The sequence below is a fragment of the Nelumbo lutea genome, chromosome 4 (genome assembly GCF_056320005.1).
Source record: "Nelumbo lutea isolate HS-2025 chromosome 4, American lotus-T2T, whole genome shotgun sequence".
NCBI classification, from domain to species: Eukaryota; Viridiplantae; Streptophyta; class Magnoliopsida; order Proteales; family Nelumbonaceae; genus Nelumbo; species Nelumbo lutea.
Window position 1 is genome coordinate 46,772,415 of NC_142687.1, and position 72,089 is coordinate 46,844,503.

At 35.9% G+C, this 72,089-nt stretch overlaps 2 protein-coding genes, 1 long non-coding RNA gene and 1 pseudogene across 5 annotated transcripts in view; all 4 read left to right on the plus strand.

The window, feature by feature from the left end:
- Positions 1-12,750: 12,750 nt before the first annotated feature.
- LOC148855586 (deoxyhypusine synthase-like) lies at positions 12,751-23,924 on the plus strand (annotated as a pseudogene). The gene is made up of 7 exons (XR_016112425.1): positions 12,751-13,067; positions 13,165-13,320; positions 14,221-14,439; positions 16,758-16,844; positions 22,883-23,006; positions 23,087-23,326; positions 23,691-23,924. The product of XR_016112425.1 is annotated as a deoxyhypusine synthase-like (transcript).
- An 8,223-nt stretch (positions 23,925-32,147) lies between these two features.
- LOC148855587 (uncharacterized) lies at positions 32,148-39,327 on the plus strand. 2 transcript variants are annotated; one of them, XR_016112436.1, is made up of 3 exons: positions 32,150-34,672; positions 37,576-37,675; positions 38,706-39,327. It is a non-coding gene; the product is annotated as an uncharacterized LOC148855587 (long non-coding RNA). The 2 variants fall into 2 exon arrangements; XR_016112435.1 differs by lacking the exon at positions 37,576-37,675 and having other exon boundaries at positions 32,148-34,672.
- Positions 39,328-43,648: 4,321 nt separating this feature from the next.
- LOC148855588 (uncharacterized) lies at positions 43,649-44,927 on the plus strand. The gene is made up of 2 exons (XM_088941506.1): positions 43,649-44,307; positions 44,386-44,927. The coding sequence occupies exons 1-2, from the start codon at positions 44,060-44,062 to the stop codon at positions 44,672-44,674; spliced, it is 537 nt and encodes a 178-aa protein (XP_088797632.1). The 5' UTR covers positions 43,649-44,059; the 3' UTR covers positions 44,675-44,927.
- Positions 44,928-58,709: 13,782 nt separating this feature from the next.
- LOC148855589 (ribosome production factor 2 homolog) overlaps positions 58,710-72,089 on the plus strand; it is a 20,418-nt gene continuing 7,038 nt past the window's right edge. The window contains exons 1-3 of the mRNA XM_088984744.1: positions 58,710-58,974; positions 64,567-64,641; positions 64,751-64,954. Of these exons, the coding sequence (XP_088840870.1) occupies positions 64,573-64,641; positions 64,751-64,954 (273 nt within the window). The 5' untranslated portion in view covers positions 58,710-58,974; positions 64,567-64,572. The remainder of the gene's footprint in view (positions 58,975-64,566; positions 64,642-64,750; positions 64,955-72,089) is intronic.

Here is a 72,089-nt window from a genome sequence, read left to right on the forward strand (position 1 = left end):
AGGAGGAAGATGATTGCAGCATGGTTAAAGATCTACTTAAGAGCCATGAGCATGAAACTGAACTCATTAAGGTTTTGCTAAAAAATCTTGGAAGCCTTGAGAGAATGATTATCAGCAGAGATTGTAATGGTCGTGTTGGCATGAACGAATCCCTGATACATTTTATGGTTACATAGAAGCTTATCAATTTCCCTAAAACCTCTCCAAATGCTAATATCATTTTCTCAAACTTGTAGATTCATTGGCTCTTTATATGTATGTGGCTACTTTTTTTTCACATATGGCAATGGATTTTTCTACTGTTCATTTGTGCCACCACTATTGATTACCACTTTTGTCTCTGAGATAGGACTTGAGCAATTAATGCATGCTATTGTTTTGAACTTTTGATTATACCAGTTGGGCTAATATTTGTTCTTCTAGGTTGTTTTCTACATATATACACTGGACTGGGTAATTGGAACTTATTGAGCTACTTTTCTTTTGCTTCAAAAGATGGCACAGTGGATTTCACTCATTAATGGTCCATCAAGTAGCTAGCTTGCTTCATATAGAGTCAGTCACCCTACATAAGATGTTTCTTATACCAGTTATTAGTTTATCATACTACGTACACATGGTCATGGAAACAAAATAGTTGGATTCTTATGAGTTTGGAGAGTCACCTTACATAAAATTTTTGTGGTTTGGTTCCATTTTGGTCGGGGCCTTAGCTTGTTATTATTATCTGACCATCTAAACCTTCCTTTGATTAAGAATAATTTCTCTAATCTCAGCTAGGGCATGAATCTGATGGGTAACCAATGGGCTTCTACAATTAATATCTTGGTGGAATTTGATTTCCAACTTATAAATAACTCCTTTTGCCTCAACATTCCATGAAGATGGTCCCTTTATAACTGGCATCAAACAATTAGCCTCTTCTATCTCCAACATTTCCTTTGGATAGACTTGATGTGATACAAATAAGGTGGCACACATTTTGCTGCTCATATGTACTCAAGAGTCCTGGTTGGATGGGTTGCTTAAGCCACAACTCAAGCTCGCTCCTGGTCACTGTTGAAGCTGATCATTAATTGGAGTTTTTATTTTGTTTTGCTTACATTGTCTTGCTGTTGGATGTTTTATTTACAAAAAGAAATAAGAAAAAGAAAAAAAAAACATATTAGTATTCACTCTTTGATGCTTCGTCTAAGTTTAAGGTTTTTGAACTATCTCTCTTACTCTCTTTTCCTAGTTTGCTACTGATCAATACATTAGGGTTCAGGGATTTCCATTTTCATGTTCAAGAATCAAGATTTAAGATTCACTAATTTATCTTTTCCTACCAATTCATAGCCAACCGACTCTTGGGGTTTTCTGTTTTCATCAGTTTGTCTTCAAGAACCAACTTGCTTATTTAGTCTCTTTTGATGGTTCAAAGTTGAAGGGACTTAGAGTACAAACTTTGAATCTCAGGTATGTCAACATCAAGACTCAAGACTCTTGTTCACATTTTCTGGTTTTTTTAAGTAGTTGACCTTTTCATGAATCATGATAGCAAGGTGTCACAAGGTGACCAGATTGAAGCTATGTGACTTGACCCTACTATGGGAAGGGATGGTAGAAGAGGTTTCAGGAACACTTTAGAAGCTTTTAGAAGCCCCAAGACACTTCAAGAGAGTTCAAGGAGATTCTGGAAGCATTCTAGAAGCCTCATAAACACCATTGAACTTTGTACATACTTGTACATACTTCTAGAACTATTCTAGAGTATTCTTATATCTAAGGGAACTAAGATAAGTCTAGAAGAATGAGAAGTCTAGAAGCAATTCTATGTTCTAGAGAAATCCTTTAAAGAGGTGGAAGTGCCTATAAAAGGGAACCCCCTCCCTCATTTGCAATCAACCAAGCAATCAAGTGTCGTATTCCAGTCTTGAGCAATACAAGGAGTTTCTTTAAGTTCTCTATCTCTCTTTCCTTGTGTGCATTATCCCTTTGTTGCCCCAAGTGTGTCCCTCAAAGTGAAGGACGAGTTGGTAAGCTACTTGGTCTCAAGAGCTAAGAGAGTGCCCTAAGAGAGGAAGGTTGACTTGTGGAACGATGGACTATTACCTAAGTGTCACATGAGACGCTAAAGGAGTCTAGGTCTGTGACAAGTGGTATCAGAGCCTCATCAACACTAGGTGCATGGCTAAGGACAGGAAGGATATTGCCTTTGAAATGGAGGACGCCACAAGGATTGGTGTGACCAAGGTGAAGCCAAGCAAGAAGAGTAAGCATGGTAACAAGAATCGGGAGGCATCCTTGGACAAGGTTGCTAGCCTGGACCAGCGTTACCAAGGTGGAGATGACTCTTGGTGAAGCCCAAGAGGAGATCAATAAGCTTAATGGTGGCCTGGACTTCTTTGAGAAGTTATCTAGGTTCAAGGAGGCCATGAATGACACTATTATTAGGTTCATTAAGGCCTTGCACAAAGAATATCAAGGCCAAATGGAGGCCATGCAGCAGGCTATTGCCGAGCATTAAGCCAAGATGGAGGAGATGCAGGAAAATCATGTCATATGGAAGAGGGCTATGGCTAGTGGAGGACCATCCGCCCCAACTCGTAAGGTGGTGAAGGTGAAGACCCCTAAACCTGAGTCATTCAAGGGAGCGTGAGGTGAATGTGAGCTAGACAATTTCCTATGGCATATGGAGCAATACTTTGATGCAGTTGGCCTTGAAGACGAGAAGTGAAAGGTACATACTACAGCTATGTACTTACTAGACACTACCATACTATGGTGGTGTAGACAGTGCATGGATGATGAACATGGCATATGTACCATGAATATTTGGAAGGACTTTAAGAGGGAAATCAAGAAGCAATTCTACCCGGAGAATGTTGAGTACCTTGCTAGGAAGAACCTTAGGCAGTTCAAACATATGGGTACTCTAAGGGACTACGTGAAAGCATTCTCTACGGTCATGCTAGAGGTACTTGACATGATAGATAAGGACTTCTTGTTCCACTTCATGGAAGGTCTTTAGCCATGGGCAAAGCAAGAGTTAAGGCGCCATAGTGTTCAAGACTTGGCTAGTGCCATGGCCGTTGCTGAGTAGTTAACTACGTATTTAAAAGAATCAAAAGGCCAATCCACCAAACTGGGTCAGGGTAAAGGTGCGGGAGATAAGGCTTATACCCAAGAAGGATTGTGTAAGCCCCAGTTCTCTCAAGGCCAAAAGGACGAACTAAGTGGCAGTTGGAGAGACAAAGTCAATGGCCCAAAGAAGAAGCCCCTCAAGTGCTTCCTATGTGATGGAGCACACATGATCAGGGACTGCCTTAAGCAGTAGGTCTTCAACTCCCTGACAGCCAAGGAAGAAGAGCAAGGGGAAGAGGCATCAATGGGTTCAATGCAACTTCTCAACATAGTGAAGAAGGTTGAGATGGCCCCAAAGCCTACAAAGGCTAGACTAATGTATGTGGAAGCAGGTATCAATGACAAAATCACTCATGCAATGGTGGACATTGATGCCTCACACAACTTTGTCTCGGTAGCGGAGGCAAAGTGACTTGGCCTAAAGGTTATACTAAGGAGAATGATCGGCTTAAGCCCGTTAACTCGCAAGCCAAGGCCATAGCTAGAGTAGCTCGAGGAGTCAACTTGCAAGTTGGATCATGGAAAGGCAAGGTCGACATGTCATTAGTGCCTATGAATGAATTCAGGGTTTTCTTTGGCTTAGACTTCCTTGATAAAGTGAAGGTTGTGCCCATGTCACATGCCAACTCAGTATGCATCATGGAGGAGAGTGCCCCATGCATGGCCCCTGCTACTCGTGGCTCAGGCTGTTAGAAAGTGTATGCCCTTAGCTCAAATCAACATGATGTACATTATGACATTTACTGTAAATGAATAAAATACATATTTGATTCATGTTATTATGGCGTGTTTCTATGTAATACCCTTAAACTGGACACATATGAGACTCGTGTTAGTTTAGAATCTTCATAGCTACTAGATAAATCTGGGGAGATTTATCCTACCAAGGCTGACACTGATGTACCACCAAAATAGTTGGGGTGGCTTGTCTCAGCTACCAGGGTGAGACCTGAGGTACATGCAGTGTGGGTTTTCTTGAAATCCTGAACTGGATCAAAATTCCAGTATTTCTCTAGACCTTGGAGATAGGTGGGCAAAACTGGAATGTTACACCTGACCCCTAGACTCGATTATGATACTGTACTAGGTGTCGGATTGGGCTAATTTTGATATGCCAATCAGTAAGATCCTTAGAGGGGGTCAAAACTTGGGTATGTTGGGACAGTCTGAGTATTCATCTGAGTGAGCGATCATAGTGACAGGATCAGCCCCTTTGTCGGACAAAGTGAATGATCGGGGATGCACTCTCTCTGATGGAAACCTAAACTACTGACAGTTGATTTCAACCATTGAAATTTTTTTTTGCAAAATATATTTATATAGAGATACACACACACACACACACACACACATATATATATATAATGGTTTCAAAATGTTTGCAAAAGGTTTTAATTCTCGGGATCCATGTGAGTAGAGAGTGCAGCACTGCACCTTGCAGCCGAGGGAGAGGTCCTCTCTTGTCGGGCAGTGTTTGATCATTATGGGGTAAGAGGTTAAGTGTAAGACCATTAAGGGTTATACTTGGTGGGATAATCTTGCATTTGCCCACAGTCCTTGGGCCTTCATAAGATGGTTGGACCCAAGGACCATTTAGTGTAAATGTTGGGCCCATTAAGAGCATATAGTGATAGACTCAGGGGTTCATTGTATTAAGTAGTGAATTCGGCCAGACCTTGTAACAGAGGCTAGGCTGAACCCATGTGGCTGATGTGTAGATCAATGATAAGGTCCCACGCCATACAAAGAGAGCCAAGCTAGCTAACATTAAAGAGGAAGTGAGCATGAAAGCTTAATGGGCCTAAAAGCCCATTTCGAACTGAGTTAATTATATTAATTAAATAGAGGCCGATATGGGATTTGGATCAACAGATAAGATAAGGGGTTATCCTTATCCACTTAAAGAGTCCAGATCCAAATAAAGATTTGGATCATGGAACTCCTAATTTGATTAGGAAGGCTGATCTTTATCTGTAGATAAGATAAGGGATTATCCCTATCATTTAAAGAGTCTAGATCCAAATAAAGATTTGGATCAGGAAGCTCCTAATGAGATTAGGAAATTGTCTCTTTAAGGCTATAAATAAGAGAGTAGGGTGAACCTTGAAAACACACTCACTCAATACAGAGAGAAGACAACTCAGTTAAACTGATCTTGCCTTTAGTTCTTTTTCTTCTAGCTCTTGTCACCCTACCTTGTTTGATCTCCAGTTCTTGGATTTGATCAAGATTTGATCTTGATATTGTTTCTTGCCAAAAGAAGCAATTTAGAAGTTATGTTCACTATCCCATTCGATTCTTGCTGGAGAATCACTAGTTCTTAGTGAAGAACTACTTGTTGATCCTTCCTCATCCCAAGCTGTGTCATCTTCAGTGGATGGAGGATTTGGTATGCTCTTTGGGCGTAAACACCTACGTTGGGAGGAGCATTCTTGCGTGGATTCCATATTAGGTATATCATTTCCTAATTTTGGTTTCAGATTTGGTCCAGTTTGGTTACAAGAACGAACCTTGAAAATGTAGTTTTCTAAATTGGGAATAGGATTATTGGATGGGAGTAAAGAAATTTTTAAAATTTCGCCCAACCTTCCTACAGGGTTCAGCCATCCATAAGATGGATCTCCCATCCTTTCACAGGCACCAACCCAAGAATGTTGTCAGCCTTACAACTAGTAAAAGGCTTGAAGAGGGGTGAAGAGACTTACTTAGCAGGTATGGTGGATGAAGAGGCCCAAGCAACAAGGGAGGTATTGCTCAAGGAAATTAAGAACGTGTTGAAAGAATTCAAAGATGTCATGCCAGTTGAGTTACCTAAGAAGCTATCACTTAGGTGGGAGGTGGACCATAAGATTGAGTTAGAACCTGGGGCCACCCCACCAACTATGGCCCCACACCAGATGGCACCACCTGAACTGGAAGAGTTGAGAAAACAATTGAAGGAGTTGTTGGGCGCAGGCTACATTTGGTCCTCCAAAGCCCCTTATAGAGTCCTTGTGCTGTTCCAAAAGAATCATGATGGTTCCCTCAGGCTATGTATAGATTATCAGGCACTGAACAAAGTAACAATCAAGAACAAATACCCTATTCCCCTCATTGCTAACCTATTCGATCAACTTGGTGGAGCCAAGTACTTCTCCAAGTTGAATTTTCACTTGGGGTACTACCAAGTCTGCATAGTTGAAGGGGATGAGCCAAAGACTACTTGTGTAACCAAGTACGGCTCCTTCGAATTCTTGGTAATGCCATTCGACCTGACCAATGCTCCTTCCACATTCTGCACGTTGATGAACAAGATATTCCACCCCTACTTAGAACAATTTGTGGTGGTCTATCTATATGATATAGTAGTCTATAGCAAGGCTATGGAAGAGCATATGGGCCACCAAGGAAAAGTTTTCCAGTTGTTGAGGGAAAATCAACTATATGTGAAGAGAGAGAAATTCTCATTTGCTCAAATGGAGGTAGTTTTCCTTAGACACAAGATCAGCCAAAGGTAGTTAAGCGTGGACCAAGCCAAGGTTAAGGCCATCTTAGATTGGGAGCCACCAACTAAGGTGACAAAGCTACAGTCTTTCCTTGGTCTTGCAAACTACTATAGGTGGTTTATCCAAGGCTACTCAAGGATAGTTGCTCGTTTAACGGATTTGTTGAAGAAGAATACTAAGTGGCACTAGATAAAACAGTGCCAACTTGTTTTTGACCAGTTGAAGAAGGCTATGATGGAAGAACCGTTATTGCACTTGCCCGACCCTAACAAGAGTTTTGAAGTACATACGGATGCCTCAGACTATGCCATAGGTGGAGTACTTATCCAAGATGGACATCCCATAGCATACAAGACCCGGAAGCTGAACGAGGCTATGCGGCGGTATACGGTCCAGGAGAAAGAGATGACAACCGTAGTCCATTTCCTTAGGACATGGTGACACTACTTACTTAGGGCCAAGTTCACAGTCAGGACAGACAACATTGCCACAAGCTACCTCCAGACCCAAAAGAAGCTAAGTCCCATGCAAGCCCGTTGGCAAGACTTCTTGGCTGAGTTTGACATGGAGTTGGTCTATAAGCCTAGGCAAACCAACCAGGTAACTAATGCATTAAGTAGGAAGGCCAAACTGGACCCATTACAGAGATTAGTGGCTATGAGTGGTCCAAAGAGCTCCCTCCTAGACCGCATTCGAGAAGGGTTTGAGCAAGATGTGCTAGCCAAGGAGCTGCTCAAGGCAACCTAAGAAGGTAAGAAACAACGATTTTGTGTACAAGATGGATTGTTGTATACTAAAGGGAATAGGCCCTACGTGCCAAAGTGGGGTAATCTACAGAAGGAGATATTGCAAGTGTCATGACACTCCATGGGCTGGACATCCTGGCCAATGCCGTAGCTCAGTCTTGGTCAAAGTAGTCTACTATTGGCCTCACATGGCGGACGATGTGAACGTTTATGTCTGGACATGTCTTGTGTGCCAGTAGGAAAAAGTAGAGCAATAGGCACCAGGCGATCTGTTGGAGCCCATGGGAGAGTGTCTCCATGGACTTCATCTCAGCCTTGCCAAAGTCAAAAGGGTGGTGGGTCTATCATGGTCGTGGTGGATAGGTTTTCCAAGTATGCCACATTCATAGCCACCCCGACCGATTGCACAGCAAAAGAGGCTGCCCACTTATTAGTGTTTGGGACCCCAGGTTCATAGGCAAATTTTGGATGGAGTTGTTCAAGCTCTTAAGCTCAGGGTTATGCTTTTTCACCAGCTTTCACCCTCACAGATGGTTAGACTGAGCAAGTCAATGCCTTACTGGAGTTGTACTTGAGGCACTATGTGAGTGTCAACCAAAAGGATTGGGCTAAGTGGTTGGACATGGCCCAGTTCTCATACAACTTACAGAAACATGAATCAACCAACCAAAGCCCTTTTGAGCTTGCCATAGTACAACAAGCGATGACACCATAGGTACTTACGGTTGGCTACACAGGAAAGAGTCCAGCAGCCTACCATGTTGGCCAAAATTGGGAGGGACAAGCAAACTTGGTTCAGGCCTACTTGGCTAAAGCCACCAAAAGGATGAAGTGGGCTGATAAAAAATAGGTGGCATGTGGAGTTCAACATTGGGGGCTTGGTGCTTGTCAAACTACTTCCTCAATGGTTCAAGTCCCTAAGAAAGGTGCACAAAGGGTTGGTCAGGAGATATGAAGGACCATTTCCCATTGTCAAGAGGGTGGGCAAGGTGTCCTATCAAATCCAACTACCCTCCAAGCTGAAGATGCATCTTGTCTTCCATGTGAGCTACCTCAAACCATACCACAAAGACATGGAAAACCCCAGCCAAAGTACCTCAAAGAGGGCACCCATAGTCGTAGTCACATCATTTGACAAATAAGCTAAATGCATCCTAATAGATCAGACAAAGAGAAGGCGTGGTCTGCCACCCTACAAGGAGTACCTCATCAAGTGGAAGGACTTGCCAGACAATGAAAAAGCTGGGAACACGTAGAAGATCTTTGGCAGTTCAAACACTTGATTCATCACTACAATGATGAAGAAGTGAAGAGGACATCACCAAATTAGGTGGGGGATAATGTCACGAGGTGACCAGATTGATGCTATGTGACTCGACCCTACTATGGGAAGAGATGGTAGAAGAAGTTTCAGGAACACTCTAGAATCTTTAGAAGCCCTAAGACACTTCAAGAGAGTTCAAGGAGATTCCGAAAGCATTCTAGAAGCCTCATGGACACCCTTGAACTTTTTGTACATACTTCCAGAACTATTTTAGAGCATTCTTATATCTAAGGGAACTAAGATAAATCTAGAAGAATGAGGAGTCTAGAAGCAAGTCTAGAAGCAAGTCTAGAACATCCATGTTCTAGAAAAATCCTTTAAGGATGTGGAAATGCCTATAAAAGAGAACCCTCTCCTTCATTTGCAACCAACCAAGTAGTCAAGTGTTGTATTCCTCTCTTGAACAATACAAGGAGTTCATTTGAGTTCTTTATCTCTCTTTTCTTGTGTGCATTGTACTTTTGTTGCTTAAGTGTGTGCCTCAGTGTGAGGGACGAGTTGGTAAGCTACTTGGTCTCAAGAGCCAGAAGAGTTCTCTAAGTGGGGAAGACTAACTTGTGGAGCGACAGACTCCTGCCCAAGTGCCACACGAGATGCTAGAGGAGTCTAGGTCTGTGACATAGGGATGTTAATCGACCAGTTTTGGATGGATCCATTCTAATCCAAACCTTATCAAATTGGATTTGGATGGTCCATTATAATTATTGGATTGGGCCAATCCAAAATAAATTGGTCCATGTTCTTATTGGTATGAATTGGACCTAAAGCAAATTTCCAATAATTCGATTATGAGGCCAAACCCTTGTCCAATTTGAAACTTATCAAAACTGAAGCCAGCATAAAATCGCTTTTATGAAAATACTTTTACGAAAGCACTTTTACGATAACACTTTTACAAAAGCACTTTTATAAAAGTAATTTTATGAAAATACTTTTACGAAAGCACTTTTATAAAAGTACTTTTACACAAAAGCACTCTTATGAAATCACTTTACAAAAGAACTTTTACAAAAGCACTTTTATGGAAGTACTTTTATAAAACACTTTCATGAAAGCACTTTTATGTAAGTACTTCTATATAAGCATTTTTATGAAAGCACTTCTATGAAAGAACTTTTACGAAAGCACGTTTTATTGAAGTAATTCTATATAAGTACTTTTATAAAAGTACTTTTAAGAAAGAACTTTTATGAAAGCACTTTTACAAAAGAAGTTTTACGAAAGTACTTTTATAAAAGCACTTCTACGTACTTATTTTTATAAAAGCACTTCTATGAAAGTACTTTTATAAAAATACTTTTACGAAAGCATTTTTACAAAAAAAAAATACTTTTACAAAAGCAATTCTATGAAAGTACCTTTATAAAAGCACTTCAATGAAAGTGTTTTTATAAAAATACTTATACAAAAGTACTTTTATAGAAACACTTCTATGGAAGTACTTTTACGAAATCACTTTTATGAAATACTTTCATAAAAGTGCTTTTGTAGCACTTTTATGAAAGTACTTTTATCAAAGCACTTTTACAAAAGTGTTTTTTCAATGCCAAAATGGTATATTTTTGTAATTTTCAGATTTTCTTCATTTTAATATATTTTTATATATTTTATTTTTTATATAATTTTTTATATTTTCATTTGGTTTGGATTGGATCCTATCCAATCCATTTACATTTTAATCGATTGGATTGGATTTAGTTTGTGCTAATCCAATCCATTTGTAAGTGGACTCACATTGAACTGAATTGGGTTGGACCAAATCCAATGAATTGACACCTCTAATGATAGCTATACTTCTAATTTGTTATAGTTAGGTTGTACCATGCAATAGGGTTATGCGGGCATATTTGAAAGTTTGGCGCAACACAACCATGCCACAGGTCCGGGTGGGACCAGGCCATGCTTGAGTAGCCCAAAGTGCCATTAATGTGTTGTAAAAACCTGGTCCAATCCAAACTTAGCCTGGCTCATGGTCATCCCTAGGGAGAATCCAATTGTTGTGCCAATTGTTTGTGGTGTAAATGCCATTTCGATACATAAATGTACTCTAATTCACTTTTGCAACTATTATATAAGCATACATTTGTGTACTTAGTAATGATAGCTATTATAACTTCCAAGACATATTTGTTCTTACAATTGATTAAATTTGTATCAATTTTTTGATACAAGATTTGCACTCATTGTTTGCTAATGTAAAAAAAAAAAAGAGAAAAAAAAAAAAAGAATTTGGTCTTGAAATCCACATTTGTATTCATTACAACGAAAAACCGTTTAATTTGAGTAGGGGTGGCAATTTTTCACCCAACCCTTTGAACCCACCCATTTACTTGGTAGGTTGGAAATGGGTTGATGACCCATTGGGTCAATTTAAATGGGTTGAGTTGGGTTAGGTTGTGGATAACCATTGGGTTAACTACTAAAGATACAAGTATGAATTCCTTAGTTTTTTTTTTATTTTCTTCATTTGAGTGAAATGATTTATAATTAATTACTAAATTTAGTTTTTCTTGAATTAATACACTTCACCTGAATCGACATAAACCCAAATCAACCCGATTTGAGTCTGGACCAGTACGAATCAATTCAGCCCGGTCTAAATATGAACAGACCTAATCGCCTCAATTTGATTCGTTTGGGTCGATCAGCCTAGTCCCAACCCAACCCGATTTAGTATGGAGCAATCTGACATGACCTGAATTTGGAACGGTTATGGACGGACCAGTTCAACCCATATCCAGTTTGATCTGGCCTGAAGCAACCTAGCCCACATGCTTTTGCTTATTCTGATGCGACCCGACCCAACCCAAATCACAAACAGTTACGAACAAAACTGGTTTAGGCCAGATCCGATCCAACCTGAAGCCACATGGGCCACTCATTTTTGGACCCACTTTGGGTCGACCCAACATGGTTCCACAATAGTTACGGGCAAGCCAGTTTGGCCCAAATCTGGTCTAACCTGAAGCGGCATGACCCACTCATTTCAGGTTCCAGGTCGGACTAAACCGACCCGAATTTGGTCGGCATGCCCCCCTCTGCCTTGCTTCGAACTAGTCCATTTGGTCCCAGGCCCATGTACAACCTGATATGGGCTGGTCCGAGTGAATCCTCCATTGACTGAACTGGTCCAATCTGGTACAATCGGATTGATCCTAATCCAAACTATTCAATCACTCTTGATGTGATGAGCTTGAAGACAAATCCAGTTAGATCGTTCAAGTTGGTCTAATCAATTTGAACCTAAGTGGTTTAGTCAAACCTGAAACCCGAACATGGTCAATGGCTTCGCTACTTGTGTAAAAGTAATATGCATGTAATGTGATTTAAATCTTCACCACTTGTAAAAATAACAACTACTATAACCACCAAGGTATGACCAATTTGTTTGTTAAGTGAAACAACTACTATAACCACCAAGGTATGACCAATTTGTTTGTTAAGTGAAAGTTAGTTTTTAGTTTTAAGTACATAAATATAAGACTAATGGGTTTGGGCGGGTTAGATTGAGTAATAACGGGTTTCGGTTGAATTCAACCCATGTAATTTTATATAATTGGGTCATTAATGGGTTAGCGAGTTAGATGGATTGGGTTGAAGCTCAACCCAAACCCAATCCAACCTGCCCAATTGCCACTGCTATGGGTGAGAGAATTTTTGAACAATATATTTGTTTTTTAGCCAAAAACAAACACAGCCTTGATTTCTCACAATTAAGTACAATCAAATCTGAATTTTGGAAATAATCAATTCTTTCTTGTAAATTTAATTAGATTGCGTTTGAAATTGGTATAAATCAAAAACGGTATAAAAAATTACACCGATTTAATTTTGTCCACTCTTGAAAAGAGAGTATAATCATAATCGAAATAAAACTCCACTCACATTCAGTTTTACATACATTTGGATGGAGTGGAGTTTTACATCCTATCAAAAATAAAGTTTTAAATCGCTTATCTCCGGTTCGGATAAGTTTTTGATGGAATGAAATTTTACGTCCCTATCAAGCATACAGTTTTACATATATTATGTATGTAAATATTAATCGATTTTAACAATGTAAAACTTTATTCTTTCACCCATCATGTTTTTCAAAATGTAACGGTAACCTTCACGGTTCAGTGTATAAAGTTCGGTGACTCAGAGTGTTGAGAGTGAGAGCTTGTGCTGTGTGTCTGTTGCCAAACAATGGGAGAAGATCAGCTCATGGAGCCTGTTCGCTCCATAGTGCTTAAAGAATCAGAAACCCTAGAAGGAGCATGCCAACAAATCAGGGGTTACGATTTCAGCCGAGGCTTGGACTATGCTGAACTACTCAAATCCATGGTCTCCACCGGGTTCCAGGCCTCCAATCTGGGAGATGCCATCGAAGTCGTCAATCAGATGGTGACTTTCGGCTTCATAGCTTTGGAAATCGCATTTTACTTCCATTTCATCTTTGGCTTAAGTTTATATTTCTAAATTATTTTAAGCTGTTTTGAAGCTAGATTGGAGGCTCGCCGATGAGGTTCTGACTGAAGATTGTAGTGAGGAAGAAAAGGACATTGGCTATAGAGAATCTGTTAGATGCAAAGTATTCCTAGGTTTCACTTCGAATCTCATTTCTTCAGGTGTTCGGTATCTCGTCGAGCATCGAATGGTGAGAAATGAAGGGGTGTGCTTGTGTCAGCGCGCGTGTTCAGTTTCTTGTTTTCCTTTCTAATTGTTTTTCTTTCTCGTCGAGCATTGCATGGTTAGAAATGAAAGTCATAGTTTGGAAGATTGAAACTCGAACTCGATTATTTCATATTTGCATCACAAAGTTTTACCTAACAGTACCGACATTCTTGAGTGTTGCACACTCAATTTACTCTCTTCTTGCTTTCACATGTTTTTGAGTGTTGCACAATCAATTTCTCAAAGTTGCAACCATATTGTGCTTGTGACTTGTTAACAACAAGAGCAACTGCACTGATGAAGATTTGAAGTTTAATCTATAGCATGGTAAGTTATGATACTTGGGTGCTTGTATATGCTTAGTTTACCCATGTTAGACATGATATGCATCCAAAGATACTGTATACTGCATGAGCACTTCTAGAATACACTTTGTGGCATTCAGCACTTCTAAAATATGCAAATAATATATTTTTGACAAATCATACTATAAAGAGTTACATATATTAGAAGGTTAATTGACATTGGCAAGATATAAGCGTTAGGAAGCAATACTTGCAAGAAAAATTTTAAATATATTAACCTGGTATCAGCATATTAAATGAGGTGCTCAAACCAACATCCATACCCTGGCTTTCAAGAAACAGAGCATCATATCTCCTTTTTTAATTTTTTTGTAGCATGTCCATGTTTTTATCCTTATTTGAAGTTTTGAACATCTTTGAAAGTGGAAAAAGGAAGCGATCAGGTTTATATAGCAGTTGTTTTTGCTGTATTTCTGCACTATAATTTTGTCCCTGACATAACTATCCTTGTCTCTTCGGAGGCATCTGATAACATTGGAACAATATAAGATAAACTATCCTTGTTATGATGGCTGCAGGTAGATGTAGTTGTTACTACTGCTGGTGGTATAGAGGAGGACCTTATAAAATGCCTTGCACCCACCTATAAAGGTGATTTTTCTCTACCTGGAGATTACTTATGCTCAAAAGGTTTGAATCGCATTGGTAACTTGTTAGTTCCTAATGACAACTATTGCAAGTTTGAGGATTGGATCATACCAATTTTTTATCAGAAGTTGGAAGAGCAGTCCTCAGAGGTACTTACATCCTTTGACAATAATTCCATGCATGTTGTGCAATTGTTAGTTTATCATGGATATTCTTCTTTCTTTCCCTTTCTTTAACCATTTATTTCCAAGGATTTCTTTCTTAGATAATCAAATGTGATTTTTTATCACATTGCAATTACTTCCATGCAATTGCTTTTTTGGTCTAAGTCAATATCATTTGCAAATACGTACTTTTAGGACAATAAATCACATAAAACTCATATTGCTATCAGATAATAACAATGGAATATTGGAAGGAAATTATTGACTTTTCCATTTATCCAATTAATGACTAATTTCTTCATTGATACCATCAGTTGCCACCTTTATAGCTACTATAGCAATACCTTCTTTGACAGAATTTAACTAGTGTTCAAGTTCTTTCAACTTTGCCTGAGTTGAAATTGTCATTTATCTTCTAACCTCAGATTAATGCTTTAATATTGGATTTCTTGGGGCATATAGCCCTGTACTGGAAAAATGGAAATTATAATACAAGAAAGAGAACAGAAGAAAAAATGGTCCACTTTGAGGTGGGAATCTCATAAACCCAAAGCTTAGTTTTCGAGTTATCCTTCTTCACTGACATGGCCATACAACATCTACACCCTTAAATGGATTACTAAAACCAATTCATACAAAGACCCCTTAGTGCTGCCCAACCAATAACAGCCTTATCTTATTCAATATCCTCTTCTGACCAAACAAATCCAACCTAATAATCTAATATAAATACATGTCCTACGTGAAAATCCTAATGTTGTGCACTTTCACAGCTTGCCGCTATGGTACTGTTCATCTGATACATTATGCTAGTATGCTATGTTAAAAGCTGGCAATTCATGGCTATTTTTAAGAAGGAACAAAGCCCAAGGCAACCACAAAAAATGATTCTTTGTATTTTATTTTCATTTTATTCTCTCCTCCCTCCGTTCATTTTCCTTTTAAACTGGTCACCACGGTTGATTCTGTACTGCCTTTCTTCTATCAAGGGAATGTTTATCTTATCGGTGTGTCATTGAAACCCTCTGCTTCATATTGTCATATCAAAGACAATTCAATAACTTAGGACATCATGTAGCTTATAGTTTTATTAAAAAACTGAAAAGAACCACCTTCATAATGAAACCCTCTGCTTCATCTTGTCATATCAAAGACAATTCAATAACTTAGGACATCATGTAGTTTATAGTTTCATTAAAAACTGAAAAGAACCACCTTCATAATGAGGCAGCCTTTCTTCTATCAAGGGAATGTTTATCTTATCGGTGTGTCATTGAAACCCTCTGCTTCATCTTGCCATATCAAAGACAATTCAATAACTTAGGACATCATGTGGTTTATAGTTAAATTAAAAAACTGAAAAGAACCACCTTCATAATGAGGCAGCCACAATGTTTTAAAAGCGCAAGGCGTAAAAAAAAAAAAAAAAAAAAAAAAAAAAAAAAAAAAAAAGTGTAAGGGGCATTTGGTACCTGAGGCACAAGGCACACACCTTTTCGAAGCAAGGCGCAAAAATACAAAATGAAAAGCTAAGAAATACAAAAAATGTGAAAAAACTCAAAAAAAATGCAAAATAATTAAAAATTATTAAACATAATATAAACTTAAATTTTAAAATGAATGCTTTAAAAAACCTATTATCTCAAATTGCATAAACTATATCAATCTCTTTATTTTTTTCCCAATTGCATTACTTCAAATAGCTAATGTGATGTTAAACACTATGCTTTCCTAATTCTAAGAACCGCCTTTGTACCAAGCCCCTCGAGGCAAGCCCAAACAAGTTCATATTATGGTCTTAAATTCTTAATCCTTATTAAAAAAGATTTTATAACTTTAACTATCTTTTACAAATATCTTTTATTAAGATGGATGAATGAGCAACATTAGCAAATATGGGGTTTTCTGAGCTTCGGTGAGCAAATGTTATTCATTCATCCTAGTGAAGGATATTCTTAAAAGACAATTAAAGTTATAATCCTTTTTTATAGATTTGTTTGGGCTTGCCTTGAGGGGCTTGGTCGGGGGTCCGAGGGCAGAGCCCTTAAGGAGTGCACCTGGGCTGAAGTGCAAGGCCACCAAGTGCACGCCTTTTTCAAAGTACTGCGCCTAGGGGCTAGTGCCTCACCTATGCACCTAGGCGCACCCTTTAAATCATTGGGCAGCTAGTGCCCCCCCCCCCCATCAATTTGTTATTTTTTTGGTAGGTAATCTCCATGCTTTTGTTATTGTTGATCATTTTTTTTTTGTTTCACTTCATTTTTGTGATTATTCTTTTTTTTCTTTTATTCTTATCATAACAGAATGTACTTTGGACACCATCAAAGGTGATTGCTCGTTTTGGGAAAGAAATTAATGATCAAAGTTCATGTCTTTTCTGGGCATACAAGGTAAATTTCAACAAAGGAACTATGCAAAGTCCTAAATGGGGGTCTCATTGTTATTATTTCAATCCACCACACCTATGTTGCTACAAAGTCTATCATAGTTATTATTTCTATTACTTTATCATCGGTAGTTATGGGGGTCTCATTGAATCTTTTTCTTTATGTTTTGTTTTCGAATCCATTCAGCATAATTCATTGATGCACTTGGTAGGTATGGATAGCAAATTTGAGAGCAGGGTAGCTCTGTTTGGAGCAAAATGTGTTAAATACTGATGGTGTATTCACTGGATGGACTGGGAATAAATAATATCGATGCAGTTGCAAAACTGAAATTAAGTGGTTTAAATGCATGAACAGGTTTTCTACATGTGCTCAACAAGACCAAATGATGGTGGTTGTAGTAGAGACCTAGGATCAAATCTTGCTGCCACCAAAGTTTGGGGGGGTTAAGGTGATGGGGGTGGGCTACCCTCCATTGTGTAGCCTCATGAAGCACACAAAACATGTAACCATTGTGATGCGGTTATGTATATATATGTATGTATATATATATACGCATTTGTAAATTTGGCTTCTTTCCAAGAAAAGGGATTATGTGATGCGGAAGATTAAGGTAGCATAGTTAGACCATTCGTTCAATGAAGAGATTTCTGGTATATCTCTCTAATGGTGTACTGCACTTGTTGTCCTTAACCTTTCTTGTCCATGAATAACCTTTTTTAAAGGAATTTGAGGTCTTGGACAAGGTGATCCATTGTCTCCATTCCTTTTTAGCTTGGTAGTTGAAGTTCTTAGAAAATTGATCTCAAGAGCTAATAGCTTGTAGTTGATTAAAGGCTGGTTGATTGGGAGGGATAAAATTCTTGTAATTCACTTGCAATTTGTAGATGATATCTTAGTTTTCTGTGATGGGCATGGTTCAAAATATTGATACACCCCTATGTATCGGCAGCGGCATATCGGTACTTAAAATAACTCGCTTTTATATGCTTTTGGTTTTTTTTTTCAAAATTTGGTTTTTGGGCATATTTTTAACCATATTTTTTTTATTAAAAAAGAGTGGTTCCCGAAACCCTTTTAAATAGGCGTATCGTGAAGCCACTGGTACAATACGATACATCCGATACGGGGTGTATCGTATCGAAATATTGAACCCTGGTGATGAGGATTGTAGAGATGGAGTGGAAAACATGAACAGTTGGTAGTGAATCTTTTTGAGAGGGTCTCTAATTTGAAGATTAACTAGATTAAAAGTTTATTGGTTGGTATCAATGTTTATGAAGATGTGTTGGGGGATATGGCAAGTTCTTTGGATTGTGAGAAAGGGGATTGACCGCTCAAATACTTGGGGTTACCTCTAGGTGACAACCCTAAATCACTCGGCTTTTGGAACTCAGTGGTGGAAAAGTTTGAGAAGAGATTAGTTGGGTAGAAATTAAATTATATTTCTCTGGGAGGGAGAATAATTTTGATCAATTCCACCTTAGCTAACCTTCCTATCTATTATATGTTAGTTTGAGAAAAATTGAAAAGGTTATGAGAGACATTTTGTGTGAGCCGAGAGGAGAGAAGAAAGTTAAAAAGATCATTTGCTTAAATGGGTGAAGGAGGTGAAATTGAAGGCAAAAGTGGGAAAGTTTGAGAAGAGATTATTTGGGTAGAAATTAACTTATATTTCTCTGAGAGGGAGAATAATTTTGATCAATTCCACCTTAGCTAACCTTCCTATCTATTATATGTTAGTTTGAGAAAAATTGAAAAGGTTATGAGAGACTTTTTGTGAGCCGAGAGGAGGGAAGAAAGTTAAAAAGATCATTTGCTTAAATGGGTGAAGGAGGTGAAATTGAAGGCAGAAGTGGGAGGAGGGGGGGGAAGGATTTGGGAATGTTAGAATGAAAATTTTGGCCTTATTGAGCAAATGGCTATGGAGATTTTTGAAGGAAAGTAAAAGACTTTGGCACAAAGTGGTTTTCCTCAACCACATCAGGTATGATTTGGTCTCGGGTCAGAAAATTAGGTTTTGGGAAGATATTTGGATCAAGGACCCCCCCCCCCTTGGGCTTCACTAGGAATCTTAGAGAATTTGAAATCCCCATTGTGTCTTCTTTGCTCATCTTGCTAAGTTCTTTTGTTCAAGGGGTGTGGATAGTAAGACTTTGTTTAACTCCCTTGTAACCTCCTCACCTTTCTCTTCACCTTCTTTCCCTGTTAAGGAATCTGGTGTTCCCCCATTTCTCCTAGAGTTGGTGCTTTTTACTGGGAAGTGTTTCATGGCTGCATTAACACTTGTGATAAGCTCGAAAGGAAGAGACCAAACTAGTATTTGTCCCCCAATTGGTGCTGCTTATGTAAGCTAAACGATAAGACTGCATTTCATCTCTTAATCTCCTATCCCTTTGTTGGCTTCATCTGGGATTGGTTTTCTTTGCTTCCCTATTCCTCTCTTAATTGCAGTTGTACAAACAGGAGGGACAAATTTATGTGAAGATAACAGGAGGGACAAATTTATGTGGAGACGTACTGGGGCAGCAGTGGTTTAGATGGTTTGGGAGGAAAGAAACTCAAGAATATTTGAGGAAAAGGAGAGGAATAGGGAAGCCTCGATAGAGATCATAACCCTAATTGGGCCAAGACCTTGGATCTTTTCTCAGATTTTAAGGTTGATGATTTTTTCAGAGCTTGGGGGGCTATAGCTGCCTCATCTTCTAGAAGACAGATGGCAACAATGGACTGATCACCCCCATCCTAGTGGCTGGTTGAAACTGAATTTCAAAAGGAGTTGTGTGGGCAATCCAGGCCCCTCTGGAATTGGAGGGGTAATCAGGGATTAGGAATTCTTCTCAGGTTCCAGTTGAGCAACGTGATGTGGCAACAGCAGATTTTTTTTGGATCAGCAGGCAACAACAGAATTCTCGGCAGCTGTTTTTGGAGTTGAGCAAGCCAAAGAGTTGTATTTTGAAAGATTAATTATTCAAGGTGATACCAAAATAGTTGCGGACTGGCTAAAGGGGGAAGGAGTATTTTGGCACCCAAGGAATGTTCTCAGGCGGTTCAAATAGCTCTCTAAGGATTGTCTTGTTTTTGAAATGGTGTTTCTTTTTTGTGGCTTTTCATTGCTGTAATCCGGAGGGGGTGACATCTTGTCACCTAGTTATGTTGTACTGTTTTTTCCTTTTAGCAATAAAATTCCTTTTTATTTATCTTCAAAAAAAAAAGTTAATTGGGTTGGAAGATCTGCCAACAGCCTGGCGGATGGTCTAGCTAAGCAAGGGCAATAGAGACAGACTACGGTTCAAATAGCTCTCTAAGGATTGTCTTGTTTTTGAAATGGTGTTTCTTTTTTGTGGCTTTTCATTGCTGTAATCCGGAGGGGGTGACATCTTGTCACCTAGTTATGTTGTACTGTTTTTTCCTTTTAGCAATAAAATTCCTTTTTATTTATCTTCAAAAAAAAAGTTAATTGGGTTGGAAGATCTGCCAACAGCCTGGCGGATGGTCTAGCTAAGCAAGGGCAATAGAGACAGACTATGTTTTGGGTTCAGTTGTAATACTTTGGGGGCTTTAGATACCTGGTGTCGACTTGTATCTTCACAACTTCTTCTTGTTCTGCTTTCTTATAATAAAATATTTTTCTGAGTTGATGATAAAAAAAGAATAATAACCTTTTTTTCTTTTTGCATTATAGCAGATGGCTATCAGCCTGAAGCTTTCCATACTGGAGAGAGGGTAATGTGGGAAAACATGTGAATCTATATCACGCCACTAGCTTTTACTCCTCTTGGAGTCATGGTAAATAGGCTGGCAAAGCCACCAAACCCTCTTTGCCCATTTCTGGTAGGACTTCTAAGGATGCATTCCCCCATTACAGTTAGTCCTTTTTACTTCTTGTCTAGCTAACCCATCAGTTGACTGTTAACTGATCTTTGGACCCAAGTGAATCTTGTAGCTATTAGCCTGCTGCTTGCCAAGCTTCTTACTTTTCTTAGCATGTACCAATACTGCCATAATCCTAAACTTCTATTTCTAGGCTTGCCCACTACTACGTTTTTCCTGCCTCAATGTTCCTGGGTTCTTTTTAGGAGGTAAGGAAAGTCAGGATTTTTTCTTTCCTTTTTTTTGTAATTAGAAGAGAAAGAGAGGTTAACAAGTTTAAAATCTGCATCTGCAGTACACTTTTAGAAGCAGGGTGAGATGTTTCACAAGGATGTGTAACAAGGAGAAAGTGGATGAGACTGAAACTTACAGGAAAGTTTGTAGGTGTAATGGTGTGGTACTGTGTTTTTCCCTTGTCCTTTGAAGAAGATTTGCAGAATGAGGCTATGGTTATATAAAGAAAAGGTTTATATTAATGAGGATTAGTTTCTAGATGATCAGGAATGAATTGTGACAGTGTAAATTGGGTGTCAGTAGGTTTGATAAGATTGAGGTTGTGCTTGATGTTCAGTATTTTGTCAGGTTGGAGTGATGTTGGGTGTCTTCGGAAAGTTATGGTTGTGGGTCTTTATAACCTTGTTAGTGATATCTTAACCCTTAAGGAGTACAAATGCAAATATGTAGAGTGCAAAACCTTATATTTTGTATGTATTTACGCTGTACATATTTGCATTTGTACTGCTTCCAAACTGAGCCTAACTAACTAGTTGAGGGCCAGATCAATTGCATAACTAGTTGGTCATAACTCATGAGGTGAGAGGCAACACCTAGGGCTTTCTTTGCTGAATCATCTGACAAGTCTTAATCTTAACCATGGAAAACCTCCCAAGCAAAAGCTTTTGACCTTGAGGGGTACTGGACCAAGCCAAAGGGATTTAATGGCACTGCCTAAAGAAGTGGTTGAGAATAAAATTCTGAAAAAGAAAGCACAAGTAAACAGGCCTAGGGAATTAAGTGTCCAAATTCTAGCATCAGAACCAGAATTTGAAATGAAAATATTATTCAACAAATCGAGTGCTTTACAGGCTTTGTGAATTTCAAAATCTGCCGACACTCTCCTATGTTCCAAATCCCAGGTGCAACCACTATTGGAATTGTTTTTACAGCAACGATTATTTTAATGAAAAACTGTTGGACTGTAAAAATAGCTTGTTTTCACATGTCCGTGTCTATTGGAAAAGGAGATATTGTACCAATAGTATATTTAAAATGATAAATACACTTTCAAATAAACATCATCTTATTGATTCAATAATCAACACTACATATTTCTTTTCATTAAATGATTACAAAAATTTAAAAGAGAGCTTCTGTTGAAGTTCAATTTCACCCAGCTTCTCCAATTAATTTATTAGCGTTTTTTATCAGCAAAAACAAACAGAAAGATTTTCTTAAAAATATTGAAAAAGAAAAACGATAAGTGGACACCCCCTTCTTCCAAGAGAGAATCAAAAGATGGGATCATTCAAAAGACCAAGCACAAGCTCTTACAGATAAAAGACAAGTGCATGAATAAACTTGCAGTCTGCACACTCTTAATTATCTTTCCCACTCCTCTACCCACAGGATGTCTGATCCTGGACCAACCTAAATGATCAGTTTATCCTAAAATCTGTAGTTTAGTGGTTGGAACATATCATATGTTCAGAATCTTATTCCACTGTCCTGTTATGTAGTATAATTCAGATTTCTCTTTTATCAATGTTTGGATGGTTGATAAAGAGAATTAGATGACACTCGAAGGGCATTTGTGTTTTTTCAAATGTCACTTAATGGCTGATTAACGGGCTGGTTAACAGCAGGTACTGGATTGACATGTTTTGAAAGTTCGGGTACTGAATTGTCGTGTTTTGAAGTTTAGGGACCAAAGTGGCATTAGGCCCAAAGAGAATTAGATGACACTCGAAGGGCATTTGTGTTTTTTCAAATGTCACTTAATGGCTGATTAACGGGCTGGTTAACAGCAGGTACTGGATTGACATGTTTTGAAAGTTCGGGTACTGAATTGTCGTGTTTTAAAGTTTAGGGACCAAAGTGGCATTAGGCCCAAAGTACAGGGTACTAATCGGCAATTTTCCCTTTTTTATTTTGCATCATAGCATTAATAGTCCTCTATGTTTTTACAAAACAACATTCCAATCTTTTGTCCAGGTTTAACAGATGGCTCACTAGGTGACATGTTATACTTCCATTCCTTCAGAAAACCTGGCCTAGTTATTGATATCGTGCAAGGTACGCTATCTTTTTCGGTTTTGCCATCGCCCATTGCAATCATTTGGTAGTGTGAGAATGATTCTGGTACCAGTGAACAGATATTAGGGCCATGAATGGGGAAGCCGTCCATGCAAGTCCTAGAAAGACAGGCATGATAATTCTTGGCGGAGGCATGCCCAAGCATCACATTTGCAATGCCAATATGATGCGCAATGGTGCAGATTATGCTGTTTTGATCAACACAGCACAAGAGTTTGATGGGAGTGATTCTGGAGCACGTTCTGATGAGGCTGTCTCATGGGGAAAGATACGAGGATCTATCTGCTAAGACTGTCAAAGTATAACTTCCTTTACCCCCATCCCTTTTTTGTGGGTAGTCTTTAAATTCTGGAACTAGGAAAACTGACAATGGTTGGCCTAAGAACAATCTAGTCCTCGACCAACAGAAATCGTATTACAACTTTTCCTTCTCTTTTGTGTCTGCATGCTTGTGCAGTGTCAAATTTCCTAACAGAATTATCCAAATAGTTGTGTCACGGTTAATGAGCCTGTCGACATTCATAAAGCTGTTTCTGTTTAGGATAGCCTATGAAAGCACATGGAAATGTTCCAAGAAGTGCAACTTCGATTTCTTTCCTTTTTTTGTTTTTTGCCAAAGTGCTCTAATTCATGCTCTCTGTTTTTGGTTTGTGGCGTCACCAGGTACATTGTGATGCAACCATTGCTTTCCCACTACTGGTTGCAGAGACGTTTGCCAAGAAGGCTAATAAATATACAAAAGTTGGTGCTTAATGAAAGATGGTTTAGGCCACATTGCCAATAAGGCTAATAATAAATATACAAAAGTTGGTGCTTAATGAAAGATGGTTTAGTCCACATTGATTTCAAATTCGTTCTGGTATCAGTAAAAATATATTTAAGCATGTGTAGTGGGAATTTCAGTCCCAGTGGTTTGCATGATGCACATGACATGGAGCATGGGTGAATGAATAACTTCGATAACAGGAATTACAAGCGTTGAAGACTTGATTTGCACTTCAGCAGGTGGGAATGTTAATATGGGATTGATTATGATACGCTCGATACGTATTGTATTGGTATTGGACTGCACCAATACAGGATACGCTATGACTGGCATCTGTTAATTGTGCGTGTCGGCACATATCGCATAGTATATTGATCAATACATGCTGATACAAAAGTGTATCAACCATGGTTTCAACGAATGATGCAACATCTTACAATGAAAAAATGGGAGTAGCATAACTCAAATCCTAGTTGGTCCATGCCCAAGCATGCATGTACATTAACTACAAAGTCATTTGTTATTTCATGGTAATAAGTGTAATAAGATAACTTGTATTAAATTTAATGTATACATAACAAACAAAAAACAACATACATTTATTTTCAAAAACATCAATTATAAATTAAAAAGGACAATATTCAAAATTAGTATTTTATAAATTGATGGAATAAATAAATTATAAAATCCATAAAAACACGCACACACACATATATCAAAAATGAATTTTAATTTCAAAAATTATACAAATAAATGATTCATAATAGAATAATTATTTTAATACTTAAGTTTTATAAATTTGCATATGGTATATATCTTAGATTTTTATAAATTTAATATTAATATTTTAATTTTCATTAAATAACAATGTATTTATTATTTACAAAGTATTGGATCTATCAAATCCACTAATCTACATTTTATATAAAAGTAGTTTTTAACTTCAAAATTTTATAAAAATAAAATACTAATAATGGAAAATTTATTTTAGTAATTAAAATTTATGAATTTTTATATGATATGCATTTTTTAAATTTTAATAGATTTGATATTTCAAGTTAAGATTATATATTTTTATAAATTATTAATTGACATTTTAATTTACATTTTATGATAACATATTTATTGTTTACAAAAATATAAATATTATTTATCAAACATTTAAGAATTAATTTTTTAGTTGAATTTTTTGTTAATGTTAAAAAATAAAATTAGTAAAATAGAAAAAAAATGATATAATAATTCAAATATCATAGTTGCATATGCTTTATGCCTTACACTTTAATAGATAATAAAATAATGTTGGCTTTTTGCATGTATTAATTCATAAAAATCTATATAATATTTGCCTTAGACACTTAATTGATGCATTATTAATAAAATTGTATAATATCTACATGTCCTGATATATTAATTATAATATATTTGTCATTTAAATATATAATTCCTATGTATTTATATATTATTTATAGTTGTGTTGACTAAACTTAATGCTATTAACATATTTATGAAATTTGTGTGCGTTTTCTTAGCACATCCAAGTGTTTAAATATGATACTTGATACCAATACTATTATTTATAGTTGTCATTCGTATAGTTTAATGCTATTATTTATAGTTGTGTTGTCATTCGTATTCATGTGTTTCCCAAGCATATCCGTATTTAAGTTTTCAATATGATACCCAATACCAATACTATAATGCTTGAATATCATCACTATTTGATGCAATTTTATTGTTTATAAACTACTTCTCAAGACTATTTGTATCCTCATAGAGAGGTTGCAAGTTGAAGTGACCAATTACATTTTGAAACTTTATTTATTTAAATTATGTTGCATACAAGGAAAATTAGTTGGATTATTTTCTTCTTTTTTTTTGTTTTTGTTTTTGGATGTGAACTTTCTAGATTCTCTCTAGAGTTACGCAACAAACGGACCATTGAGGCATTGAAACGATCATGCAACAAACGGTGATCCACATCAGATAATGAGAGAACAAAGTTTTATCTTCAAAGTTGAGTGTGTTTTAAAGCATTCAACTAACGGAAACTTATGATCAAATGTCAATTTGAGAAAGGAACTCAAGTCTTGATAAAATGTTGCTTATTATGTGAGCATCTCAGGTGGTGTTTGAAATCAATGTTGTTCTCAAGGGGCATTTCCTCATGGTATTGCATAAGCATGTTGTGTTCTCAGAAAATGTTTTTTGTTTTTTTTTTTTTTTGGTTTTGGATTTGATATCACTACTATTACGTTGTTGCCACAGAGGCATTTTCAAATGCCATGTCAACATATTTAAAGCATTCAACTAACGGAAACTTATGCAGATCGAATGCCAGTCTGAGAAAGGAACTCAAGTCTTGATAAAATGTTGCTTATTGTGGGAACATCTCAGGTGGTGTTTGAAACCAATGTTGTTCCTGAGGGGCATTTTCTCATGCTGTTGCATAAGCATGTTTTCTCAGAAAATGTTTTTTATTTTTATTTGGATTTCGGATTTGATATCATTGTTGTTATATTGCTGCCACATAGGCATTTTTCAAATGCCATGTCAGCAAATTATTGTTAGTAATAGTAAAAAAATGGGAAAACACTAAAAAGAGCATTTTCTCACACCACACCTTTCCCAATTTTAAAGACATGGTTTGAGAAAACTTTTTTTTTTAAATGACTAACCAAACAACAGTAATTTTCTAGAAAAGCAGATAACAAATGTGGGCCCATATTTTAGGAAACGACATTGATACTCATTGGTTGGTACAAGAAGTTGGGACTCTGCTGTTTACAGTTGGTTTTCTCTTAATCATACTCTTGTTAGTCCTATTCCTCCATTCCACTAGTTACACTAACACCATTAGTGAGGGTCAATTCTCCCAATCGTAACGATTCAATATGGAACTCTGCATTATCAACCCTACCTTTGTTCACACAGTAAATTCTCACATAGCACTCAGTCATCCACGGAAGGGTTATGAAATGTTGAAACAGGTAATTCATTTTTATAAGTGGTTATGGTTATGGTTATTTGTGTCAGTTCTATTATTTGGGCCGAGCTTAATAAAAACTAGGTGTTTTTGTCTAATATAAGGGTTATGGAATGTCTAGTGCTACATGATTTTCAAGCCAGTGGTGATATCATTTCATTTGCCCAACCATGTGGTGTATAAACTCAATTTGTCTGCAATGCAATTTCATTTGCATTAGTGCAAAACAAGATAAAACCTAAAGTAAAAGGTAGTGTTTGGCAAGTCTTTCTGCAAGGTGTTATGGACTTTAGCAAGTTCAAAAAGATTGAAGATCAATATATTTTCGTTCAATAATCAAAAACTAGAAAGATGAAAAGACACGTGCGTGGAAAGACCCAAAATGACCGAATTTTAGGAAGCTTCAAATGAAGCTTTCTGGTCTTTCTACGTTATAGATAGCCTCTAAACACGTTTTTAAAAACCCAGTAGACTAAGACACTTGTTAAACGGTCTTTATCTTTAAAGACAAGACCCCAAAAGCTCAATATGTGTTTTTGGTCATCTAGGCTGATGGAAGATCTTTCTAAAAGAGCTTGCCAAACGACACCAAAGTAAAAAAGAATGATACTACACGTAAAACAGTGCAGATGAAACTGCATTGCAAACAAATAAGGCCTTGATTCAAATGGATTACAAAGCAGATGACCTCTTAGATGGTGTTTGGTTCATCAGTAGGTCTATGATAAGTTAGTTATCAAAAAGCAAATTATCAATAATCATGAGTTACTTATTATCAGGTATTAGTTTTTTACTTGGACTACTCATGAAGATTTTATTAAAATTATTTTATAGATGGGAGATGAAACATACTTTTTATCTTTTCTACAAATTTGCCTTTCGAGTTCAAAAAACTAAGAAAAAAGGGTTGATATCACTAGACAAATTATTTATTTGTAGCATAGCCAATTGATCTTTATTCGATGTTATGGTATCTATTTACCTTTGAAATAAATTGGCATATAAGCATTTTGCATAAATTAACAAAAATTCTGTTATGCCTATTTATTTAAATTTATCGATTAAAAAAATATATGTAAAATTAATTGTCTGATTTGGTATGGTCGAAATTGACAACAATAAGAATATAAAAGTTATCAGACGTGATAATTCAAATAAAGCCGTATCCAAATCAAATTGGTGGGATCAGGCCCATAACTTTGAAGTCTACACCGAGATATGGTGGCTACAATTGGTTTTAAAAAATTGTAATGTCTGAGTTCTAGCAGTGTCGGCTTAATTTGGTTAAATATTCAATGAGTTTGGGTTTGACTCAAAAGCTTGAAAAGTTAATATATTTTTCATAATATATATTATAAAATATTTTTATATTCTACATTCTAATTAGACTTGCAAGCTTTTGAGCTGAATTTTTTATTGGTTAAATTCGAATTTAAATAGTTAATTGAACTTAATTAAGGTTTGAACTTGATTAGAATCAAACTTGAATCAAGCCTAAATTGTTTGATTAAAGCTCAATTCGATTGCACCCCTACAATGGGTCTCTTCTTAATGATTCATTCAAACACTTTGTTTTAATATGCCTTCTTTCAATTTTTGTTTTGAAGCCAAGGATTTACATATCGATATAATATGTCCGATATGGCATGTAGTATTAGTGAAGGGTGATATATGATATGCTATGAATAGAAGCATATCCTGTGAATCGTGCATATAGGAGCATTGGCGTTACATATCGATATAGACCAATACACAATGATACATCGCATCTTTATATTAAAAAAATGAGCATATATCATGATTCAAATTAAAGTGGCATAGCACCCAATTCCCAAATCCTAAACTAGCTTTAAACTATCTTGGTTCTTATAATATGAGTGAAACAAAATAACTTTTATTTACTTTAGAGCCTACATGCAACCCAAACAAATAATACAAATTTATGTTCAATAAATCCAACTAAAAGTTAAAAAGTATAGTATTCAAAATTATCATTTTATAAACTAATGAAATAAATAATCTATCAAACTCACATTTATATTAAAAGATGATTTTTATCTCAAGAAATTTATATAAATAAAATATTAATAATTGAATAACTATTATAGTACTTATGATTTATAAGTTTGCACACAAAAGTATTAATAATAGACTAATTATTATTTTACTACTACTACTACTACTACTACTACACATTTCCAATATTGTATATTCATCATATTAAATAAAAATAAGTGTGGCAAATAAGAATAATTTTATAGATATAAAAATATAATTCTTTATAATATATTATTTACCATCAAAATCATCATCAAAAATTTCCACATGCAAAAGCACGTACACACTTACTAGTACTTGTAAAAAAATCATTGTATGGTTCGGTGAGTTCGTTTTTTCTAATTTCTCCTTCCAGCCATGTTCTCTAGCTTCCGGGTTGAGTCCATCTACAAGATATGCAAAAGGTTGAAGAATTCGTATTTCATCAAAATGAAGAAATCATTTGTTTTTTATGGATAAGCAAAATGAAATAACCGTGATTATAGGGAGTTCAAATATGCTTTTCATATCCATAGGATCAAATGTGCTCAGAGTTTCATCAAGTCAAATACAATGTAAGAAATATCAATTTGTTTTTCAACTTACCTGCTACTAAACCACAAATTGTAGTAGTGAATTTATCACAAAATGATGGAATCTCTATGCATGATTACAAACAAAAGATATGGAAACACATTCTAGGAAAATACATACAAATTCTATAAATACATCAATTACACTAACTTTAAGGTCAAAATAGCCACAAATAAGGTATAAATACATTAATATATATATATATATGAAGAAATATTTTATAATTAATATAACCGGATGCATAGATATCATACAATTTTATTGGCAATCTATCAATCAAGAGTCCAAGACTCATATTATATAGATATTTATAATTTCACACATGCAGAAAGCCTTATGTTATATTCTATTTAAGTCCAAGATATAAAACATATGCAATTATTATATTTTAATTACTATATCAATTATTTTTTATTTTTCTATTTTTACTTTTCAACATTAACAAAAAAGTCAATTAAATGTTAAATTTTGAAATGTTTAATAAACAATATATTTATTTTTATAAATAGTAAATATATTATTATAAAATGTAAATTAAAATATCAATTGATAATTTATAATATACATAATTTTAACTTAAAATATTTCAAATCTACTTATTAAAATTTTTAAGATACACCTTATATGAAAATTCAAAATTTTCAATTACTAAAATAATTATTTTATTATTAAAATTTTTATTTCTATAATTTTTTTAAATAAGAAATTATTTTTAATATAAATGTAAATTAGTGTATTTGATAGATTCAAATTAATATTTTATTCTTAAATTTTTTTAATAAATATTTTATTTTTCTAAATAATAAATATGTTATTATCTAGTGTAAATTAAAATATCAATTAATAATTTATAAAAATATGTTCAAATTTTAAGATACATATCATGTACAAATTTATGAATTTTAAGTACTAAAATAATTATTCTATTATTAATATTTATTTGTATAAATTTATTCAATGTAAATAATCAATTTTTGAGATAAATATAATTTTGGTATATTTTTATTTCATTAATATTTAACAAATATAAATTTTTAATATTATTCTTTTTTATTTTAAGTTAGAATTATTGAATATGAACGTATGGTATTTCTTTAGAATGCATGTTTATAATAAAATTAATAAAATTTATTTTATTTTATTTATTATCACAAATAAAAAGGTGGCCTGATTGCTTAAGATTTCAAGCACTAAGTGGTATTTGAGTTAAGGCTTGGAGTCAAATCTTGGTAATGGCATCTTTTAATAGTTTTTGTGCATGTATTGTTCTTGTTGTATTGATATATATCATGCTGGTTGTATCCTGAATCGGGGCCTCTTGATATGTGGTGTATTATATTGACATTTTAAAACTTGAGTTAAAGCAATTAATAAGGGGCAAAAATGGGTTTTTAGAAATTTTAATCCGTACATAATGTCATTACAAATGATTTTGAAAAGAGAGGTCTTAGACGAGTTTGAAAAGAGAGGGAATGTTTTAATATTTAGGCCCTTATCGCTTTTTGGTAAGTTACTTACCCAGGTAAATGCAATTACCTAGGTAAGTTTTTCCTAGGAAACACTTACTCGAGTAAGTGCATTTACCCATGTTCTTTTGTTTCTCATGTAAATAAGGCAATGACCATTTTAGCCACAAAATCCATTATTAAAAGGGGCATTTTTGTCCCATTCAAGTATTGGCAACCTTCCCCATAGGTGGGAAAATTATTTACCCACCTAAGAGATGGGTATCACTTACCCGGGTAAGTGGTACCTAGGAAAATAAACTTTCTCTGGTCCCTACATAAATCTGAAAAAAGAACATGGGATTCTTGGTCAATGGGAACCAAAATCCAATTTACCAACTTTCCCCCCTCTCAAAATCCGAAAAAAGAACACCCCCTTAGAGGAAACCTCAAGCTAGATTTTTGTCTTTTGCCCTAAATAATACTAGCAAACAATCCATGCAATGCATGGGATTAATTAGGTACAAATGTTAATACATGTAATAAATTATATGATTTTTATGATTTATCCAAAGGCATATGGTAGAGATGAAACATTCCAATTTTTTTATCTTTATGAAAGTTGTCATTTCATTGGCCACACAAATGGCTGCACAAGTTGTCAAGAGAAAAAGCGAAAGCAAAAGCATCCACGGAACTCATTGCATTATAGAGGATTTGGAACTTCTTATACATAGACCCATGAATCAACTATATCATATGGATGGGAGGCATGTTCTTGTTCGTTAAATGCTAGTTTCAACTTGGAACTTGAATATTTTGATTAATAGGCTTTTAATTTAAGAATTCAAGAGTTGAAATGTTATTTTAATTTCTTCTCTATGTTTTTTGTAATGCATTATTGTTAGTTTTATAACAAGGGAAAATTTTGTAAACTACCCCTACTATTTAGCTAATTGACAAGCTATACCCTTACTCTTTAACTGTTATCTTAAACCACTTCTAGTTCCCGAAAATTGCCTTTCCTAGTAAATAATAAAATGTCCCTCTTATCCTTGATATTCTCATTTAAATTAATTCATTGTTGTTCATTCTCCCCTTCCTATAGAATGGACACGAGTTGAACTATTCACGAGCCAAGCGCTCGGCTCAACTCAAATCGAACTTCGAGCCGAATTTGAGCTTTATATTACATTCGTATAGTAATCGAACCGAGCCCGAGCATATATATATATTATACATTTTCAAGAAATTTTATTCGTGATAATATTTTATAATGATAGTCCCTTACACACGATGCAATTTCGGAAATCAAAACCCCTTCGACCTAACCTAACCCTTTGAAAGTTCAGTCTCCTCCCTGCTCTCTCGTCTCTCTTCTCCAAGTCTCCTCTCAACTCTCAAGCTCTCAGGCGGTTAGGCCTCGGCCTCTCACCAATCACCACCACCACAGCTCCGCCTCTCGTCTCTCCTCTCCTCTCAGATCTCAACTGTCAAGCTCGCAGTCCTGCCGCAGTCCAGGGACTCCAGACTCGTAGGTCGCAAGTCACAGCCGTAGCCCGTAGGTTGCAGACTCTTAGCCACAGGCCACAGCCTCTCCAGCCTCTCGCAGTCTAGCCTCTCACGGTCTCACGCACACTCACAAACTCACAGTCAGTCGGTCACGACTCACGAGTCACGACTGACTACGGACGTCAAAGGTGGGACAAAGACAAAGACAGATTAAGTTTGCTTTCATCTTCTTTTCATTCTATTCTGGGTTTGGGTTTTTTAGTTTTATTTATAATTTTCTAAGATTTTGAATTAGTTTCATTCGATTACAGAATTTATTTTTTCAAGAACACTCACAAACACAGTTCTGGGTTTGGGCTTTTTAGTTTCATTCTGTTTCAGAATTTATTTATTGATTATAGAATTTATTTTTCCATTTTTTATTTGAATCGACCTCGAGCCTTGCAGTTTTCTATCGAATCGAGCTTGAATACTCAATTATTCGGCTCGGCTCGTGTCCACCCCTTAGTTACCACCTCTTGGAGCCAAAATCCTTTGTTTGTCGATCTCCCTCGTCGGTCATATGCTCTCTTTGTCCACCATCAGCCTCCGTGGCTGGTATTGCTCTTGCGTCAACGGTTAAGGAGTAACGGAAGTCACAGGTGGTGAGAGAGATGTGTGCAAAACAGAATGATATTAACGATGCTTGCAAACCATAAAAATATAGGAATGGCAACGGGACGGGGTAGGGATGGGAGCCTCTCAAAAATCTCCATTCCCATCCCCATCTCCGTTAACGGGGACAAGGATATCCCCATCCCAACCCCGCGGGGATTCCCATTCCCATGATTTTTTATAACGTTAATCATTTTATTTTTGTTTTTTTTTATTATTTTTATTTAAAAAATAAAAATAAAATAATTAAAATATTATTCAATTATATTTTTTAAAATATTAATATATGAATGTACGTGTGCTGGGAGCGTTCTCCCCATCCCCGCCTTGTTCCAAACTTCCCATCCCCGTCACTACGGGGGAAATCATCCCCACCCTCGCCTCGAATGGGGCGGATCCCCACAGAAATCAGGAAACGAAGAAAATTGCCATCCCTAACCAGAAATGGGGCTTGACTGGATACCATGTGATGAGGCATTAATTGCACAGAGATGCGATTGATGAGCAAACCACCTTTAATTTTCAGCAAGGCTTCAAAGAGAGGTTTCTGGTTCTTCTCCTTCAAGTACTGCAAGCAACCAAGCGGAGTAATTGGGCTTCAAGCTTGAAATCAAGCTGATATATGATACAATTGAAAGGCGCAATTACTTGGTTCCCCAAAAATTATAGAAAACAAATGAGGATATTTGCCTTTCCAGTATTGTGAAGGATCCGCTCAACAGCAAGAGAATTTGTCATAATAACAGTGCAAACAGAAGCTGAGAAGCTACCATCCACCTGGTGTATACTCCAACGTTGCATCTGACTCTCCTTCTGCCATGATCTCTCGACCCCACTTGTTCTTTCCCTCTTCTTATATCTATCTATCTGTCTATTTTATATGTAAACATTAAAACAGATACTCAGCTGTTTCTTTTGCAGACTAGTGGGTTTCTGTGTGAAAGAGAGACAACAAAGAGAAGGGAGAAAAAATAAAAATAATCTAACGAACCAGTCCTTACTCAATAGTCCAGACTCCAGAGAGAGAGAGAGAGAGAGAGAGAGAGAGAGAGAGAGAGTGAGAGTGATGGAGGCTTGTGTGGGGAAGGAGGAGGAATATTACCAAACAACTGCCATACGAATTGTGTGGGAGAGAGAAAAGACGGAGATAGTTGGAGGAATGGGTCCCACCATGTATATAGTGTGATTTGTTCTGAGGAGAGGTTGAATACTTTTGCTTAGCGCTGTTTCTCAGTGGAATCCGGATTTGCTCTTTACAGAGCGCTCTTCTTCTGCGTTCTGATGGGTCGAACGAGAGTATTCTCTGGGGCATCCTCTAAATTCTAATGGGACGAACGAGAGAGAGGGAGACATGTAGGGAATTTCTGGAACAACATTTGATTTGTGGTGATCGAACGCGTTAGTCGTTGGGGGAGGGAATTTCTGGATATGGCCGGCGGTTCGCGAAGCTACATTTCGGCAAAAACTATTAGATGCCATGGTGTGTGGAATTTCTTGCAACCGTCGTGAAGAAGACAAAAATTTTAAACTTGTCTCAGATGTCAAAACAAGAAGACGAAAATTTCCATTCTCTCTCTCTCGTTCTCTCCTTTCGTCGCTCTTTGTTGCAGTAGAAGCTTTCGTGCTTTGAATTTAAGAAGCCAAAGGCAAGGTAAGAACCTCATTTGCTCTTTTCTTCTTAGGTTTGCCCTTTTCTTCTTCTTCCGAAAATTTCGTTAAGAAATTCCAAAAAAAAATCGATTTCATTTGTCGAATCTCTGGTTTCGCGCCTCAAATGCGAAACCCTGTTATGGTTTCATTGAAGAAGAAGCTTTTATCTTGAGATTCATTCTTCAAAGATGGTTTCATGTAACGACAGCAAAAGGGAAAAGGGAGAAGGGATTGAATGGGGAAGGAGCTTGATTGGCTTGGGGCTGATTTCTTTTGAGTTTATCGTAATAACCAGAGGTCATGGTACGCTACTGAAATGCATATAAATCATATAAATATATTAATAATAATAAATCAAAAAATGAATTATCTATCAATAAGATATAAAAACATGAAAAATGCATATTTTAATAGGTTATATGAAGAGAAATATTATAATAAATAATACGGGAACTGTATAACATTCAAACATTATACAATTATCATCATTCTTTCAATTTTATAATTATAATTTTCAATTTTTATTAATTTTTGAAAACATTTATTAATTTAGTATTTTATTTAAATAACAACTATTTTTAAATAGTAAATGTGTTTTCATTTTTAACATATAATGTTTTTATTTTACATAAGTGTAAAATAAAACAAATAAATCATTTAATGTAGATAAAATAAATTATATTTAATTTTCAGTTTTTATTAAATCTTTTAGGAAAATTAAATCTTAAATTATTCGTTTCAGTTTTTATAATTATAATTTTTTGTTTTCTATTAATTTTGTTGGGAAATTTTATTTATTTAGTATTTTTATATAATAACTATTTTTTTTTCAAATAATAACTATATTTTCATTTTTAACATATAATTATGTGTAAAATAAAATATATAAATCATCTAAGGTAGATGAAATATATTATTTTTAAAATTTTTATTTTTTATTAATTTTTTTGAAAAAAAATTAAGTCTTAAATTATTTATTTCAGTTTTCATAATATTATTTTTTTAACTTGTATTAAATATGAAAAACAATCTAAAAGTACTCAATATACAATTTTGTCAATCTAAACACAAATACGTACCAGTGTGTATCAAACCATATCTACCGATACAATGCAATATGACCCGATATAGAGGAATATCATATCGATACGCCTGACTCATGGGATACGTATCTAGTTGTAGTGTATCTTGTATCCATGGTCATGGATACGGATATGATGTGCCCCGTATCGGAAGTATCATATTGACACCTTAATCCTTGGTCATGGTAGATTCAAAGCGAGAAAAACGGTTTTTATGAATGGCAAGTAGGGTATCCGTGCAAATTGCCCTACCCATTCCCGAACCTGCCAATTATCCCTAATTTCAAATTCGTCTCAAATCTTTTCATCTCAATTTTCCAAACCCATCCCGACCCATTAAACCCCTTGACCAAAGGTTTTTCTACTAAAAAAAGTTTCTTAATGCTTATAGTGTGGCTTGTACTTAAATCAATTAATAATAGTGCTAAATCTCTTAGCACTACTTTAAGCCACTAAGCTATCTCACCTTTTGTGTTATTTAATAAAATAAAATAGGTTTTATTAACTTTTGTGTTCATCAAAATAGTAAATACATATATATATATGTATGATTAACAATTCCAACTAAAAATTAAAAGAAATAATTTTTAAAATTAGCATTTTATAACTAAATTAAATAAACAATCAATGAAATCCAAATTTACATCAAATGATGATTTTAATCCCAAGAAATTTATACAAATAAAATATTAATGATAGAAAAATTATTTTAGTACTTAAAATTTATAAATTTGTGTATGATATATAATATAATAGGTTCATATTTATGCATCTCGGGTATCGGGCATCAGATACCGTAAAGTCAAAACCCAAACCCTATTGGGTTTTGATAAACAGGTTCTATTAGGATCAGGATGGGTTGGATACTCGAAAATTCTCGCAAAATTGCCATCCCTAAAAAAGATGGCCCACATATCCGCCCAGAGGATCAAAGTCCACCGATTCTTGATCCTCATGATTTGAATTGCAAATATTAAAACAAATATGAAGCTAGTGATTCCATCGTGAGAAAGTTGAACCAGAAATATTTGACAATTGTTTGGCTCTGCCGCATTGAAGAGAGATTGGAAGTTGTTTCCGATATATAGAAGAGGGACGAAAGATAATATTGGATTTTAAAAAAGCTTTATATGTCACGTGGTGTCACGTGTCTATAGATTTTGAAGGAACATTAACGGATATTAATGGTTGGAGTAGAATTAGTCCAATGTCAAAAACAACAGGGGTGATTTAAGACAATAATTAAGCAGGAAGGAGACAGTTTATCAATTAGCTAAACAGTAAGAGTAGTTTATAAAAAAAATTATAAAATCATTTAAGTAGAGAGTTTAGTTCGTTGATTATGGGGTATAGGGAATTTCCAATACAACTAGTTTAGAAAGCTGCAACTTTTTTGAGTATTTTCTTAAAAGATTCTAATGAATCTGATAGTTGGACAAATATCACCAATCAGAATGTTCGAATTCATCTAGCAGTGATATTTAATTACTTTGTATCTCTTTGTACAAGGAAAAGAAACTGCAGAATTAGACCTTTTAAGGGGAACATTTTCTATGAAGTAAGAGTAAATAAAAGAAGAAAACAAATATAAAAATAATCATAATTTCTCAAGCATGATATCATCTCTAATGGACCATTTCCTGATGGTTGATAATAGTTTGTTATTTGTCTATAAATTCTAATATTCAATTACAACCAAATTTTGCAATTTTAATTCTTGGCTTTTAGGATATACCTTGTCTTGGCAAGGACCAGTGTAACATAGCATACTTCAAATGAAGAATTTGTGTTGACTTACAAATGATTTTGCCCTCATCGAAAGGGAATGTCCTAGGACCTTCTTCTTCATGCATTATGGATTATAGAGAAGCCTTTCAATGAGGCAACTAGTCCAAGTTTTTGTAACTCATATCTTCTGTAAGGTATGTTTAGTTCATTCATCTTGAACCTTCACTCAAATTTTTATTTCTCTTTAAATTCTTTATGAACTTTCTTCGAAATTTCTATTTCTCTCTTATAATTTATCAAAAAAGAAAAAAAATGCATAAAAATATTAAGTCCGTGAAAGAAAATAAGAATGAGAATTTACATATATAATTGATATTTCTCCATTTCCCCACTTCAAATTTCAAAAGCAGAAACCTATATAGAAAACAATATAAGGTTGATCAAAAGAAATAAGATGACTTCCTGTTTAGAAAGGCTTTTAAATGGTAGTTTTGCTTATGGAGAGAATGGAAGAACATTTCTAATTTCAAGGCATCACTAGAACTTGTAAGCATGAATTCTAGCCAAAATCAAAGATCACTTTGTATTGCCATCTCAAGTAACGAATTTAGGTTTAATTTGGAAAGAGTATAAGTACATATAAAATAATACAAAATACATGGTTTTGCACTCTACATATTTGTATTTATACTCCTTCTAAACTGAGCCCTAAGTTCAAATTCTAGAAGAAAATTCCACACAAAAATGAGCTATCTAGGAGAAATATCATGTGAAAAATGTTAGCAACCCCACTTGATCAGCCATGGTCGACGAAAAAGTAAGATAAGTGAAATGGAGCATTAAAGGAGAAAGCAACTTAGGTGCTTAGCCATTTCAAAAAAAGCAATGAGAAGGATGATTGAAGTCTTCTCTGGGTGCTTAACCGTTTCAGATTAAGCCGTTTCACACATGGTTTTCAAAACCGGACTGGACCGGACGATCAGACAAGGAAAACCAATAATGGTCAGGCCCCCGGGTCCGATTACACTAAAACCAGAAAACTTTAAAAAATGTTGAAAAAGTCAAAAAACCGCTAACTCGGGCAGTCGGACCGCTAAACCGTTCGACCTAGGTACCGGTTCGTGGGTTCTCTTTTTTATTTTCAATGTTTTAAATAAAATAAAAAAAAAACAAAAAATAAAATTCCTTTAATATTCTCATCCCAAATCAATTATTCGAATGTAGGGTTAGAACCCATTTTCGTTCTTCCCTCCTCTCAACCCTCACACCCAACCGACCACCTATGGCGGCCGGCACCTCCAGCGTTCGACGACGATACACCCCGACCGACAGTGATTAATGGCGATCGACGACGACGAGTTTGTAGTGGCGGCCAATGTTTTTTGCGATTTCCAGGATTTCCAGGCTTTGCAGTTGGTGAGTTTGCAGTGGTGGCCATCCCTCACACCCAACCAACCACCTGCGGCAACCAGCACCTTTGGCGTTCGATGGCGACACACACCAACTGACCACGACTAACGGCAACTAGCGATGGCGAATTTATAGTGGCAGCCAGCATTTTTTTGCAATTTGCATCACTTCCAAGCTTTGTGGCAAGCAAGTTTGCAATGGCGGCCATCCCTTACACCCAACCGACCACCTGCGACGGCCAGCACCTCCGGCCTTTGATGGAGACACACACTGACCGACCACAATTAATGACGACGGCAATGGCTAGCATTTTTGCAATTTGCAACACTTGCAAGCTTTACGGCAAGCAAATTTGCAGCACTTCCAAGTAAAAATTAGTGTAATTTTTTTATCAATTAGGTAAAATTAATGTGTATTGAAGTCTTTTACATATCAATCTTGGTTGCATAGCAATCTATCACTCTAGAGTGAATGCTCATATTTCTCTCTCCCCTTTTATTTTGGTGCCAGGGGAATCTATCTCTGTGAATCTTGATTTTAGGTCAAGGATTTTAACATTTTAGGACTTAACATTCTAGAGTTTTTTTCTGTATTTTTAGCAATTTTGTGTTTTTTTTTTCTGAATTGTTTTTTGTGTTTTTTCTGTATTTTTAGAATTTTTTGTTTTTTATTTTTATATTTTGTACTATATTATTTTTATTTAGATAGTTTTATTTTCTGTATTTTTTTTTATTTTATGCTATTTTTTATTATTTATAAATATTTTTATTTTTAATTTATTTATGGCACCAACCCTTATTTTTATCCTTTAAAGAAAAAGTTATCACACATGTGAGAAGGGAGAGGCCAAAGAAACATCGCAAGCAATGTAATGTGAGGCCCCTTGCCTTCTCTCTTTCCTCTTTCTATTATAGAAGATACAGATGACATTCAATGCATTTATTTATTTATTTAGAGGGCAAAATTAAATAAATGGAATTATTCTTAAGGCTGTGTTTGGAATTGGTGTAAATAAAAAACGATGTAAATATTTACACTGGTTCAGTTTTGTCTGCATTTAGAAAGAATACATAATAATGATTGACGTAAAATTCCACTCTGATTCAATTTTATATACACTTGGATGGAGTGGAGTTTTACATCATGAACCAGCGTAAAATCTCATCATATATAAATTTTTACATCAATTGATATAAATACTATACCAATAAAATTAATATAAAACTTTACACCAATTACATCACGTTTTTCATAAAATACAATGGTCGCTTGATGATGATTCAGTGTAAAATACAATGGTCGATAAAAAAATACTTGTACAATGATTTCAAACACAACCTAAGGAAATTTGTTACAATTAATTACCCGATATAATTTATAACAGAAGGAAAAAAAGAAAAGAAAAAAAGAAATGGAGGAATAATAGCAGCTGGAATACGCTAAATTATCACTTTAAAGAGATATAAAAGGTACTACCGAGCAACTATAAAATAAAGTGCACATTATGCCCCCACACATGATCGTATTTTCTTTTTTGTTATTTTAAACATCCATCCATCCATCCATCATCATCATCATGAATGTACAATTTGGATGGCTCGGATTCAGTTTTATCAAAATTTGAATGAGAGTGGTGAACCCGATATAATGGAAAATGCTAATTCGGCCCACCAGATTCGACATTATCATGGCAGCCTTATCTCAATTATATGCATCCTTTTTCTTTTCAGGAAGTAATAAAGCGTATTAAAAAGAATTGTTTTATTTTCTTATATTGGATTTGCATCATCATGTTTTTCTATTTCATTTAGGCCCCGTTTGGTGTGTCTTTTAGCATAGACTGGCTGCTTTTTAGAAGTCCAACAGTCCGTATTTTTGTTTTTTCCCGTTTGGTTGGGAAAAGATCTATTTGCCAAAAGATACAGCCTTGAAAAGACGCGAAGAGCCTATTTCAGACTATTTTCGGGAAGCTCCGAATGGAGCTTTTCAACTTATTTCATCTCGTCATTGTGCTAAAAGACACACTTCCAACCAAACAGGTTATGGGCTGCCAAGATCTTTATGTAAAAGCCCACTATATGTCTTTTGGCTGTCAAATCTTCCAGAAAATCTTTCAAAAAAGATTTGGCAAAAGGCATCTTAATTTGCTTAGTAAAATTGTTAGTTACAAGATAAGACACAAAAAATGTGATGTTTGGCATCGATGGTGATTTCCCAAGAATCGAAACCACATAGGATCCACATCAGAATTTAAAGAATCAATGATTTTTTTTTCTTGTTTGGTTAGCCGATTATATCGATTTCTGAGAAATCAGCTAAAAATCGATTATTGAAATTGACCATTTTCAAGGATCACATTTTCTGGTAATTATCTGATTTTAAATAATTCTGATTTTTTGAGAATGACATGACAACTAACATGGCATTAAATAATAACTCTAATACAAAAATAATCAATCCTTAAAAATCAATACCAAACAAATTCAAAGCCAACTTCTCAAAAATTTACTTATATGATATAAATGATATCAAACAATAAATTTTTATAATTTTTCAAAAATCATTAACAAAGAAAAATCATCATCAATGCCAAACATCACCCAATTCTGATTTTTTGGGTAAAATATGGACTGCTTATTTGCACAGGTTCCTGAGTCGAACTGCCGACATCAACAACGGTCTTAAAACCATGACCCATTGAAGGGATATCTATGGTTGATAGTTCATAATGGTATTTTCTGCTCTTCAGGCTTTAAATTGGTGATTTGGGTAAATGGATTATTAGTAAATATTAGTATGAACTTGATGTAAAGCAAAATCCCCAAATGGATTTCTCCAACCACAATAGTTCAGTGTGGGTTTTCAATGTATTTTTTATTTTTCTTGTGTATCATCTGAGTTGTCCTTAAATCAAACTTTATATTTATAAAATGATATATTCATGGTCATGGGATATAATAAACTCCAGAGAGGTTATTCATATCTCAGTCTGGTCAGTATGTTTCTCCATCACATGGTTCTGACTAATTTTCCTGTTTCTGCCAAAAAAATTTCTTGTTTGCTTTGCTTTTTTTAACTATTGTCAGATCCTTTTTCCTTTGCCGAACAGTCTATTTCTTGCACTTTCTTCTTTGAGAGACTTCCCTATTACCTTCTTCAGACAGATGTGGTCCTTATATTTTCTCCATTATCTATATCTTATTACTTTTGTCAGGATTGATTTTGGTGGTGGAGAAACTCTTGCTAAGTTATTATCTCTATTATCTATTTATATATCTAATATTCTCTTGGTCTTTATTTTACATTAATTAATCTCAACTTGCCTTTGTCATAATCGAGTCTGTGATGGGCCAATAAAATCTTTAGCCAAAAGAACCCACGATAGAATAACAGAGCCCATCGTCATGTCATGTGCATTGAAAAGGACATACTTTGTCATGTGAAACCCTAACAAGAAGTTGATCCAGCCATGTTTGTGGGACCTACCACACTTGATATGCTTCCCCACATTCACCGGCACCACTCAGCAGAATTTCTCAAAATTGGGCTAAATCCACAAACAAACCAAAATTCATCAAATCCCATAACCTCCTTTTTAATGACTTTGTCGGTCAATCCCCCTCCCCGCCCCCTCTCTCTCTCTCCACTTAACATAATTTCTCAGATTACGCCAAGTCATCAAATCCCATAAACCTCTCCCTCTCTCTTTCTCTCTCTTGCATGGAAGGATAAGGATGGAGAGAAGATGTGGAGGAGATTCAAATATGGAATGGGTTGACTGGTAGGAGCTGAGAGCTGTTCTATTTTGACTACTCCTCATAACTACTGCGACGTTTTAATATTGGAGTTGGGCCCTATTTAGACAATGACAGGTTTCATAAAAAACTAGGGGTAGCGTAGGAAGGGTAGAGTATGGGTTGGGGCATTTAAAAATCCCATAAAAATGTAATAAATTACTGGCTAAGGACATGTATATCTTGTAAGGAGATTCATTCCTTTCACTATTTCAACCGTTTCGTCCCATTTTTTAGGTTTACTGCTTTTATCCACAGAGGATTAACATTTTAAAATGGTGAAATCTATCCGCTTATGCTTACATATGACATTGTCAAAATTTAGATCTGACCCAAAATTAGGGTTTGGGAGGTTGACTTAGGATACCCCTTTATAATAGATCCACAGTTCGAGGGACTGAGCAGATAGAGATTGGGAATGACTAATGATATCTTAACAAAGCTAGAAAACAATAAGAGAAGCTTCCTGTGAACTTGTTGACAGGGATGAGGAAATTGTGGGAAAGGTTTCTTTGGACTGTATTTGGTCATGTTTCTCAACGATTTATATATATATATATTACAGAAGTGGTGATCAAATAAAGGTGATTAAAGAAGAATGTCTTTCATAAGTTTTTATCCAATAAAAAAAGAAAAAAATGGGTTCTCTCACACACCCATTTTTTTATTAATATCTCTCACACACCCATTCACTAATTATTTATGACTTTTTAGGGTTTTTTTATCAGAAATTAGGATAAGAATATAAATGGGTCCAAATTTACTTGATGGTCATCATCCTCTTCTTAATCCAATGGACCAAAACAACCATTTAATTCCTCCCACACCCATTTCAATATATAGTCTATGAATTTATATATATGGGGTCTATGATCAGGGTCATATCTACCAAAAAAATAAAAAGGTGGGTCCAAATTGTATTTGCTTCTAGGTCTCATATCAGATGGTCATCATCCTCTTCCTAATCCAATGTGACACAATATCCTCACAAAGATTATTGCCAAATAGGAGATATGGATGAACTCAAGCGTGGAAAGCCTTATCCAAATCTGTTTCTTTTCCATAGTACGAATGGTGGGGGACAAGGAAAGCAAAAGTGGATAATGCCGAATCTAATTCAAACAATTAATTACCAAACTTATCCCATTCCACCCCAACAGAAACGCTAGCTGCAACCTTCTTATAGTTCTAAACGAACACCTCCATTTTCATAGTGATATAAATAAATGCCCATAAAGGTGAGTTCCCAACAAGAAACTACTTTAATGCTTATACGTGAGAATTCGGTTGTCTCGAACCAGACATCCTTGGCATGATTGACTGCTTAGAAGGCATAAGACAGAGCAAGAGAGTTGAGGTATCATCAGAGTGAAAATGGATTCTTCCTTCAGATCATCGAAGAACCAAAGAATCGTGGATGAAGAAGATGATGATCTTGGTTCTCTATCTTCCTCGTCTGATATTTCATACAATTCGAGCTCCTCATCTGTATCAGATTTCCTGGATGATGCAACTTCTTCTACTACTTCCTCCTCCCCTCCTGATTCATCTTCTTCATCCGAACAACTAGCTGAAGGTCCTCTGTGTGAGATGTCCCCCCTCATGAAAGAGCTTCCCTTCAAGTAAGTCTCCCTCTCTCTCGCGCGCGCGCGTTCTAACGATATTTGATGGTGTTCTGATCTGATCATTTCTCTTTGCAGAAGAGGGCTCTCAAAACACTTCCAAGGGAAGTCACAGTCCTTCACATCTTTATCTGATGTAAAATGCTTGGAAGATCTTGCAAAGCCTGAGAATCCCTACAAGAAGATGAAATCCTGTAAAAGCTATGCAAGTTTATCAGCTTGCTCGCCCAAAACTTGGACCAAGCCCATCTCAAAGAAGGCTTCCAGAGGTTCTTGTTCTTCACTCAGTGCAAGGAGGAGTAACAGCTTTCTGGGCAACAGCAGGCCCCCAATACCTCCACAAAGGGTTAATAGTTTGTTTGCTTGAATGAATGGGTATTAGGGGATAGAGCCAATTAATTTCTTCTGTAAATCTAAGGAAAAGTCATGGAGATTTTACAAGGTTTTGAAGATTTTGTTTCACCTTCACCTTTTTCTTTCTTTTCTTCCTTCTGGGTCCTGAAGATTAAATGATTAATTTATGATGTTTGCACTGCAGAGAAGATCTGAAGTTTGAGCAACTTACAGGAATTATAGTAGTTTTATTTTTAATTCATTTAATAAATATTATCATTATTTTATGTTCTGGGTATCAGGATTAGATAGTGAATTTTATTCTCCTTTCTTGATTAACCATTGATACTTCAAGATGTTTCATCATCCGAAGACAATGAAAATTTGTTTAGATTGCTTGGGTGTTCATCATCCGAAGACAATGAAAATTTGTTTAGGTTGCTTGGGTGTTCATCATCCGAAGCAAGAGATCTATGTCAGTCGATTTTAAGGCATGGTTTCCTTGGCTACTGTTTTCAACTTCTTACGCAGGAATCGTTTCCATCTCTCCCCATCTGGTCACCAATCTGGAGTGTGATTGCTGGTCCCACCCCTTGATAGACCAAATCAAAATTTGATATTGTCGGCCGGTTGGATTCTGACCAGCTTTACTTGAAAATATGGGGAAGAACAAGGCATCTGTGCAAAAAGTTAATGGATACCCAGTTGTCATAAAATATTTCACTTCTTCCAACAAAGATCACAAAACCAATACCTAGGGTATATCTTCATTATCTTGGGCAGTGTTCCAGCTGAACTGGATGGACGCTTGGTTGAATGGGTCTCTCTCAATCAATAACCCACGGCTACAAAAAAAAAAATATATATATATATATATATCGAAAAGCCAAATCGACTGAAAAAATTCATCGAAACCAAATCAAAAAATTGATTAATCGAATTGTTCCGTTCGATTTTGGTTAATCAATAAAAAAATATCATTAATTGAACCGATCCGTATATATTATATATATATATATATATATATATATATATATATATATATATATATATATATTTCATATATATATATTGTATATATTTTATATTTTTATATATTATAAATTAATAAATATGAATTGTATATATATGTAATTTTTTATTATATATTTATATATATTGTAAAAATAAAAAAAAAATTGATAAACTGAATTAATAGTTACTAAATGGATTGACCGATGATTCTCTTTCAGTTTTTAATTTTTCAAAAATTGATAGTATTGGTTCAGTTAAAAAAAAAAAGACCCACGGTTCTGAATCTATGGCCAAAGGCCCTACCCATGGCCAAGGGCTCAAGCCCTATATTAGGTAGAACAATCCGTATAAAATTTATCATAATTTAAGGGGTATTTTATAGTGTAGATGAGAAATTAGGTAGTGTGTGTGGATGAAAACACACTGTCCTTTAATAGAGTAGATGTTCTGCACCGTGGATAAAAGATACTATACTACACCAGGCAATGTGTGGTGTATTTCAATCCACAGTTAATGTTATGATTCTATGCATCCCAATTACAACATTTGAGATGATTTATGTTGTTAAACATTAAAAATAATATTTTTTAGTAGCATACATAACAGAGAAATATTAGTAAACTACTAATGATATTAATAATTAATAAAACAATATTAATAATATTAATAATAATTAAAAATGAGTAATAATATTAATGATAATTGATAATACTAACAATACTATTAATAAAATTTAATAATAATTAAAAATATTATTAATATTAATAAAATTCATATTTGAAACTTATTAATTAATAAAATAATATTTATAATGAATAATATTGTTAATTATTAATTATTGATAACATTAATTGATAAAAATAATTATTTATATTAGTAAAATTAATATTCAAAAGAAAAAACTCTAATTCCATGGTCGTTGTTTGTTACCACCTGGATATGAGTCCCACCCACCAGGTTCCTTCCGTCTCACTACAATTCCTAAACTTAATGACCATGATGTAGGCTTTATCTGTTCCTTAACAGATCTGCTTTGCCCCTAAATAAATAGTTGCTAGGAGCCCCCCAATTCCCTGTTTTCACCTTCGGCCATTGTTAAACCTCGATTCAAATCAAGGCTTGAATGTGATGGCCCAACACCGTCAACCCTAATGAAGGGCCTTGCATGCTCATAATGAATGATGGTTGGGAGTTGGGAGTAAGAGGGGTTGGGGGCTGGGGAGCCCACTATTTGTGGCACCACAAGGGCTCCCCTTGAATCAATCATGTATAGAACAAAGGCAGGCCCATACATAACTGGTGAAAGAGATAAAGAAGGCCCATACTATAACTAAATACTGGAGGTGTGGATGTATATGTCATCACTGGATATGCTACAATGCCACTATACTACCTAAGCTTGATGAATTGGCTCCCATCACATATTCAACAACCTATCCATTTGACAAGAATGATCAAGTTGGAGGTAAAAACTCCTTTTATTAACCTCCACTTTTGTACCCATGATAGAGATGACAAGACTATTCATGCCTTGGGAAGTTGATTTCATCTTAGCATGTCGATCATGAGAATCATCAAAGACAGAAAAGTTGTCATTCAAGTCTGTATTCCTCATTGAAGGTTGTCTTGATAATGAAGGTGAGGAAGGAAACGAGCTTTGATTGCCATTATGGTGATGATAAGTGGATTTTTCATCTATCCTCTGGTTGGATAATGGGGCATCTTCATTTTCATCAACATGATTCAAGTCCAGCTTGAGTCTCTATGCCCTTCTTGAACTCACTTCAGTGGAAGATTCCCCAGAAAGAAGGCCAAATGATATTGGCATTTGTTTCACCAGTATCGTATCAATGACTATGAATGATATTTTGGCCTGTGGTGTAGACCGATCCATGACATAGTGTGGTTCGATCCACATCATAGTGCAACCAAACAATAGATTTTGGTGTTGTGCATTTCAAAACGTAATATATCATGGTGCATCCACACCATTGAACACCTTAATTAACTGAATTGAATGAGTGGATAAAGTATGTATTTGGTTCTATTGGCATTTATAAATTTATTTCTAGGATAAACTTTTTATTGAAAAATGCAACTTTAGAGGTTGTTAGAGCGTTGCACAAGCAATTCGATTCTTGAAAAATCTAGAACATCTTGGGAAACGTAGAGAACTGATCTAGTATAAAAAAAAGTTTGAAATCGATTCATGTGACATCAATGAAAATAAAGGCATTGGTCTAAAGATTGTTTGGTGTTTATTCTTTGAGAAAACTTGCATATACAATGCATGTGCATGCAACACTACATCTTTGTACTAATCCAACGGTGCAGAAATAATTAACACAATTAATCTATAAATAACATTATTAATCATGATTAATTTAAATATTAAATATATAGAATGCTTAAATAATTGACATGATTAATTTGTATTATTATATAAATGAAAAATATTAATACACACATATTTTAAAATATTAAAATAAAAAAATAACATAATAAACTATGTAAATGATGTAAATTATTAATTTATACTATTACAAACTGAAAAATGATTAATATGATCACTCATGATTAAATTAAAATATTAAAAATATAGAAATACATAAATAAATAATATAATAAACTATGCATTGATAATGCATATGATTAATTTAAAATATTAAATATTTGAGAACAAAAGATAAATACAAAGCATTAAATTAACATAATTATTTTCAAAATATTAAATTAATATATAAATACATAAGCCACAAAATAATATAATTAACTACATAATAATATATATGATTAATTTAAATTATTAAATATTTGAGAATAAAAGATAAACATACTGGTTGTATTAATATTGATTGAGAATGTTTGCGTATTACATTATAAACTTAAAATTTAAAATACAAAAGTGTTTTCGAATAAAAAACCGTAATGAAGAATGAAATATATTAACCATGAATAACAAATATATCACTTTTAACACTATCAACCAATAAAGAAAGGGGAGAGAGAGAGAGAGAGAAATTGGTAGCAAGTATCACTTAACAAAAATTTGGCTAAATGCCTTTACTTAACAAAAATATACAACATAGTCTATTGTTTGCTTCATATATATGTTTACTACCATAACATTCCTTGTAAAGTTACTCTAGCAAATATAGTAAAATCCAATGATGTGTGGCAAGTGTTCTACTTTGACAACTTGATGGTGAATAGTCATTTCAAGTAATAGCCAAAACATGAAACAAATTACATTGCACCCACAACAAGCCAATAAAATCAATTTCTTTATGGCTTCACACCCATCATTGCCATGAGTAGACATAACATTCCCTTCTCGAATTCTCAATGGCAGTTGTTTTCCTAAATATTGATTAACTTAGTTGGCCATCAAGTTTTCAACTTCTCATCTCTCTAATTTTGAATCATGTTGTGCTTCTCTATTTATGAAATTGTAATTAATAAAGCAAGCTGCCACTATATACCTTTGAGATTGTATCTCACAAGGAGGCATATATTTTTAGGATGGGGAACTTCCCCTTCAATTTGCCTAAACATTGTTCAATGACATTCCTTAGTGAAGCATGGGTGAAGTTGAACAAACCTTCATTTTTCTAAATCTACCCGATTGATGGCGAAACTCACTCAAATGATATATTGTTCCAAGATAAGGAGTAAAATATCCAGGTGCACTAGCAAATCCAGAGTCTACAAGGTAGTACTTCCCTACAATTTGTAATTTACGGGGGATTAATCTATTTAAGTTATGTAAATAAAATTAAATTGAACCTAGTAGAGGGGTTGGGAACCTATAGGTAAGATTTAAAATGGCATCAATAAGTAGCCTTAAATCATATGCTAAACCTTCCTATCTAATCATAACAAATGTAAACTACATGTCAAATGAACATGCATCCACTACATTTGAAGTACATAACTTTTTCCTCCCTCTATATGAGACTTGCTTTTTATTAGGTACACATGCACTTACATGTGTGCCATCTATTATACCTATACAATCCTTGGAACATTGGGAAAAACCTCTTAGAGCCCTTGATATATTTAGGTGTTTCAGTAAATGATGGTTGACGTAGGATCTCTCCTCCCAAACTACAGATAGCTTTAACAACTTTTCTACAATGTGTACTAATATTCCATTGTGAGTGTTGAAAACGCTCAACCATCAATATATTCCTTTCATTATGGCCAACTGTTAGTAAGAAATACGCCAAAGATTCCTCAAATGTGTGTATTTTTTAACAATCCTCTTCTCCTAAGGAGATCTGAAATGTTCTTAAAATCATGATGCTCAATTCTCAAGGAATCATAACACCGATATGGATGTTCCTAGTCATTTAGTACCTCTCCCTATACATAATCATGTCATTTTAAGGAAGTCATGCATCTTCATGAGTTAGCCATTGTTGAAGTTTAAGACCTTAGGTAAAATGAGAAGTTGCATGACATCTTCTGATGAATTTGAGTGATAAGAAGACATGATTCCCCTGTTGAAATATATGTACGTACAAATTATCATATGTAGCTACAAAAACATAATCATCATTTAACACCATTATGTATGCAAAATCATAACCTAGCAACATGAAGTTTATAGCAAATTTATAGAAAAATCATAAACTAACCAATCATAATCAATCATCCACTTACATAATAAAAGAAATCCATCACTTTCATAGATTTGCACATTTATAACAAAAAAACATAGGGTCATTTACTAGAACACCCCCTATAGTTTCACAGATATATCCTATAGTTAATTTTCATTTTATTAAACCACACCCTATAGTTTGCAACCTATTTACTTAACCACCCTTTAATTCAGAAATATTTGTTTTTTCATCTAAAAATATTAATATGGTCACCTAAATTGAGTGGAAAATGTTCGAAGGGCATGAGCCCATGGTTGTTTATTCCAAAAGTACCCCTCACACCTTTTCATATAGAAAACAAAATTAACCAAATAAAGAAAAATAGAGTAGTTGCCCATGCCTTGATAGGGGCAAAATGGCATTTTTATTTTTATTTTCTTTTGATTACATTTATTTGAATGGATATTATGGTCAAATTGCCATTTTCCATTTTCATCTAATAGAAGGTTAATTAAGTAAATTGATTGCAAACTATAGGGGATGTTTTAGTAAAATACAAACTATAAGGTAGATTTTAGTAAGTCCATGAAACTATAGGGGGTGTTTTAGTAAATGACCCAAAACATATTTGTATGATCCACAAAAGCATCATAGTTCAAAGTATATAAAGTGGGCAGCTGTGGTTTAGTGATATAAAAGAGAGTTGTTCAAACAAGCATAGGATGTTAAAATTTGGTAACAAAAAAAGAATCAAAAAGCATAACTACTCCTCAGACATCATGTCCATCCAATGTATGCAACCAAGTGATCCTTAGTTCATCTAACATGTTGGTAAACATGAACCTCTAAATATCTTCTTTGAACAATTTTGTTGCATATATACAAATAGCATTGTGGAGGCAAATTACGGGTTGCATATATGTCATTCAAGATTAAGATGCAACTATCAACACTTTGCTACTCCTTGATTAAATCATTAGATGGCTCATCTTGACCTTTCATGGCAAGCATCTCCTTCTCAAGGTTCAACTTTTGCACCTCTTACTTAAGTTTACTAGCTTCGACCAAAATGGACATTGCTACATCTGAGGAGGAGGGTGTAGGTCAGTAGTCCACCAACCCTAGTTTGACGGTCAATTATGTACTTAACATCTTCGTCATTTGCTTTAAATTCACAAGTCATTGAAGTTTTGGGACCACAGTTATGAACAACTATATGTGTCTCAAACACTCTATCTTCATTATCAAATGGTATTTGTATACAACTAGAGGCATGTTTGTTAGTGGCTTGTGTTCCTATGAAGATAAATTCCAATTCATTCCAATATCCATATTTCTTGAACCTAAACTTCTAGGCCCATCCACATGTCTACAAAATTTGTGTTAAAATGAAATTAACTTTGCAAGTATAAGCAACTACATGCATCAAACAAATCATTATGCCTACATACTTAACATGATATATATTGGCCCATATGTCCTCATTTGTCATAGGCTTCTTTGTCAATAGTAAACCTCATGTGAGAAAGCAAAGTATTATACTGAGCCATCCTCCTCAATGCATTGTACTTGTTCTTAAATTGGGAGTGCACATAGTAACTTTTGTGAATCCTATTGAAATTCTCTCGAATGTACTTTGGCTATTGGAGCTTGAAGTTGATCTATCATTGCCCTTTACCATTTTCACCATTAAGTCAATGAGAGTCTTTTCTTTGGCATCAGTCCAACTTGCATCGACCTTGGTCATCTTGTCCTCAATTTCAATAATAGTTGACACATCTATCCTATTAAATAAATTGTAATTAGATAATAATTAAAGATGTGTAATCGTTGTTGTCATTATTGCCTCCAATTCATCTATAAATAGATTTATGTAAGGGATTCTCCATTCCTCTATAATTACCCAATCCTATATTTATGACCGATGCTAATATTTGATCATGAATTTAGAATGATAAATATGTATTCAGATTGATTATAGCAATCTGAATAAATAGCAAAAACAAACAGCATCATTCATTCATGAGTTCATAGTCAAATCAAGTTAGCAAATATTAACGGAAACTCTTCTTTGCGTTAACTCTTTGTCTTGATTGGACTTTAAGGCTATGGATTGAATCCCTAGGCGACAACTATGATGAATCCCAAGGGTGATCTTGCTCTCTCTTCAAAACCCTCTTTTGTGTCAATGCTCTCTCATTTCTCTCCTTTGTCCAAACTAGTTTTAGACATTCTAGTCTTTGATGTAGGCCTGAAGCATAGTCTAAAGAACGAAGTCTGGGTGACAACTCTTGACTCCAAAAATATTCTCATTCGCTTTGTTGAAGAAGATGATTTCCTCAAAGCCTGGCTGAGAGGTTTTTAAAATCAAAACCTGTTTGTTCAGATTATTCAAGTGGGTCCCTAAGTTAATTTGAACCTAGTTAGGAGCCTTCAGTGATTTTAGTTTGGATCAACCTTCCCTTCCTTCTAGTAAACTTCTATATAGAAGGATTGCTTCATTCGGTTGCTCTAGTAGTTGGACCCATTTTGAAGTTTGACCAAGCAACTGTAACCCTAACCAGAACTTCAACGGATAGGGTTTGTGTTGAACTTGACTTACTAAAAAAACACCCAACTAGGGTTTGGATTGGTATAGGTCGCAATGGCTTATGGCAAGAAGCTGTCTATGAAAACCTTCTAAATTATTGCAAGAATTGCTTCAAGGTTGGTCATGAAGTCTTAGTTTGCAAACATAACAAAACCAACCGTCATGCTAGAAGATCTGAAAGTTCTTCAAAGGAGAAGAAAGAGACGGATAAAGACAAGAAAGTTATCAAGGTTTATGTTCCAATGAAGCCATACATTGTTGTAGATCTGATAGTCCCCCCCCCCTCCCCCCCAGGTTTCCTCTAGAAAACCCTAGTAATTTCCATCACTCTAATCCTCAAGAGACAAACATTACTCCCCAACCCTCTCAAGTCATGATAGCCATAGAATCAAAAAATGAAGCCCAAGTTTCAGATCTCATTCTATCAGTTTCAAATTTAGAAAATGAGGAGATACCATCTCTGCATATTCCAGTCTCCAAAGATGATTTACTAGTTGTTCGAAGCACAGATGATGTTAGTATTCTAGAGGCACCTTCTCGTGGTTCTCTATCTGAACACAAAAAGAATAGAATGGTAGTTTCTATTGATGAAATCAGATCCTTTCAATCCTCCATTGATGTCAAAATTCAAACATTTGAACAAAATCAGAAGTACTTGCTGATTCAAATCCGTACACTAGTTTTTAGTAAGTTAAAACAAAAGACGGGAAAAAAAAGAAAGGATTACAGTTCCCAAGTTGGTGAGAAATAGGTAACTAGATCCCAAGGGGGTCTAGGTACGTCTTTTGTTTCATTTTAATTTATGAATATTTTATTGGGGTTATATCTCATGAGACAACTTTTGGGCCCTAATATCAATAAAAGTAATATTATTAATAAAATTTCAAAAATAGATTAACTTTTTAAAAATTATATCAATTAAGGGCAAAAATACTATTCATATCCTTCCTCTTACAATCCATTCATTAGTGCCACTGCCTCTAGCAACCCCTCCGCCGCCTTTGGCAATGCCTCCGCTGCCTCCGCCCATCTTTGGCAACACCTCCACCTTCGCCTTTAGCAACGTTGCTGGAACTTCCTTGTAGCCCGCTGTGAACTTCTCCCATCTATCCGGCAACGTTGCCGGAGGCAGAGACAGAGGTGAGCAGAGGTGATGGCATTGGACAGAGGAGAGAACCGAGTCAGAGTTGAACAAGTTGATGAGAAGAAGTGAAGATGCAAAGGCTAATGAGAAGGTCGTCAGCATATTTGTTGCGCAGGAGAAGAACTGGTTGAGTGAAAGGAAGAAACTCCATCAACAGATTGGAACTCTTCTAATTGAATTATAGGTTCTCAAGAAGAAGAGAGAAGTTAAGTCAAGTCTAAGTGAAAAGGTATGGGAGAAAGAACATATGATACAATCTCGAGACAAGGCACTACAGGAAGAGGATGGGATGAGGAAGGAGCTAGAAGAAAAGCTATGGAAGGTCGAAGCCATCATGGAGGAATTAAGGGAAACCGTGAAAAGACAAAATCAGAAGCATTCTTCTGAGCTCTGGAAAAACAAGACTATCTTCATTGAGATTGTCTCAAACCAGTGGCAACTTGAAGTGAAGATGGGTCATTCTCTGCAACAAGTGGAGGTTGCAAAGCAAGAACTTGACTTCGTCTTCAAGGAGAAAGAGGAGTCAATCTCAATGGTTTAGAAGCTTTCTTTGGAGATTATAAAGTTGTGTAGGGATTTGAAATAGAAGGATAAAATCTTGTCCACCTTACTGAGGAAATTCAAATTGGATACAACTGAAAAACAAATGCTACTGAAGGAGATTAAAACAAATCCAAAATGGGTACAAGGAAGTCCTGGCAATGTTGGCGGAGGCAGAGGTGGGCGAAGGCGTTGTTGGAGATGGGTTTGGGAAAGAAGCCCAAAATTTGTAGACTTAAAAAGTTGAAAAACTCTCATGATGTTGGTATCATAGCCATAGTTGAACTTAAGATTTCAATGATTCAAATGCATTTTATTGTTAGAAGACTCAACTTTAGTGGAGGATTCTCATATCAACATCGTTAGAAGACTCAACTTAAGATTTCAATGACTATCAACAGTTTTGAGGATTCTCATATTGCCATTTTATGGCACTCAACTGTTAAAGTCGAGTGCCTATTGACTACTAATTGTTTTGTGAGTTGCTTTGTGGAGATTGCAGATGATGAGCCTTTTAGAAAGAAGACAGCTTTGGCATTTACTCTTAGAGGCCTTACTTAGTATTGATTTGCCATGTCTTCTTCTGGGGAACTTTAATGGTATTCTTAATGAGCATGAAAAGATACGGGGTAGGACTTTAATGCTATTCTTAATGAGGATGAAAAGATATGGGGTAGGACTTTAATGCTATTCTTAGTCCAAATCTACATCCATGAGAGAGTTTCAAGATTTTGTTCTCTCTGTGGGTTTGCATGATTTAGGTTTCTCTAGAAATATTTTTACTTGGTGCAATGGTAGACGAGGTAATACTTGTGTATGGGCTAAACTTGATAGGGATTTGGTTAATAGTCATTGGCTATCTTCATTTAATTCCAATCTGGTTACACATCTGAAGAACTTGTATTCAGATCATTCTCCTATTTTATTCAAAATGTCAAATGATAACAAAAACCACCCAACTATGTTCCGCTTTCAAGAGATGTGGTTAAACCATGAGGATGATTTTCTTAATATTGTTGGAAGTATTTCAAAACATTAAAACAATAGAAGGAGAGGTGCTCAGAAAGGAAGTTGAACACGCCCAACTAAACTAGATCTCCTAAAAGCCATAATGCCCTCTTCAACGTTGGACAAAATCTTCACCATTGGCTTCTTTAGGAGGAAATCTATTGGAAGCAAAAATCCCATGTTATGTGGCTTGCCGAGGGAGACAAGAACACCCATGGGATAGGTAGTAGGCTATGTTATGGGCTTGAAACTTGTAGCTTGCTAGTTCATTATAATTTCTTTGAAAAAAAATAAAAAGTTTTGATATCTATAAAAAAAATCTGCCTAATTGTTGTTTTCAATTTTTTTGATGGATAATCAAGTATTTTATTATTAATAATAATAAAAGTAAGTAGACAAATTCATACAAAGCTGATATCCATAAGGAGGCATGAGTTGCTGCCTCAAAAAACAAAGTAAAATTACAAATGAGCCCAGAATAATTGATCCATGTTCACCCCTTGCTTAGCTAGTAGGTTAGCCATCTCGTTTGCTGACCTCCTCTCCTACTGAACTCTAACTGTGAGATTAGAGGTAAGCCATTTGAATCTTTTCATTTCTCTCCTAAAAGACCATGCTGCTGTCTATAGTTCTTTCAACCACCCAGTTACCACTCTAGAGTCACCTTCAATGACCAACCTCCTAAAGTTCAGTTCTTTAGCAATCTGTGCTCCATGTAGAGCAACTTGCACTTGCACTAACTATATTTTGCACATTAATTGGGCACAAGAATAAGGCCACAATCTGTCCCTCTTCATTCCTAAAGACACCCCCAATGCTAGAGGGTCCAAGATTGCCAATGCTATTGCCATCAAAATTGAACTTTATGAAGCCTTCTTCTGGTGGCTACCAATCTACAACAGGATTATCCTTAGCTGAAGAAGAATTTGCAACAGATACCTAGTTTCTCTATATGTCATCAAAAGAGTAAAGTGAGAATGAATCTAACGATTTGGTCCAGCTTATAGCCCTCAGTAGTAGACATTCCCAAACAGTATCTACATCTCTTTTTTTATCATTAAAAAGTATGTTATTTCTTTCCTCCCAAACTTTTCATATTAGGGCAGCCCTAACACATCTCCATAGAATTCTACCTCTTCTCTTAGGCCACCTAAAAGTTGTAGGGTCAAAAAGCCCCCTGGTTTGTAGAGGCATCTCCCACCTACCCCCAAAAGGTCAATTCTTTTCCCAAAGATTTACAATAAATGGATAAGAAATTAAAAGATGGTAATAACTCTCTCCATTTTCTTTGCAAAGGAAACACTAGCTTGGGGATATGTAGAGGTTAGGTCTTTTCTTTCCAATGCATCCAATGTGTTTAAATTCCCAAGGGAGGCTTCCCAATAGAGGGCTTTGACTTTAGGAGGAATGGATTTAGTCCAAACTTTTTTCCAAAAAAGGGTTGAGGGTTAGTGACTCTGCACAATTGAGAGAAAAAAGAGGCACAAGAAAAAAGACCTAGATGGTTGGGAGTCTAGATTCTAACATCAGGTTTAGAAGGGTCCAAGAAAACATTGTCTAGGGTCTTAATCAACGAAGTAGTTTGATTAATTTCAGAATCTCTTAGATCTCTTCTGAAATCCAAATTCTAGAGGATTGGGAGAAAGAAACAAATCTAAGAATGGGTTCACTTTTAAAAAGGGAGAGGGAAAACAAAGATGGATAGAGATCCTAAAGGGTGCAATTACCAGGGTCTTGTTGTTTTCATGTTTAACCCCATTTTAATCTTAAATAAGAACCATGCCTTAAGTAACCAACACTATCATTGTCCTACAAATGCTTAGTTCGTCATCTAAATGTCATACTTCTTTAATCAGGTTTCAATACATATATTGTATTTCTTTTTCTTATGAGAAAGCTTATTTTTAGCGGTAATAAACCAAAAATTTCCTTGATGTCTATGCAAGTCCCTAAATCTTCTCTCAGACTCTTGTATATAGATCTTTATTTGTTGTTTTTCTTTTTGCTCATAAGTAGGTAAATGTGCTTGTATTAACTTCCTATGAAGCTACATTAGCAAATCCATTGTTTCTTGAATATTTTCCCAATTTCCTAGATTTACCACATTTCTAAGCGAAACTTTCCTACATATGCATAAGATATTTTTTAATTAATCAAATGCTCAAACATTTCACCAACTTAAAGGATAGAGTGCAATGCAACTCTATTTGAACTTATATTTATTAGAATTGACATGGTTTTGTCTATCAAACGGTCAGGAAGTTGATCAAAAGAAATTGGTTGCTATCAAACACGATTATGTTTCTGAGAAACATGAATCAAATGGCTATGCCAAACAAGACAGGTGATTCTCAAGATGAAAATTCTCATAATCCATTCTTTTCTGAAAGGATTTTGAGAATGAGAATCATTGGAATTGATGCCAAATTAGTGATTTAAAAGTGCGCTCCTTTGGTGTGCCTAGGCGCATTTTGGGGTATGCACCTCACCTAGTGTGCCTGTTGTGCCTTGTGCCTCAGCCCAGGTGTGCGTCTTTTTAAAATTTTGTGTTTTTTTGCTTTTTTTTTTTTTGAGTCTAGAGCCCTCGAATCTTGACCACACCCCTCTAAGCAAGCCCAAACATGTTATGCTAGGGTCTGAAATTTTTATTTCTCAAATAAAAAATAATGATTTTATAACTTTCATAGCCTTTTAAGAAGATATTTTATTGCAATGAATGAATAAACATCATTAGCAAATAGAGTGTTCTTAGAGGTCCGATATTATTTTTTTATGTGAGAAATAAGAATTTCAGACACTAATATAGACTTGTTTGGTCTTGCTTCAAGGGGCAATGGTACAAAGGCGACTCAGAGAATAAAAAATGCAATATGTTTTACATCACATTATCTACTTGAAATAATGCAATTAAGGAAAAAATAAAGAGATTGTGGGTTTTACATGCTTGAAAATGCTTTATATTTTTAAATCGCATTTGTTTTTATTTTTAAATTTTCATTTGAATATGCTTTATGCATTTTAATTTTAGATAATAGGTTTTTTTAAAATATTTATTTTTTTATTAACATTAATATTTTTTTTGATTTTTTTAAAATTTTCTGACATCTTTTTTTATTTTTAGCTTTTTTTTTTTAAATTTGCGCCTTGCTTAAAAAAGGCGCGCCTCGCCTTGCGCGTTAAGCCTCAAAGCAAATTTGCCCTTACGCTTTTTTTTCGCCTTCCGCTTTTATAACAATGAAGGATGCTTATCATCCGCCATTGAAGGAAGCTTCAAAGGCTACAACGTACCGCTCCATTGCCATTGAAGTAAGCTTCACCATCGTTGACGACCTTTCTCCACTCTAAGTCTCCATTAGTTGCCCCTGCTTTTTTCCTCTACTTCCTTAGGTCTGCAACTTCTTCCCTCTGCTATTGAAGCAAGGTGCTGCGAGGTATCTCTTAACACCAGAGTGGGCTTTATGATTCATGCACTTCATTATTCCAATATTCTTTGTATCATTGCAAAGCTTGCAGACTCTGTTTCTGTTCTGCGGGATTTGATGTTTCTAATACTATCTTTATTTCATATAACTTGATTATTTCCCTTCAATTTTCTTCTTTTTTGGTTTCCTTTCTTCTTTCTGGTTCTAAAGGGTTAATTTTGGTTGAATTTTCTTTCTGTGCTGCTACTTCATTCCTTCTTTGTTTCATTCGCTCGAGGAGTTTATTCGGTTGTGGGGTGCTCTTTATTAGTCTATCAACCGAATAGTGAATATCTCGGTTCAGTGGGTCTATACTGCTAGATGACTTGAAAACCTTCACCCGGGTATCTGGGAGCGGTGTTACAGTTCAATGAGTCTACCAACTGAGTATTTGTTGTTCTTCGTGGGCTGAAGGAAGTCAAGGCTGTATTAGATGGGTTAAACGAGTGGACCTGGAGCTACTGAGATTGATTCTCTGCATTAGAGTTAAGATTTTTAGTCTTGTTATATCCGACTTCATTGAGATGGGTTATTTGATAATGTAATGCTACAACTGCTTCATTGGCAAAACATGAGTTGATAGAAAGGAGTTGTGTGGTAGAATCTTCATGTCATTGTTAATATCTCTTTTGAGAGCAAGTTGTATTAAATCAAGGGGTTTTTATAGTTCAGTCCACCCCTAGGGTGGAGCTAAGATTTCTAGGGGTGGACTGAATCCTGCCCGTGGATTGATGCCAAATTCACGGGCAGGATGCGGTTTCGTGGGGGGGGGGGGGAGGTCGCTACTAGTAAACTAGGAGGGGGCTACAATTTCAGATTTCTGAGGTGGATTGCAGTCCACTTATCCCTTAAATCAAAGACAAGATTTTCGGTCTGGTTTTCTTTATTATCATATGTTTTCTATTTTTTTTTTTTCATTCATCTCAATATTTGCATTCTTTTTCACTCATCTTTTGGATATTTTGTTGGGAGTTGGGACTATTCTCATCTTCCAGCTTTAATTTTTATTAAATCAGTTCCAAGGTGGATTTTCTTACATTATCTGAAAGTTTGTTTATCTGTGTTCAGTCAGTAGGCATACTAGTCTGATTTTTTATTTATTTATTTATTTTTGCTTTTTCAAGTTGTATTCAGAATTTAACTCTTGTTTGATAACAGTTCTGCTTCATCATAATTATAGTTAGCAACCTGACATATTGTAGGTCCTATGTGATTGATAATTTTGCTTCTATGGAAAAGTTTAATTTGCATCTCTGATATAAATCCACTACAAGATATATGAATAATAATTTGGGTTGGTGATTCTCCTTTGAAAGACCAATTTCTGATCCTTTTTTCCATCTCTACCTTAAAAAATGAACCGGTTTCCACTTTCCTTGTACCCTCTAACTCGAACTCTGGGTTTGGATGGAACCCACAAAGATAGACAGTAGAATTTGGACCCCCTCTCCTTTAGGCTCTTTTACTTGTGCTTCCTTCTTTAAAGCCCTAACTCAACCGATTGTCCCTCTTGGCTTGTGATGCTTGTCATTCCTTGTTAAAGAAGTTTGGTGGGAAGCTTTCTTGGAAAGAGTCAGCACAGGAGATTTGCTTCAAAGAAAGAGACCCAATGGATGTTTATCTCCTCACTAGTGTGTTCCTTGTAAAACTGATGGTGGACTCCCCCACTGAATGTGCAAAGCTTGTTTGCTTCCTCTTCCTTCAAACGACCAACAAAAAGGGGGAAGGATTATGTGGAGACGTGTTCAAGCTGCTGTTTGCTGGACTTTATGGGAAGAAAGAAATTCAAGGATTTTTTCAAATAAGGAGAGAAGTTTAGAAGTTGTGCTAGAAGTGATTCACATAAGGGTGATACATTGGCTGAAATAATTGGATTTGTTTACAGATTTTTTCAGTGGATGATTTGCTAAGAAAATGGAAAGAAATTGTTAGTTTAATCCCAGTTAAGAAGACGTTAAGTCCTTTTTGAAATCCTCCACCTTAGGGCTTTATTAAGCTGAATTTTGATGGTAGTAATATGAAAAATCCAGGGCCTTTTGGCATTGGTGGAGTGTTCAGAGATGAGAATGGGAATATATGTGGCTTGTATTCAGGTCCTATTGATCAAGGTGGCTCAGTGAGAGCTGAATTCTTGGCTGCTATTGTTGGGTGCAAAAAGCTAAGGATATGGGAATTACTAGGCTGATTCTTGAAGGGGTTCCAAAATAGTTGTTGGCTAGTTGAAAAAAAGAAGGGGTTCTATGGCAATGTGGAAATGATCTCAGAATATTCAAGATGATACCAAGAGATATGCAAACCCATATAAGATGGGTTAGGAGGTTTGCAAATGGGTTGGCGGATGGTTTGGCTACACAAGGAACTCATAGACAACTTTGTTTCGGGCTCAATGTTAAATGTGTTGAGGGTTCTTTGCCATATAGGGTCTTTGGCCTAACAACTTCTTGTTGTACCTTTTTGTTCCTTAATCTTAATAAAATTTTCTTGAGTTGCTGATAAAAAAAATTCAGGACCGAGGTACTAGCAGCTTTGGAAGGGGTACAAAGAACTAAAGACTTGAATATTAATAAGCTGGTTTTAAAGGAGATTCTGAGATTGTAGTGGTTAAAGGAAGACAACTCTAGGCTCTACAACTACAACGATAAAAGGAGAAAGTTTAAGTAGTTGATTAATGACATTGAAGTTAAATGCACATGGGTAAAGGGAAGTGCAAATTGTTTTGCAGATGTGTTAGGTAGGCAATGGGTGAATTGGGATTCTGTTTTATGGGCTTAGGTGTAATTATTTTTCTTCTTTTTTGGGTGTCTGTCGACATCCTTGGGGAGTTAAGATAGTTTAGCTCCCCTCCTTTGTAAATTAAATTTGTTTTGTTAATGAAATTTCCTATTATTGATAAAAAAAGAAGGGATGTAACCTTGTTTTCTTATAATTTGGAATTTTGGGTGTATGGGTTGACCCGTTTGGTTATAGCATTTGAGATAGAGGAGAATTTAAAAACATGTTACGCTTGGGTTAGCGGGTCAATATGAGTGGGTCAAGGTCAGAGTGGGTTGTGACCCACTAACTTGCAGTCAATATGGGTGGCAAATGGATCTGGGTTAGTAATGGGTCGGTTGGTACTCTACTCACACCCAGCCCAACCCATCCTACCCATTTGTCAATTGCCATTTCTGACTCAACCCATTTGACCTGTGTCACCCATCCAACCCATCCACTTGCAACCCATCTAAAATGCATTCGTTTTTCATATGGGTTGACAATGGTTGGTCCAATTATCCATTGTATCAAAACAAAACAGTTAAGGTGGGTTGGGTTGAAGGTGTACAGATCAAATTAAAATGTCTGTCTTATATAGATCTGGTAATCCATTGGGTCACATAAAGAAGGTTAGGTTGGGTTGGGTTGAAGGTATACTAGTATAGGGGTCATGGTTTAGGGTTCGACTCTTTGAATGCTACTCTGCAACTCTCTCAGCCTCCGCCTATTTGCAAAGGAGATAGGGAAGCTTCGAGTGTCATGGGGGGGGGGTTAGCTCTTTTCTCCAGTAATCAGTGTTGATTGGTATGCGTTCCTTCTCTTCCTTTCTTTTTTACAAACAAGAGAGAGGTCTCAGAGCCTGTGTAGCATGGGGTACTGCTCGGTCTGGTGAAGTTGCTGTATATATAGGATTTGAAGTTCTATGCGAAAATTATTTCCTCCTTGTTAATCACCTAGGCTCTGTTTGGGAAGAGTTCAAATAGAGTGCAAATATAAATATGTAGTGTACATTCTGGTCCATGCAAATGCAAAGGTGGTTTAGTTTTGCATTGATACATTTACTTTTTTGTCAAATGATTTTTAGTTGTAATGGGTGCAAACACAAACTCCTAGATTGGAATCTACCTTTTTTTACATTGACCAACTTTGAGTGCAAAGTTTGCATCCATTTTTTTGGTTTCAAACTTTACTCTCATTTTCGATGCAAACATGCCTTGAAACATGCCACTTTCAGTACATAAATGTACTCTTACCAAACACCAACAAAACTGAACCAAAGTGCATATATGCACTGAACTGGCATTTGCACTCTTACCAAACAGAGCCCTAAGAGTTTTTCCTCTTGTTCTGCTTCAGCAAACTGAAATCTTGTGCTTATTCAATTATGTAACAAAGTTAAGGTTTCAACTTTCAAGGAAAGCTTTGTTAGAGGGACAAGAGAAACAAAAATGACAGCAGTGATGGATCCTTGGCCTTGCTTTCTGCCAATAATCCTTTTAAGTGGAAGATATTGACCCTGGTGTGTCAATATTGGAGTTGGAGCTAATAATCCCTTCTCTGGTCTCCCGAGTTAAAAAAAAAAGAATCTTTGCAGATACTCTTCTCCGTGACACCCCTTCCTTCCATCCATATCAACTTCCTTTCTCATGCTGATGGTAACCTCTAGTTCCTTATGTCCTTCCTCTCTTTCTTGGATTCTGTCTTGTTAATAAATTACTGTTTCTTCCGTTACATTGACCTCCGAGAGCTCCTGTTTTATTTGTTCTGTCTCTGCTTCTTTATTCGTTTTGTTTTTCTTAGTGGTGAATTGCACATTCTTTGCTCTGTCTCTTTAGCTTCTCATGTTCTGATTCTATAAATTTCCTCACTATGTCATTCTTCCTGTCCACTTTTGGCTTCTACTTACTATTTACTGTGGTGCTATCACTACAGCTGTGTTTCTATTTGTAAGTTTGTCAACTCTAAGATTGGTGGTATTCTATTTGGTGCATGTATATTAGGATCAATTATCATCTATGTTGGACTATTAAAAGGAAAATTTAACAAAACCACTGAAACTTAAGCAGTCACTGCCTGTCTGCTGCGATGGGTCAATGCATGTGTTGTTGGGTGGGCAATCTCTAAGCAGTTGTTAGTTGTTTTGTGTATTAAGTTTTTGTATGGATTTTGTGTATTAATTTTTGTAGCCATATCTTTTGAGGATGGGAGGCAATCTCTGCAGACTTGTCCACTAACTACAGGATATCTGCCTGTAAGATTGCAATTAAAATAAAAAAATTATCCCTGTAAGATATTTAATTCATCTCTGCATTACCCGTTTGACACTGACATTCAGGAAATGCGAATCCAGATGTTATCAACTGTTGTGATTAAAGAATGTGTTTTCTAAACTCTATTAGAAATTACTGCACTTGATGGCAATTAAAAGATGTCTACCACAATGCTCCTTGGCTTATCTATCTATACTTCCCTTTTATCTTTGCGATGTCATGCTTTAGGAAAAAGGAATGATCTTCAAGGTTTGAGAATGATATTTGTTGTGTTCTTGATCATAACAATCATGACCAGTGTTTTAAAAGGCATAGGAGGCGTATACCTGGAGGTGCGCCCCCAGGAGAGGTGCCCCCAAAATGCCCTTAGGTGTTGATACCTCTGAGGCGTAAGCCTCATGTGCAAGAGGCATATGTCTCATACGCCTTTATATGAGGCATGCTAGACGTGTATGCCTCATGCACCTCATGCATTAAGTATATATGTATAAGATATATGATGACATGTTATGATATGATGTGATTTTTCTTGTGCCAGTTAATAATGTTGAAGATTTCAACTCCAAAAACAGCAAAATCCAAACGAGTGCTTGAAAAGCGTGCTCCCAAGCTTGTAAGTTCCTATGGGTTACTTTATTTTTCGGTTTTTCTCAATCAGGAACTATCCATTATCTATCATTTGGGCACTCGAACTGATTTTCTATATGAATTCTGCCGTGTAGGTTGAGAATGGGAAGAAAACACTGATACTACATGGAACCAAGACCAGCAAAATATTAAATTCTGTTTTGACTGAAATTTATCATCTGAAGAGGGGCAGTGCGGTTAGGTTCACCCGTAAGAATGAGAATATCAGGCCCTTTGAGAGTGGCGGAGAAACTTCTTTGGAGTTCTTTTCACTTAAAACCGATTGCAGTCTCTTTGTGGTGAGCAGAGCAAACCTAGGGCCATTTATTTTTTGTTTTTTAATTTAACCCAGTTTTTTATTTTGTTGCTGATGTTTGGATGATGATGGAACAAGTTAATAACTGGAACTTGTCCTGAATTTCCTTGTATGATTTGAATGAAGTTTGTTTGGTAGTATGTTTGAGTGAGATAAATGAAAAACATGTTATTGTGGTGCAGGACAAGGAATAGTATCTCAAAACTGTAGGTAGACCAGCTTTGGATACTGAGTTGAATTGTAATTATATATCTCTTACTTGTTCCTAGTACTAAAAAATAAAATTAAGTGTCTCAACAAAAATGAATGCTACAGTCTGTAAAGATGCTTATTAATCAAATTCTGCCTGCAATAATTCTTTCCATGAGTTTGAAACTTTCTTGCTCACTCTATCATGTAGTTTTGACTCTTAAAGTTAGGGGTGCAACTTGGACAGGCCTAAGCTAACCTTGGACCAACCCTGCCCACAATTTGGGCTGGGCTTGGGGCCAAAACTCAGAGCTTTCCTATTTTTTGGGCTGGGCCCAGTCCTAGCCCTTGGGGAATGTATTGATTATACACATGTCATTGACTAACCTGAGCCTGGCCTGGGCCTGGGCCCAACCCAAGTATGCCAATGTTCAGTTTGGGCAGGGCCTGGGTTGGATAGGTTGGGTTTGACCTTGGCCTTGGTCTGGGGCTCAAGATTTAGTTCAATTCTTAGGTTTGGGCCTAGGTTCACCTTAAACCCGGCACAGCCTGCATGGCTTGCTCCCCTTCTTAAAGTTTACAAGACAGCTATGTTGAATATAATTTTAAAGGGATGCTTCTTTATTATTTCATAAAATATCGTTTTATATTTCTGCAAATTTCACAATGTATCCATCATGTCTATAACTTTTGCAATTTTTCCATATGACATTTCTGACATATTTCCTATATTTGGATAACTGATATTTTGACCAACACTGACATTTAAAACTTGGTTTTGATATATTTGTATTATTAGGTTTTCTCTTGTTCAATAGTTACTTATGGAACTTAGTAAAATTGTTTTTGTTTTCCAAAGACCTGATTGTTTCTCATTTGCTTTAGTGTTTCTGTTGTGCTCTATTTGTTCAATAGGTGTATAGTCCTTTGCTTGAATTTTTGAGTGGGCTTTGTTTTTATTTAATTCTTTGCTGATAACTTGGTAGGTCCCCATACAATATGTTTTTTTCTGTGTTCATCTTAATAGCACTGTTGTGGATTAGATGAATGACTGTAAACTTACTCAAGGATGCTGTTTGCACATGTTATGTTGTAGGGTTGTCACATTGGCTTTTCATGGTGGATTTTAGTTATGAAAATCTCTATTAATTTGATTACTTGCTGCTAGAAATTCATTTGTATAGTTTTTGTAGAGACTTTCCATCTCTTATCAATCAAATAAGGTGGATTTATTAGAAACAGCAACAGAAGATGCTAATGAGTTTTTCAGGTTCCGCTGGGGTGTGTTTTTGGAAGTGGAGATTATATTCCTATTTCAAGATTTCAGATTAGTCTTCATGGGCTTTACTGAGCCATGTTTAGGATGATTTATAAGCTGTATTGGTTTGAAAAGATGTATTAGAGGCAGTCCATGGTGATTCTTACTTCCTTTCATGCCATCTGAGAGGTGCAAGTTTTGTCTTCTAGAATTAACATCTTATTCCAGTTGACATCTATGTTTGCTAACTCTAACAGCTGATGAATTAGCAAGAAGCAGACTTACTAGGCTGAATTCATGTGTTAGGGATCATCCTTTTAAGTGTAGCCTCTCAAATCGAGTACTAGTGTTATGCCAGTGTAATTTTTAGAGGATGCCTTTTCTATTTGCCCTCCCATCTTGTTTCAAATCCTCTTGTCATTGGAATTTCTCAAAAAGACACAATTATGGGTTATTTTATTACATTTTGATGTTATTTTAGTTGTTTTTATTACTCTTGCAGGCCACCCTCAACTTATTTCATGCTTGTAAACAAGCCACTAAGAGCCTAAGACTCCTTAAATCTCACCCTTTTAGAAACTTTAGGTAGTTGTTGTGTGTTTATGAAGTGTTGTTGTGCTTAAAGATCCAATAAATATTCTTATTGTTTACCCCAAAGAAGCAATTGCAAGACTCTTACACATAATGATGACAATGGTAAAGAAATCAAAGATGTAATGGAGGGCTAAAACTGAAAAAGGTTAACTCTGCTCCTTTCTGGCTTAGTTTAATCATAGTTGACTCTTCTCCTTTTTGGCTCGGTTTAGTTACAGTTAGCATAGTTAGCTCTGCTCCTCAAACTTCTTAGTTTGATAGAATTGGAAGGAACAATGTCCGGGTAACCCACCTGCAATTTGCCGATGATATCTTAATATTTTGTGAAGGGGGTGACAAGCGAGAAGTGAGGAATCTCAGAGCATTGCTACAACACTTTGAGAGTGTCTCCAATTTGAAGATAAACCCGGATAAGAGTTGTGTGGTAGGTGTTAATTTGAATGACAGGACTCTTCAATCTGTGGCAGATTGCTTAGGGTGTCCCATTTTTTCATGGCCCTTGAAGTATCTAGGTCTCCCTCTAGGGGCTAACCCAAAGGAGAGTAGATTTTGGACCCCAATTTTGGAAAAGATTGAGAAAAGATTAGCTTCTTGGAAAAAGAACCACATCTCTATAGGGGGTAGAGTGACTTTATTGAGAGCTACTCTAGCAAACCTACCGGTCTATTTTTTCTCTATCTTTAGGATTCCTAATAGGGAGGCTAAGAAGTTGGAGAGGATAATGAGATCTTTTTTGTGGGAGCCTGGGGAGGAAAAGAAAAATCACCTAATCAATTGGGAAATAGTTTGTAGGAGTAAAGAGGAGGGTGGATTGGGTTTAGGAAGGTTAGCTCTAAAGAATAAAGCTCTCTTAGAAAAATGGTTGTGGAGGTGGCCTAGAGAAAGGGAGAGGTTGTGGCATGAAGTGAGAGCTAGTATACATGGCAGACGGGAAAATGGATGGGATGCGGGTGTATCACATCAAGCTGCATTGGCATCTCCTTGGAAAGCAATTCAGAGTATCCTCCCTCAGTTTCTCAATTTGGTCAGGTATGATGTCAATTCTGGTGACTTTGTTTTATTTTGGGAAGACACTTGGGTGGGTACTGTTGCCCTTAAGGACAGGTTCCTGTCTCTCTATTCTCTTTTCCTTTACAAGGAAAAAGTTCTCTCTCATTTTCACCCATCTCTTACTTCACCCTCTTCCTTAAGTTGGGACCTTGGTTTTTGGAGAGGTTTGAGGGATGATGAACTTAGTAGTGCTTCAGACTTGTTGTCTCTTCTTGGTAGTGTCTTTCTGGACTCTCTTAGTTCGGATGTGAGATTATGGTCCCCTCATCCAAAAGGTTTTTTCACTTGTGCTTCCTTTCTTAAGTCCCTTTGCTCTTCTAGGGGATACTTGGGATTTTCAACCAAGGAGATTTGGTTTAGACATGTTCCTCCTAAAATTGTTATTTTCTGTTGGGAGGTGTTTTATAGAAAGATTAAATACTTTGGACTGCTTGCAAAAGAAAAGGCCTTTCATGTGTTTGTCCCCTAATTGGTGTACTTTGTAGGGCTAGTGGTGAGGATTGCTCCCACCTACTTGTATCTTGTTCCTTTTCTAGTGCTATTTGGAGTTGGATTTTTTCCTTGTTTGGGTGTAGGTGGAATCTGTCTACAGAATTAAGTCAGCTGTTTGATCCTTCTTTTTTTATGTGGCCTACAAAAAAAGGAAAAAATGATGTGGCGATGTATTAGAGCAGCTGCCTTGTGGACAATCTGGGAAGAAAGGAATGCAAGGGTATTCAAAGAAAAGGAAAGAAGCATTTAGGCTATTGAGGTGAACTATGGACTTCTTTCATACATTCTCCTTTGATGATATGTGGAGAAACTGGAAAGCGGTGACCAATAGCCATACAAGGAAGGGCAAGGAATCTGCAGTGTGGAAGCCTCCGCCTGAAGGTTGGGCAAAGCTGAACCTTGATGGTAGTAGCCAATGTAACCCAGGCCCATCGGGAATAGGAGGGGTGCTGAGAGATAAAGAGAGCAACATTTTAGCATTGTTTTCAGGCCCTGTGGGAATAGGAGCTGAGATCTTAGCAGCAGTACAAGGTATTCAAATTGCAGAACAATTAGGATTCAACATTCGGTAGTTGAAGGAGACTCCAAAATTGTTGTGGGATGGCTGGCAGAGCCAGATTCAGCTATGTGGCAATACAAAGACTTGTTGAGGAAAGTCAACTGGCTCACAAGAAATATGACAGTCAGCTCTCTTTGGGTGGGAAGATCAGCAAATACTTTAGTGGATGGGCTAGCTAAGCAAGGGGCTTCAATGGATCATTTATTTTGGGCTGCTATGTAATTTTATTTCTGTTTTTTCCTGTTTTAATTTGATGTAATACTTTGTTAGAAGAGGTAACAACTCGTGCCTCTTCATGGGTTTCCTGTATTGCCTTAATTTCTGGATTAATAAAGTATTTTCATTCATCAAAAAAAAATCTTAGTTTGATTATAAAAACTTGATGCAGAACGGTTAAATTGGATTTAGTTATTCATTACTAGTATTGTAATGGAAAGAGAATCTTAGGTTAACACCACAAGGACTTTATGGTGCAACAACGATTAAGAATATCCGTCTTCCCCAATTAAGATATCTTGTGGTGTGACTCCAAGGTGGTAATGGGATGGATATAGAATGGCAAGGTTCCTGAATGTATAGGTACATCATGAGAGATGTGCAATACTTGGATGGAGAAATGACAAGAAGTTTGATGTAGGCAAAAAAAAAGGTAAAGAATCCTTAAAAGATGAATATCATTGTGACTTGCAGTTTGTAGATGATATCATAATGTCCTTCAAAATTAAACTTCTTATTATGGGTTTTGGTGCTAGACAGATGTCTGACTAAGGAAAATCTGTCTACAAGGGGCATGCAACCTCATGACTTGAACTGTGGCTTGTGTGGGCACAATCTGGAAATGGTTCATGATCTGTAGGTTCATTGTACTGTCTCCTCTCAAATCTGGGGGCATTTTTTTCAGAACTGTTAGGATTTACTGGGTCATGCCATGTTCAGTTAAAGAGCTTCTGTGGTGTTGTAATCTGCCAGGCTTGAGCAAAAAAAGGAATTTGTGTTTGATGATCTACTCCTACCGTTCTTCTAGGGACTTTTTGGGCTGAGAGGAATAGTCGATTTATGTAACAAGAAGATTTTGGATGAGTTAATCTATTTGGCTGTTGATAGGGTGGTGTCTTGGGTCTCTGTTATGAAAAAGTTTAAGCAGCGGAATGCTTCTCTGTTTCTTAGTTCTAGAGGGTTGTAAGAGTTGTAAGCTGGTGTCTCCTCCTGAGTGGGGGCTGTCTGCTCCCTCAGGAGTTTGTTGTACCACGGGGATTGGCCTATTACATACTTAGGTATACCTCTAGGTGCCAACTCTAGAGCCCCCTCTTTTGTTGTAAGCTGGTGTCTCCTCCTGAGTGGGGGCTGTCTGCTCTCTCAGGAGTTTGTTGTACCATGGGGATTGGCCTATTACATACTTAGGTATAGCTCTAGGTGCTAACTCTAGAGCCCCCTCTTTTTGGAACCCAGTGGTGGAAAAATTCGAGAAGAGGTTATTTGTGTGGAAAAGGAGATACTTTTCAGTGGTTACCTTTCAGTGTTTAGGATGTCCCAAAGTGTAGTTTGGAGGGTGGAGAAATTGTTGAGGGATTTTCTTTGGGAACTATGGGAAGGGAAGAAAGTTCACTTAATCATGCAAAAGGAAGGACTTTGGGTATAGGGAACTTCAAGGAAAAGAACTTGGCTCTTTTTGGGAAACTACTTTGGAGATTACCAAAGGAAATAGATGGGCTTTGGCATGAGGTGGTAGTTTGTATTCATGGGCTCATTGAAAATGATTGGGGGTGCAAGATTATCTAACAGAACTTCACTTGCCTCTCCTTTGAAAACTATTTGCAGTGTCCCTTGTTTTTAAATCATATCAAGTATGTTCTTTTCTTTGGCAGTAAGGTTAAGTTTTGTGGAGACCTGTCGATTAGGGATGTACTTCTGAAAGATAGGTTCCCTCTATTTTTGCATTTTCAAGTCTGAAGAGGAGACCAATCTCTGATTTTTTTTTTCTGCCTCTAATCCTAATGCTGCTCTCCCTGATCCTATTTGGAACTTGGAAGAAGGAATTCTTGATGGGGTGCTTTTTGTACCTAATAATGATGACATCCGTATTTGGTCTCCAAGTTAGGGTTTTTCCTTGTGTTCTTTCTTCAAATCATTAACCTTGTCTCCTCTTGCTTTGGTTGGAACTAAGGAAGTTAGGTGTATTCCCATACCCCCAAAGTTTAGTGCCTTATGTTGAGAAATATTTCATGGGAATGTTAATAATGTTTTGTTGCAAAGAAGGAAACCCAATTTGTGTTTATTGTCTAACTGGTGCAACTTGTGTGGGTTGAATGGTGAGACTGCATTTCACTTACTAATCTCCTGTTCATTTACCTCTTGTATTTGGGAATAGTTCTTCTCTTTTTGGTTGTAGGTGGACTTATTCTGTTAGTCTAGACAAGTTTGATCTGAATACTTTCAGTTTCAGGTGACCAAAAAGAGGGAGAATCATGTGGAGATGCACTGGGGGAGCTTTGATTTGGAATGTTACGGGAGAAGAGAAACTCATTATATTTGAGGATAAAAGGAGTAAGGAAGCTATCATAGAAATAATAATGGTGAGGGTGGCACATTGGGTAAAAACTTTGGAGTTGTTTAAGATTTCTCAGTTGATGATATGTTTAGCAATTGGGGAGCAATGATGGGACCATTGGCAAGGAAGCAGGGAGTGGAAAAGAAGTGGTTGCCTCTGGAAGCTGGATTCTTTAAATTGAACTTTGATAGTAGCAGCTTTGGAAATCTAGGTCCATCTGGAATTGGGGGGGGGGGTAATAAGGAATGAAAAAGGATAGATTATGTGCTATTCTTGAGACAAATTTGGGAAGGGGATTCTACAAAGGCAGAATTATTGGCCGTAGTTTGTGGGGGTGTGTAGAAGGCTAGGGAGGTGGGGGTGGGGAAACTTGTAATTGAAGGGAATTCAAAAATTGTAATTAGCTGGTTGTTGAAAATGGAAAAGAT

What these genes read in the sequence shown, in the direction of transcription:
- LOC148855588 (XM_088941506.1), top strand. Translation starts at nt 44,060, where the DNA reads ATGGATTCTTCCTTCAGATCATCGAAGAACCAAAGAATCGTGGATGAA. An exon ending in ATGAAAGAGCTTCCCTTCAA is followed by an intron (nt 44,308 to 44,385) that starts GTAAGTCTCCCT and finishes TTCTCTTTGCAG; the next exon opens with AAGAGGGCTCTCAAAACACT.